Consider the following 71,608-nt stretch of genomic DNA (forward strand, 5'->3'; position numbering starts at 1 on the left):
ACCAGAGAGCTGATGTTCAAAATCAGCAAAAAGTCCCAATCAGGGATGATGTTTTGAGGAAGGAAAAAGAAGGCAAGAGGCTCAGAAAAGGAAGCCAAGAGCATTAGGATCCATTCCTGGCGGAGTGACAAGCCTCTGTTTGTGAATCTGTAAGATCAGTAAATTTTATCCTAATTAGAATTAAGAAAAGCCGAGAAGAGCACATACCATCTTTAACTGGCACCCATTGTGCAATTAAATTTCCTGCGGCTGTCCCTGCCAATATTGACATTCATGCTACTGGATTTTTAACAATCTTATTATTTTGTAATTGAGAGGAGCAAGAAGAAAATTATGCTTTTCTATATAGATGATCTTCCCAGCTAAAGTACCCCTTCCTATGGCAGTTGGCCTGCCCAAGCTCTTTCCCTCCCTGGGGGTTGGTGGGGCTTGGGGAAGAGGAGGGGAGCGGGGACTGGCTGAGTGTGTGGTTTTCCAGTAAGATCATCTATGCGGCCCGTCTTGCTTTGGTCTCCAGTAAATAATGGTACTGCTCACTCCTGCAGACAGAGGCAGGGCTTGGCAGGCCGGTCTGAGTTGGAGGCGCTGACCTAAATAGAGCAGGACAGGGGAAGCAGGTGTGGCATTCAAGGCTTTTCAGGGGCCACCTACCTGCTACTGGTGGCTGCTCATTGATTCTGACTGCTGGGCCCTCCCCAGGAGCTGGGCAGGCTGAGGTGGCCCGACGGACACTTCATCTATCTCCCTCTCCAGCAGCTCTCTTTCTTAGCACCCAAGGCCAGGCCAGGCTGAAGGAACCAGGGAGGGATGGTTTCCACTCCCCAGTTTCTCACCCCAGTAAATGCTTGAGACGTCCTGATGAAAAAGAGCTGGGCCTGGAGCCCGGGCAGCCACCCTGCTGGAAGGAGCGGAGCCTGCTTTCCTGGCCGTGGAATGACGGGGTCAAAGCGAGTTCAGGCTTTGCTTTAATTGAGTAGAAGATAGTTCTTCCTTAAGGGAGCCCTGAAATAGTGCTTAGGCTGAGCAGAATGACTTCCCATATTGTCAGAAGGGATTAGCCTGGCTGGTTTGTAAATAAAGAGTGATCCTTCTTTCCCCTCTAGGACAAACAGATCATATTTTCTTCAGATCACCAGGGACGGGGCTCCCTCTAATCAAGTCCTTGACATTTTAGTAAGACTCAAGGAGTTACATGTTTTCCATGATTGAGCCTTTGTTCATTACCCATTTTCCTAAACTATTGCTATTTTCCAAATCCAAAACGTTTTGGGGAAGTGGGTAAATGAAATGTCTCTCCAATGATGTGAAGATGAAGGGGAGGGACAGAAGTGGAGGTGCAGAAAGGAGCAGGTCTCTTGAGGCTGGGACAACATCATCCTAAATTAAAGCACCAGGAAACAGCTCCCCGGACCACTGCAGTGCTTTCTAATCTCTTCATTTTTCCATTCATTTGGGCAACAATAGTTTCTGTAGTCCTTGCCAGGCGCCATACATCGTGCTGGCCACCCAGGACAGAGTGAGACCTGTCTCTGCCCACTCCAAGGAGCTCCAGTCTAATGGGAAAGACCAGCCTGTAGGCTAATTACAACCACAAAATGTCCTGAAAAATAAACGTCATGGAATCCCCAAGTAAACAGCAAAACAAAACAACAAGAGAAAAACGAAACCAAAAACCAAAGCTTTGTTTGAGGAGAACAAGGAAGACTTCACAGAGGAGGTGATGCAGTGTCTCCCAGGTTGAGTAGGAGTTGGCCACCCTAGCAAAATGGTAACAGATATGGCTAACCCAAAATGTCTGGTGCTATTCTAAGGGCCCTACACATATGCACTCATAGAATCCTTACAATCTTTTACTGCAGATGCTTTTTTTTTTTTTTGAGACAAAATCTGGCTCTGTCATCCAGGCTGGAGTGCAGTGGTGGTCATAGCCCACTGCAGTCTCAATCTCCTGGGCTCAAGCTGTCCTCTTGCTTTGGCCTCTCAAAATGCTGAGACTACAGGCATGAGCCACTGCACCCAGCCCAGATGCTATTTTTACCCCCATTTTCAGATGAGGAAGCTGCAGTGCAGAGAGAAAAGAAACTTTCTGGGCCAGGAAATGGCCTGTGGGAAAGGACACACTCTTGGGAAAGTAGGGAGTGTTGATGGACAGTGGGGAGGGGCTCCTTTGAAAGCTGTGGGGAAGTAACCTGCTCAGATTGTTTTTAGGAGGAGGACAGCACAGCGGTGGAGGAGCCAAACTGAGAAGGAACAAAAGGCCACCAACAAAAATAAGGGCCCCTTCCAACTTCCAACCACCACGTGCTCCTGTCATCTCCCCACCCTACCCTGCACCAGCTCCCAGGGAAGCTGAAACTCAGGCCTGCTTCTGTGGGCACCAAAACCTGACTTACTACATGATCCTCCCCTCCATTCTCATCCCCATAGATGGGCATGGATAATTAGTCCACGGATCAAAGCCAAAGGGTGTTGTCTCACAGCAGTGAGGTGGGGGTAACACTTATGACTCCCATAGGAAGCTCTATGAAAGGGGACAAAAGCCCCCAAGGCTGAACCTACACCAGAAGAGCCAGGGCTCTGCTGTGACATACTGTGGCCACACAGAGGAAGCGTCCTTGCCTTTCTGGGTTGGCTTCTGCTTTCTTGAATGATCTGCATTTGCATCCTTTTCTCTTGAATAATCCTCCCTTCACCAAATCTATCTATCTACCTCCTGCAGCTTGTGTCCACTCCAAACACAGATGACAAGAAGTCTTGGCAACGCAGCCTAAAGAAACACTAAGCAAATTGTTCCTTGTCGTCCTGACCTATGTAAGCCAAGAGCTCCACTTTATAACTTGGGAATGCACAAATATTTACAGTTGTAGGGAAGGGAGCCAATGTCTGCTGGAGGGTCCTAGAATAGGAAAGGAGCTAAGAGTTTGTCTAGCCCAGCCTCATATTCACTATAGGAATGGCCTCCACAGAGCCCTTGGCAGTGGTCACTCAGCCTCCCCTTGCTGGTCCCTGTGATGGGAAGAAAGGTCATCCTCCTCTGAGAAAGTGCTTTCTGTTGATCTTATCATTGGAAAGTTCTTCTGACATTGAGCCAGAACTGCCTCCCAGTAACTTTGCCCTTGGTTTTGGATGGGTCTCTAGGGCCTCACAGCCTGGGTATCTTCTTTCCCACGACAGCACGTTAAAGGCTAGAACTCAGCCTCCCTGTCTGCCTTCTTTTGTCTCTTCTTCCTCAGTTCCTTTGTTCTTTTCTTGGGGGGCCTTCATTCATTGGCCTCTCGTCACTCGGGTCACCTTTCCTTGCCATGTCCAACACATCCTAGTTGGTCAATATCTGTCTTAACATATGATACCCCCAAATTCATCACAGAGCTATAGTTGAATTGCTTTCTAAGATCTGAGCCCTGTGCCATTAATTCCTCATCTCTAAAACTCACTTTAGCTATCCAGGCCATGTAAGCAAGAGAAGAGGGAAGGAATGAAGTCTTCTTGAACCCCTGTAATGCTAGTCAATGTTCTCGCTCCTTCTAAACACTCAGGGCTCAGAACTGCCGCAGGAAGTAGATACTCTCCTCTTTGTTTCACACATGCAGGAACTTGGTTTTCTGACATAGAACTGAAAATAAGGAAGTAAGCAAAACAAGTCTTTAAGGAGGCTGAGCAGAGGCCAGAAAGTCACCAGAGTCTATTATTTACTCTTCCTTTACATTCATTTCTGCCAAGATTTATTTGGTATCAGTAGAACTGATTTTAAATCCTGGCTCAGCCATTTTCTAGCCGTGTGACCTCAGGAAAGTTATTGTCTAAGGTGACTAACCCATCACAAATTGCCCTGGTCTGTCCTGGTTTCAAAACTGCAAATCCCATGTCCTGGGAGATCACTCCTTTCTGGGCAAATTAGCACAGTTGGTCACCCTATTCAGTCAATGTTCTCTTTGTGATATCAGGATAACAGTAACCCACCTCACGAGGTTGCTATAATTTTAACTGAGATAATATATTTGGAAGACCTGGCAATGTGCCTGGCACATAGCAGATACACAATTAATGTTCTGTTTAATTTGAAAGTCTAGTTAATTATGGCAAATTAGAAAGAAGTCAAAGACTGAGAGGTGGCCATGAGCAGTTTAACCAGAAAACCATTTTTTAAAACACCTAGAAACATAAACCGAGACACTCGGTAGAGGGTCATCTGTACTGTGAGGATCTCAAGGTCCTCTGTACTGCGAATATCTCACTGGAGTTCAATGAGCCACGGTAATTGTCGTCCTTGAGTGGGACTCTGCAGACAGAGGAATGGCTAAATCTTCTGCATTATACTATGTGTTATAAGGCAGGATAAGGTGGGATACATTGTGGAGTAAGTGCCACATGAAATTTAATGAAGGCTTTAGATCTTTAAGCATAAGCATTCATAAGTTGAATACTTATGCTGGTTGGCATGGCAGAGGGAAGGAGGACTGACGAGGGTCCCAGGAGAGTCCAAGTCTGCAGTCAGCTCACTGCCTAACTATAGACAGATTGTCCTCACAGTTCCGGTCCTGTCTCCTCATCTGTGAAATGGGGAAGAGAAAGTAGACAAGGTGTTGTCTAACAGAAAGGCAGCAGAGTGGGGTGGTCAAGAGCACGGATCCACCATCCACTAGCTGTGTGAGCTAGGACAAGCAAGCAGATCCACCCTCTGCACCCTGCTCTCCTGGCCTGTAACCTCGTAGGGATGTTGTGAAGATTTTATGAACTGATGTACTCCTGGTGCATGTTGAGTTCTCAGTAAGGATCAGCTCTTATAGTTACTATCCCTTCTGGGTCTCGCACTCCCTGACAAAGAGTGTCATCTCTCTCTCTCTCTCCCCTCATCACCAAGGGTTAATGCAACATAAGCTTTCACTTGAGTGTTTTGTAAGTTTCTTTTCCCTCCCCAGCCCGCCGCATCACTCAGCTGGCTCATGTTGAACTTGAGGCAGACTAAAACCTCCTGATCTTTTTTTATGTGAATTGCAGTCCAGCCAGGTCTCTCTCATCCTGTTCTTGTGCAACTGATTTTTGGAAACTGCATTCAAGACATTAGATTTATTGATGCTACATTTCATCTGGTTGCTTTTGACCCAGCATTCTTGACTGTCGAGATCATCTTGAACCTTAATTCTCTCATCCCCTCCAGCTTTGAGTCATCTGCAAATTTAATGCATATGCTTTCCATGTCTTCATCCAGATCACGGGCTTAAAAAAGCTATTTTACAGATAAAAATAGAGATAGAGATATAGGCCACTAGGTAGATCAAGAGGGACTTTGTATGCCAGGCTAAGCAGTGGGGATTTTATCTTGTGGGAAGCAGAGGCTCTTGGTCCTCAATCAGCTTTTAAGCCTTTTCTGAACATACCCACTTACAGACACTCATATGTTGCCCCTGGATCTCAGAGTGTTTTCACTGATGACAACGAGAGTTCACCCCTCAGCCACCCTAACTGTGGCCTCTTCTAAACTACTGAACTCACCGCGATGGTCTGAATCCCTTCCTGTCTGCACCACATGCAGCCCCAAGGCCCAGGCCTATTCTTCTCTCTCTTGTTGCTTCTCAAACTGAGGCCACCCCTACATTGGGGCCAGCCAAATACCTGTTATCAATCCAAGAAATAAATTCTCTCTCGTTGGTTCAGGAAGGCATGGACCACAATGACTTCATGTGCTTCCTACTCAGATGTTTCCATTTTAACAGGGGCCTTCGATGTCTGAACTGGAAGGCCAGAGCTGTGGTGGTTCTGCTGGTAGCCACCTGTAACTGTCTGGATCTCCACGCTGCCCAGGGCACCATGGGCATCCTGTATCACAGCACAGTGCAACCAGCTGGTTTGTGGGCATGACTACAAGTCGTTATGAAAAGGCTGAGGGCAAGACGATAGGGAAATGTGAACAGGAAAATTCTAGAAGTAATTTTCATATAAATTAATTTAAATAACAAAAAACCCAACCATTTAAGTTTCTCTGGGTAATCTGGCAACTCTCTGGTACTGTGCTAACCAGGCAACCATTGGTTACAGAGTTTCCAAAACTCTGTGTCCACTCCAGGCCCTGCTCCAGGCACCTGGCCAAGCACACTCAGCCCCAGGACACAGTAAGCATAGCCAGTCCTTCTTTGATGTCCTTGGTATCAGAACCTTCCCATTTTACCCTACAGGACTCCCAGGATTCCTTTGTAGGGAAGAGTTTGATGATGATGATGGTGAAGATGGTAAAGAAGAGCAGTTACCCCTGATTGAGCGCCTTCTGTGTGCCAGGCATTGTGCCAGAGCCTCTAAACAAACCATCTCTAATCTTTTCAACCTTAGGAAGCGTATTTTTAAGATTCCCATTTTATAGAGGAGTAAACTGAGGCTCACAGAGATTACAGTAACTTGCCTGCATCCACAAGAAATAGTAGAGCTGGAATTTGAACTCTGGGTTTTTCTGATTCCAAAGTCCACTGTATCCACCACCCTGTTTCTGTAGCTTTCCAAGAACTCCCACTGTTATTCTCTCTTTTGACCAGACCAGTCTTACGGGGGTGATAGGAAGCTGAGATGAGTAGAACGCTCCCCGTCGCCGAGGCAAAGTGCAGTCCATAGGCTTGCAGGCTCACTGAGGTGGAGCTGGATCTGGCACCAGCCTTCTTACTTGTAATGCAATGCTATTTATCCCTGTGGTGAGATCCTGATAGTCGGGAGGGAGCCTAAGGATGGCTTAGTGGGGAAGCTTTTGCTTTTGGGAAGGTAGCAGTAGCAGGTGGTCTTGAAGGGAAACTGTAGTAATTGTATGATAGCTAAGCATGGAGGTTCTGGAATTAGAAAGTGCCAGGTTCCAAGGGGCTCCAGCCTTTACTATCTATGTGAAGTTGGATAGATTATATTACCATCCTGAGCCACCATTTACAAATGGGGTAATAAGAGCACTTCAGTGAAATACTATGAGTTGAGTGAGATAATTTACACAAAGCCATCAGCATGGTTTGGGCACATTTCCAGTGCCTAACACCTAACACACATTGGCTCTGATGACGATTTTTTTTTTTTTTTTTTTGAGACAGAGTCCTACTCTGTCACCCAGACTGGAGTACAGTGGCACGATCTCAGCTCACTGTAACCTCCACCTCCCAGGTTCAAGCGATTCTCCTGCCTCAGCCTCCTGAGTAGATGGGATTACAGGTGCCCACCATCACGTCAAGCTAATTTTTGTATTTTTAGTAAAGACAGGGTTTCACCAGGTTGTCCAGGCAGGTCTCAAACTCCTGATCTCAAGTGATTCACCCTTCTTGGCCTCCCAAATTGCTGGGATTGCGGGCATAAGCCACCATGCACAGCCTACCATTATTTTTCTTACTTCCGTCGTTACAGCGATCTACATTGGTAAATGTTTTCATAAGTGCCCTTGACTTGCTCATCCTACACGGAGGCGTTATGTCCCCCATTCTACAGACTGGACAACTGGGCACTGATCCAGAAGGTGATCTGCCCAAGGTGATCCAGGAAGGACTGAGCAGAACTAAGCCTTGAGCCCCTGACCCCACAGTGAGCTCCCGTCCCCAGCATGCTGCAGCTGTTCATCATTCCTGAGTCCAGTTTCACATTTCCAGCACTTCTCAAATGTTAATATGTGTCTCCATTACTGGAGACCTTGTTCACATGCAGGTTCTCATTGAGGAGGGCCAGGCGGGCCTGAGGCTCTGCATTTCTGGCAGTCCTCCAAGGGAGGTCAAAGGTGCTGGTCCTGGGGCCTCACTTTGGTTGAGGGTCTCCTTCAGCTGGTAGGGGTCCCTCGAGCAGGCTCAGAGAAACAAAAGGCCAGCCCTGGGGCCCCTGGGACTGGGATCTGCAGGAGTCCTTAAAGTTACCTTCTAAGTGTGGCCCCCATAGGGGGATTCTAAGTAGGGATGGGATTTGGGAGCCACCTCCTAGCAGGGTTGCCACAGCCAGCCTTGCCCTCTTGCTCACCATTTCTTTCTGCTTCCTTCTGACTGCTTCCATGGGAGCCTGACAGCTACAGCAAAGTATTCTTGCTCTCCCACGCCGAGCAGGAGCTACATGACCGGGTGAGTGTGGGCAGCCTGCAGAGAAGGAGCTGACATTTGTCTTAATTAGAGTTACCGTGTAAACCCCGACCATCTCCTCCTCGTGTCCATGGCCTTTGATGGGCGGGGAAGGGGGCTGTGAACAGAGAGAGGTTCATAATGTCCCTGGGGATACATGACGTTATTAATGTAGGCTCTGGAAGGAGATGTTCCCACTCGTCAGCAGGGAAAGTGAGCTGGAGGTGAGTTTAAAAAAAAAGAAAAGAAAAGACAAAAAGAGAGCGAGAAAGAAAGAAAAAGAACACAGGTATCTAGGCAAGAAGAGTGGCAGAACTCCCCCCAGGGCAGATACCCTCCTGCCCCTCCCATGGGTCACCCCTGTTTCTTAAAACCAGCCTCTAACCCAGAGGTTTTCAAACTCAGCTACCAATTGTAACCTGGGAGCTCTAACAATTGCTGATGTCTCTGCCCCAGCCATCTTTATTTCATTGGCCTGGGGTGTGGCCTACAGACATTGGGGTTTTAAAGCCCCCAAGTGATTCTATGTGTGGTGGGGCTGCAAAACTGCAGGTTGAATCTTAGCTTCTCCAGGAAGCCACCTCTGATTAGCTGGTGCTCATCTGTGAGCCCAGTGGAGCTGACACCTTTTCCAATTCAGCAGTCCTGATGTATCCATACAAATGGAGGGGGATGGGGTGAAATATCCCCCACTAGTGTGAATTGGTTGAAGAGGACACAGAAAGATGTAGGATACACCTTCTCATTTCTCTGAACTTAACTTCCAAATGAACAAGAATTTGCAGCTGTTGGACAGCCACAAAATCAATTCACTCAGTCATTTAACCAACATTCATTGAGCACCTATTATGGAAAAAGAGCAATGAGAGATTCACAGCATATTTGATATAGTCTCTGTAAACCAAAAATAAAATTCTAAGTCCCCTAACTGAATGGAGCCCCAGTCTTCACCAAGGAGACCCCAAAGAAACTTGAAAAACTAATTCTGGGAATGACAGGAAGCAGGGATTGGACATACCTCATTGTAGCCTCCTCCCGTTGGAGTTTAGACTCAACTGACCAGCATTAACATGAAAACAGAAATCTGAAGCCTGACAAAACAGACTCTTCGTAGCAATGAGATACTAAACTCCAACTTTGGTCCCATGACAAATAGCAGGCCTTGAAGGAAATAAAAGCATTTTACCCCAAAATATATTTCTTTGGCATATTTTGAAATGGCCCTGCAAAGCTGTCTCTTGGGGAAATTTGCATTCTGTAGAAAATCTGCTTCCCTTACTAGCTCTTTCAGGAGAGACTGACACCTGATAACAGACATTTACCATCTTTTCCCTCTGAATCCTGGAGACTTTCTCTACATGACAAGAACCTTGGCTTCACAATCCTGCCTTATCTAAACTCAAGGTTTCTTTATGCTGAATTCAACTCTTCAGGCAAGGCCTAACTCTCTCAACCAATTGCCAATCAAGAAATCTTTGAAACCGCCTATGACCTGGAAGCCTACACTCAGTCTGCTTCGAGATATCCCACCTTTCTGGGCCAATCAATGTATACCTTACATGTATTGGTTTATGTCTTTGCCTGTAACTTCTTCCATCTCCCTAAAATGTATAGAACCAAGACATGTTCTCAGGACCTCCTGAAAATGTATCATGAGCCATGGTCCTTAACCTTAGCAAAAGAAACCTCTCAATTGATTGAGACCTGTCTCAGATACTTTTTGGTTTACAATTCTGCACTTATCTAACTAAAGCCTAATAAGGATAGATTAGACAAGACCATAAATAACAACAATTACAAAACCTGTAGGTGATAGGCTGTGAGTTAGGGAAATAAAGAGATAATGAAAATGTATCTCACACTTAGGATGTGCAAGGCAATTTCCGAGTCAACCTATATATGCTACATCATTTCATGTTAGTGACAGAGTCGCATTTTACAGATAAAGAAGTTAAGACTCAGAGGAGCCAGTGGCTTGCTCCTGGTCACACAGCTGGTGTATGTTGAAGCCTGACTCCAAAGGAGGTGTGAGAGCATGCTGCCATGGCAAGGTGAGGAAGGGATGAGTTCAGTTATAGGAATCTGGAGAAACTTCAGGAGGACTCGGGGCTCACTACACAAACACGCCCTCACCAAGGGGCCTCCGTAGGAGGGCCCTGTGAGAGGACATAGGCTCAGGGGAGAAGCATGTTCCCAGTAAGGCTTATGGTGGAAGGAGAGTTCAGAAGAGTAGGGAAGGGAGTTGCTGATTCTGAAGCAAGAAGTCTGGAAGACCAGGGAAGGGTTGGCAGGGAAGTAGTAGGAGGTGGGCTTTTAGAGGGCATAGAAGTTCAGAGCAGGCAGGGGAGGGATAGCAGAAGGGGGCATGTGCCCCTTCAGTACTGACCAATTCACACAGGGATGAGAAGCATGACAGCCTGGCCACTATGAGAAGGGCGGGCTCTGGCTCAGCATATTTGACTAAAGTGAAGATGGCAGACTGCAGTCTGCAGACACAGGCCCTGGGTGAGAGTCAGTGCACAAACCACTCAAGAGAAACTGGGCAGGTTGGATGAGCTGGGCAGCAGGGCAGGGACTCTGTTTTTGACACAGATATATATCACCAGTTGGATGTAATATTCATAGTTTCTGAATACCTAGCATGGGGCAGGCATGGGCCCAGGTGGTTTCTCTCTGACCTGGAAGAGAGACAAATTTCTGTGAAGTTAAGGGAATGTAAATAATCTCTATTAGGATGGTGGTGGTGGTGGCAGCAGTGGTGCTGGAGGTGGTTGGAATAGTAGTGGTGGTGTGGGGATGATGGTGGTGATGGTAGTAATGGCAGATGGTGGTGGAGGTAATGGTGATGGTGGTGGTAGTGGTCATGATGAGAGTGGTGGGGTGGTGATGACGATGGTGATGATGATGGTGATGGTAGTGATCGTGATAGTAGAGGTGATAGTGGTAGTTATGCTTGAATGACTGACACCAAAATGGCTGCTACCTCTAGACTCTCCCGTGATTCACACTTTCACCTCCCCTGTTGTCATCTCCTCTTGTATCATGCAGGCCTGTCACTCTTCTACATGCCGACACTCAAGCCCTTGACCTCCTCTCTTTTCACTTTGCCTTCCTTTACCTTCATCTGTATTCCCTGGCTTGGGAGACAGCCCCTCTAGTCAGTGAGCCAGCCAGCCAGCCAGCCAACCATCAGAGCTGATGCCCAAGAGTCAAGCTACATCATCCAACTGTTCTTATCCCCAACAGCCAGTTAATTACCAAGTCCTGATGCTTTGACCTCTTAATCACGTCTTGAAACCCACAGTCTTCTGTCTCTCCTGTTCTTGCTTTACTTGGGACCACATTACTTTCCCCCTGACTATGGGAATACCATCTTGACGAACTGTGAGCTTCGACTGGCCTTTCTCCAGGCCACCCTTCATCTCACTATCAGAGGCAACCTACCCACAGGCAGATCTGGTCATGCCATACTGACGTCAAACCCCATCTCTGACTTGCAGGTACAAGGTGGTCCTTAGGCTGCCAAGCTCCAGTCCCATGAAGCTGCGGCTCTGCTCCTGCATGACAGATGCACATCTCTTTTCTTTTGCTCATACTAGTCTCTCTGTCTTGAAAACTTTTCTCCTCCTCTGATTGATGCACTCCTACCCAATTCTTATGAAACTTTTCTGCTCCCCTACCCCAGCTTGCAGCAGTGATGTCTCTCTCTTCTGTGCACTCTATGCAATATATGGTCTTGCTTATTTCACTGTAATGTAGCCCTCTGTTTATTCATCTGCCTCCTTTGCTATGCCATGAACTTCCTCAGGTAAAGGGAAAAGGAAGGTCTTGCCCATCTCTGAATCTTGAAGACTTAGCACAGGTGCATACTTGGCACTTCCTGGATTCAAGACCAGTAATGTTAATCCAGATAACTATGTGGTACCTGAAATTATGCAGAGAGCTGTATCTCCACATCACCTCATTTGATTCTCATTAGCTTCATGGAAAGTTGCAGGGGGCATTTGCTTTGTTTTACTGATGGGAACACTGACATCCAGCAACAAAGGTGAAATGACTTGCTCAAGGTTGCCCAGGGAGGCTGTGGCTGAGTCAGTCTTCGTCTCAGATGTCTTGACTCTGTTGTTGGAAACGTGTTGATTTCATACCAGAAGCTCATTTTCTTTCTTTCTGAGATGCTCTGTGGCTGAAAAGTGACCCATGCACGTAGGGCTTGCCCACTCTCAGCGTCAAATACCTGTGATTGGGGAGGGAGCAGGGGCTTTGAATTCCTAGGTAAGGACAGATAATGAAGACAAGCATCTAGAAGGCACAAAGCCATAAGGATGGAGAGAACTAGAGAAGAGATAAGAGTCTTATCACAAAATTTTGGAACCTGGAAAGCAGGTAGACAAGTGGTAACCAACTTAACAGGAGAAATAAGGATTCTTAAGCTGGCATTGGGAAAAGCTGAGAACCAACTTGATTTATACAGCAGAACCCTCAGAAGCCTCAGGAACTGGCAGTGTCAGGTACTTCTGGAACCTGTCTCCACTGCATACTGCTAGGAAACCACCCGGTCCTTACCGTGGCCAAACCCTGGAGATAAAGTGAAGTCTCTGCTCGGAATGAGGGGCATGAGTCTCAGCTGAAAACAGGAGGAGTAACAGAATGTTTCCATAGTTAATGCTGAGGTCCCCTAGCCATCTTCTCCCATGATCTCCCAATAAGCTGCATCTGGCTTTATACCCTCTAGGAAGCACACTAGAAACCTCTTCTCTGGGGAGAATGAGCCCAGGAAGGAAGAGCTACAAGGGTTCAAAATTACACTCCTGCACATTTTTGCCAGGAAAACTCCTGAAGGATGTAGACACCAAGCAAAATGAGGGGAATGAACAAAGAAAATAAATGATATAAAACAGAAAGATCCCAAGGGAGTTCCCAAAATGAAGACTGTGGAAAAGCCCAGGATGAGAGCCATGACCCAGGCAGAGATAGTGGCTAGTCCCGGTTAGAGAAGAGCAGAAAGCTCCGCGACACATTTGTTCATGGAAATGAAACTGATAGAATACTGTGTATTAATGTGTCTGACTCTGGTTAGACAGCTGGTGGCTGTTTTGAATGATGAATTAACAAGTTAATAGAAAACTATGCAAACACCAGGAAAAACAAAAATAGTTATCAACTCTGAAGAAAACAAAAGGTATGCGGGAAAGGGAAAGGAATCCTAATTTACTATGTCAATCAGCTCTGAGGAATAGTAATTACTCAGTCATAATAATGTCACCATTGACTGATTTTTTTCTTTTTTTCTTTTTGATAACTTTTTTACTTAAAAACAAATAGAGACAGGGTCTCGTTATGTTGTCCAGGCTGGTCTCGAACTCCTTGACTCAAGTGATCCACTCACTTTGGGTGTAATCCCAAAGTGTTGGGATTACAGGCATGAGCTACTATGCCTGGCCACCAGTGACTACAGATTAAGAAAATTATTAGATGACTGTATTGGAAGGATGGAGATTAGGATATGTGCATGTGTGTATTGAGTGAGTGAGAGAGAAAGAGAGAGAAAGCGCTAAAACTCATTCTTCCATAATAGAAAGTCAATAAACAATGCTTCAAATAGAAATATCCATAAATAGCAATATAGACATATAAGGACATGGAGGTAAGCATTAAATGAATTCATTAAAAAACTTACAAGTGATCCTCTATGAAGGAGTCTGATAAATGTTGTTTTCCTTTACATAAACTTTGTAGAACTGGTTGACTTGTTAAACTACATATTTGTGTCACTTTAGCTTTTATTTTTTAAAGGTAAAATAAAGACTTAACAAACCAATGACAACAAGAGCATAGGCATCGGAATCAGACACCACCACCTCTTACTGTGTGGGCACAAACAAGTTGAGTAATGTCTCTGAGTCTCAGTTTCCTCATCTGTAAAATGAGGATAAAAGCATTTACTGCACATGATGTTTGTGAAGATAAAATGTGATAAGTATCTAAAATGCTAAGAACTAGTGTGCTCTCAATAAATGTTTGCTGACTGTCAGTCAAATTGTTTGCTTTCTCTTTTTTGCCCAACAAATGTCCTTTCTCCACTTACACCTGTGAGAGGTAGTTTTTGTTTATTTATTTTTTGTTTATCTTGCTGTTGTCATTAGTGATTCTCGCACCCCATTCCACCCAGATTAAGGCAGGAAGTGCAAATTCACATGTTCTCAATGAGGACTGGGGAGAAGGGTAACTTTATCTTTCCTCTCCAAATCTCATCAACACAACAAGGTCACTTTTTGTTTTAGCCTCTAATCCTGTGCATACCCCTCCCCACTCCCCCATGGCCACTTTCACTTCGGGCCTTTCAGTTCTCCCTTGGCTAACTCCTTTTTCTTCACTGAACAAAGCAGAGTCGTTCCTCCCTCCTTCCTTCCCTTTTTCCTTCCTTCCTTCCTTTCTTTCTTCCTTCCTTCCTTCCTTCCCTCCCTCCCTCCCTCCCTCCCTCCTTCCTTTTTTCCTTCCTTCCTTCCTTCCTTCCTTCCTTGAAAATAAAATAAATCTTGGGGCCCCAAAATCACTATGCTGGGAAAAGTCCAGCTGGGAACTGCTTAGGCCAAACCTGCCTCCCATTCTATTCAAAGTCATCCCTATGCGTGCATATCTGATTGCCTTCTTTGGAAAGGCTAATTAGAAACTCCGTGCAACAATTTGTCTCTTATCTACCTATGACCTGGAGCCCCCTCCCCACTTGAGTTGTCCTACCTTCCCAGACCAAACCAATGTTTCATCTTACATATATTGATTGATGTCTTATGTCTCCCTAAAATGTATAAAACCAAGCTGTGCTTGGACCACCTTGGGCGCCTGTCGTGAGGACCTCCTGAGGCTGTGTTATGGGGGTGTGTCCTTAACTTTGGCAAAATAAACTTCCTAAATTGACTGAGACCTGTCTCAGATATTAAGGGTTCACACTTCCTTCCTGCCTTCCTTCTTTCCTTCTTCTCTCCTTTGTTTCCTGCCCTTATAGATCATTGCATTGGCAGCCCACAAGCCTAGATGAGGAGGCCTGAGCCTTCAAGTACAATGTGGCTGAGGGGCTCGTGGGAGAGGGACTGTGTTTTCCAGCCAGGACTTTAGGTGTGCTCTGAAGCAGCTGGAACATCAGCAAAATCACATCTCCTGCCCTTATCCCTCTCCCAAACTCCAGCCACATGTGGACAGCTGCTCCCTAACATCCCTGCCTCAGTTTCTCCTGGGGCCTAAGTGGACTTTGACCTTGTCACTTACTTCTCCAACTACTCCTTTCCCTGTGTCTTCCCATTGTGCTCTCAGCAGCTGGAAGAGTGAGGAGCTGCTCTGTGAAAGACGAGATATGAGAGAGAAGTGTCTGGTCTCCGGAGGGGGTGAGCTCGATTTTACTCATGTTGAGTTTGAGATGTAGGTCCATATTCAGTAGACATTTGGATCCATGGTCTGCAGTTCAGGAATGAAGCCTGTGGTGGCTTGGATAGAGACCTGAGAGTGTTCCAACCTAAGAAACTAGCAGAAGGCACGGATGGGAGTCAGGTAATACCCCAAGAAGAGGACATGAGCATGCTGAGTGAGAAGAACAGAAAACAGAGGAATAAATCCTGGAGAGCCTGTCATGTTGAGGTGGGTGCAGGAAGAGGAGCCTGCCAAAGCACTCACAAGAGGCGCCCCATAGGGACAGCAGGAAAAGACCTTCTAAGGCACCCCCTTGAGAGCCAAGCCAGGAGAATGTCTCAAGAAGGAGGAAGTGTCACCTTCTCAAATGCTGCAGAGAGATCAGTGAGATAATGACTCGTGTCAGTGTCACAGAGGCCACGGGTGACCTTGACCAGAGAAGTTCTGGAGTTGTGGTTGGGGCCGGGAGGAGACCATACTGAGTTAAAGAGTGAGTTGGGGAGGAAGTGAAGACAGTGAAAATAAACAACTCTTCCAAGAAATGTGGCTGAGAAAGAAGGCGAGTGGTAGGCTGGTGGCCAAAGGACATTTAGACCTTGCTGGGAAGGAAGCAAAAGAAATGTGTTTTAATTGATGAAGAACATCCCTGGTCCCAGCGAGGTGGAAGGGTATGGTGGAGAGTACAGGGAAATAGGTTTGACTAGATAGGAGGAGGTTCATTCCCTCCCAAGAGTAGGAGGAACCATTGAAGGGATGGGCCTGAGAGAGATCCTTGAAAAGAAGCATAGCTTTGATGGGTGTTCCCTCCTACAAACCAATCTTCTTTTTTTTTTTTTTTTGAGATGGAGTCTCACTCTGTTGTCCAGACTGGAGTGCAGTGGCGTGATCTCCTCTCACTGCAAACTCTACCTCCTGGGTTCAAGCGATTTTCCTGCTTCATCCTCCTGAGTGACTGGGACTACAGACATGCACCACTATGCTTGGCCAGTTTTTGTATTATTTTTAGTAGAGGTGGAATTTCACCATGTTGGCCAGGCTGGTCTCAAACTCTTGGCCTTGGTCTCCCAAAGGGCTGGGATTACAGGTGTGAGCCACTGTGCCCCATCCAAGCCAATCTTTAAATGTGCTGTTTTTCCATCCTGATTTTCCAAGGTGTTTGTCAAGCACCTAATGTCATCCCCAGCACTGTTCTAGATGCTGTATGTACATTATTTCTAATCTTCCTGTAGTCTCTGGGAAGTAGGTATTACTGAGTTCATTTTGCCCACGAGAAACAGCCTGAGAAAGGTTAAATATTTAGTCCATGTAACCATTTATACATTTGTACAACCAGTGAGGGCCTTCCAAGATTTCAACCCAACTTGGAGGAATCCCCCCAAAGCATCTGCCCCACAGGGTCCTCTGGCCTCCAAATCTTTGCTGCCATGAACTTTGAATGGCACATTTGCATGGGCTCTTGCTTCTGTTTGGAATGCCCTTATTCCCTTGTGTGTCTCACACGTGCAGACTCGTCCTTCAGACTTTGGCCAATTTTCTTCACTCCTGTGTTCTCACACAGCCCATCTCTGCCTCTTTTTTGCTATTGACTGCATGGTGTTGAAACCATCTGTTTCTTTTTCTGTTCCACACCCTGACCCCAGAGTGGGAGCCTCCATGGGCCAGGGCCCTGCCCTATCTGTCTTATCTATTTCCAGCTCCTAGACAAGTTCTCAGCATCCAGTGGGGTCTAGGAAACTATTTGTCAGATGAATAAATGAAAACTTTCTTTTAAGGGCCAACAGCAAAAATGTGAGCATTAGAATAAATGAGGGAAAAGTATTTGCAAACCACCTATCTGACCCTCAAAACTCAACAGTAAGAAGGCAATCAATCCAATTAGAAAGCGGGCAAAAGGCATGAAGAGACATTTTACCAAAAGAGACATTTTACTTATTTACAAAATAGTTGGCAAATAAGCACATGAAGAGATGTTCTGCATCATTAGCCGTTAAGGAAATGCAAGCTGAGCATCGTGGCTCACGCCTGTAATCCCAGTGGTTTGGGAGCCCAAGGCAGGAGAATTGCTTCAGGCAGGAAGTTCAAGATCTGCCTGTGCAACATAGTGAGACCCCATCTCTATGGGCATGGTGGTGTGTACCTGTAGTCCTAGCTACTTGGGAGGCTGAGATGGGAGGATTGACTGAGCCCAGGAGTTCAAGGCTGCAGTGAACTATAATCATGCCACTACACTCCAGCCTGGACAACAGAGCAAAACCTTGTCTCTAAAAAGAAAAAAATAAATTTAAAAAAGGAAATGCGAATTAAAACCACCATGAAATATCACTACACACCTATCAGAATGGCTAAGATAAAAAATAGTGAAAATATAAATATTGGCTAGGATACAGAGAAACTGGATTACTCTATGCTGCTGATGGGAATGTAAAATGGTGCAGCTACTTTGGAAAGCAGTTTGGTGGTTTCTTAAAAGTCTAAACATACACTTACCATATGACCCAGCAATCATACTCCTGGGCACTTAGCCCAGAAAAATGCAAATATGTCCACACAAAAACCTGTACATGACCGTTCAAATAGCAGCTTTATTTGTAATAGTCCCAAACTGGAAACATTCAAAATGTCTTACAACAGGTGAATGGTTAAGCAAACTTTGTATATCTATACCACGGAATACCACTCAGTTTTATTGCAGAGTATTGTTATTAATGAATGAAATACTAAGACACACAAGAATTCAGATGACTCTCACGGACTGAACAAAAAAAAAATCCAATCTCAAAAGGTCACATACTTTATAATTCCATTTATAAAACATTATCGGAATGACAAAAATATAGAGATGCTGAACAAATTAGTGGTTGCTAGGGATTCGGGATGGTGGGAATAGCATGAGGGAGATCTTTGCGGTAACAGAATAGTTCTGTATCTTTATGGCAGTGGTTACTTGAATTTACACAGGTGATAAATATGACAGAACTATGCATGTACGTTGTCCCAGTGTTATTTTCCTGGTTTTGATATTGCACTATAGTTATGTAAGATACAACCATTGGATGAAACTGGGTGAAGGGTACACAGGACTTCTCTGCACTAATGTTGCAACTCCTTGACAATCTATAATTATTTCAAAAGAAAACATTAAAATTAATTAATAACAACAGTATCGGATTATTACCCACAGTCGAAAGAAGAATCCTTGAGTCTATACTGATATAAATAAATGCATACATAAATAAATAGAAGGAAGGATAGGCTCTTAACTATGGAATGATTCCAACTAATAAATATAGAAGGAATGTTGTAATTGGAAGAATCACCACCTGACAACCACCGTAGCAATAACTGTTTCAGGCAAGTATCAATGGATACTAAAATTGGTGGCCAAATGTATGATGAGAAACAGAATATTTATATAACCTCGAAGTATATTCTCACAAGGCACTCATTATTGACAAAAGGAAAGAGAGCAATTGCAGTGAAGAAACCTGGCAATACCCTTAACTGAGTGACCCAAGTTAACATCCCTAGCAAGGGGACAGAGCAACATGGTGCCCTTCCTGATACGATGCACTGAGAAGGACACAGCATCATTTCTGTGGTAGCCTGCCAAATTTGCATAACCTGCAATTCTGAATATAATTTAGAGGAAACATCATCACATGGATCCATATTGAGAGACTTTTTACAAAATGTGCTCTTCAAACATGTTAATGCCATGAAAAACAAAGAAAGGCGGAGAAACTGTTGACAATTAATGAGGACTAAAGAGACACAGAAACCAAAAGCAAGTGTGATCCTAGGTTGGATCCTGGATTAGAAAAAGGTTATTAGTGGGACGTTTGGTAAAATCTGAATAAAGTCGGTAGTTACTATTGCAGCAATGTTAATTTCTTGACTTTGACAATTGTGCTGTGATTATGTAAGAGAATGTCCTTTTTCAAATAAAAACACGTTGAAGTATTTAGGGGAAAAAGACTTCTACAACTTACTTTTAAATGTTTCAGGAAAATAATACACACATATATATACATGCATATAAGTATATATACATATTTGCATAGGTAGACATATACACACATATACATATATATGAAGAAAGAATTATAAAGGCAATTATTAACAAAGTGTGGTAAAATGCTAACATTTGAGGATTTCTTTGTATATTTTTGCAATATAGTTAAATCTAAAAGTATTTCTTATAAAGTTTAAAATATTAAAAATTAGTAGGAAAAAAGTTAATAGTCTGTACTTGTCTAATGGATAATTTAAAATAGCTTTGTATTGGCTTTTTCACTAGAGCTGCCCTCCTGCAGGATCACAGTGAGGCCTGGACATGGCCATCAAGGTTAAGGGTTAAAGGAAAAAGGTGCAGTGGTGCCCCCGCCTGCCTCCTCAGTGCAGCTGTGGACTTACAGGGCCAGCTTTGGTACAGTGAGGATGGGAGGAGGGGCCTAATATCTCCTAATTTTTCTCTCAATACACTTCCTTCCTGGAGGAACCAAAGAGGCCATTCAGACAGGGCCTGTGTGGAAAGGCAGGGCTGACCTCTCTCTCACAAGTCATGATGCACAAGCAGTCAACTGGGTGCCAAAGGGGGGCCTGGGCCACAGTGGGAACAGGTGTGTGGGGTCAACTTGACCAGATCCATTCCTCAGAGAGAGGCAATGGAGGCCTGCAATGGAGTGGAGGTGAGAAGCCAGCAGTCTGATTTCCACTCTGCTTTGCACTAGCTGGGTGTCCATGAACAGAAAGAAGCCTTAACAGCTCTAGATCTCAGCTTCCTCAGTCATCAAGTGGGACCAATACTTCGTGCTTTGCCTTCTCTTAGAGGTGGTTCAGTAGGGCCTGAGGAATGGGGGGTTCTCTGGAAACATCATATAGTAAAGTTATACTCTGAGCCTTTAAATGAGCAGGGAAAACAGAAGCTCAACAGGGGTAAAAGGTCACTTGGGTTGTCCTCTTACTCATTCACCAATCCACCCATCCACTTACCTACCTATCCATCTCATATTCACCCCTCCACTCATCTACCCATTCATTTCATATTCACCCTCCACTCATCTGCCCATTCATCTCATATTCACTCCTCCACTCATCTATTCATTCATCTCATATTCACCCTCCACTCATCTACCCGTTCATCTTATATCCATCCATCCATTCATCCACTCATCTACCCATCCACTTCATGTCTACCCATTCACTCATTTATCCATCCATCTCATATCCACCCATTCATTCATCTGCCCACCCATCTCATATTCAGCCCTCCACTCATACACCCATTCATCTTATATCCATCCATCTATTCATCTACTTATCTACCCATCCACTTCATATCCACCCATCCACTCATCTATCCATCCATCTCATATTCACCCATCCACTCATCTGCCTATCCATCTCATGTTTACCCACCACTCATCTACCCATTCATCTTATATCCATCGATTCATTCATTCACTCATCTACCCATCCACTTCATATCCATCCATCCATTCATCTACCCATCCATCTCATAGTCACTCATCCACTCATCTATCCATCCATCTCATATTCATTCATTCACTCATCTACCCAACCATCTCATATCTATCCATCCACTCATCTACCCATTCATCTCATATCCACCCATCTACTCATCTACACATTCATCTTTATTTCCATCCATCCATCCATCCATCCATCCTTTCATCCAACATCTATCCACCCATCTATCTATTCAGCATCATTCTGTTATCCTTGCATGCAGCCATCCAACAATCATCCATCAATTCATTTATTCAACATCCATCTATCCCTCTGCCCATCCTTTTTCTTATTCACAAAACAGTATGTTGAGCACTAGTTGGTACCAGAAACACCTGGCTAGATTCTGGCATTCAGTGATAAATAGAACCAAATGAGACTAGTAGCTCACAGTCTAAAAGAACAGAAAGTGTAAACTAAAACAATACACCAGAAACTGCTATGAAGAATAAACAAGGTGCTATTGGAATTAGAGGTGGGAGTTGGCATGGGGGCAGCATGACTAAATGTAGTGACCTGAAAAGGAAAGCTGGAGGGTTAGTGAAAGAATAGCCTGCAGACCAAGGGAGCCATGGCTGCATGTTTAAAGCCACAGCATGGCCTGGGGAATAGGGTAGGTCCCACTGGAGAGGACACAGTGAGGGGGTGATGGGGCTGGTGAGGCAGCCAGGTGAAAAGTAGGTTACCACAGGCAAGGCTTGTCTGACTGGCCTCAGCAATGCCCTCCCAGGTTGGCCCTCTGTCCTTGGAGGAGCACAGCTTGGCTGCAACTCCCCCATGCCCTGGCAAGCCAGAGTAAAACTGCTCAGTCCTCACGTGTCTGGAGTGATTGGAGGCCCAGCCTGCTCAGCTCTGAATTGGAAAGCAGGGTTGGCCAGGAGGCTGCCAAGGCCACCAGGTCAGAGCCAGGGTGGGGCTGCCCAGGGAAGGCAGGACTCAGGGATTTGTGTGGCCTGCTTGGAATTCTTGGTGGTTCCCTGTCTTAGGAAGCTGCCCCTGCTCATTTGCTGACTGCGGCAGGGCGGGGTCCACGCCCCGGGAAATTGGGTGTGTGCTCAGTTACCCAGTGGTTTCCTAGCTGTGTGAGGGAGAGCAGGTCATTTCGCTTCCCTGAACTTTGCTTTCCTCATCTGTGAAAATGACAAGAGTGAGGCGAAACGGCTCTGGGCTCTTCCCAGCTCTGGTAGTTCCTAGGAGACTGACACTTGTGTGCAAGTGTGTTTTGTGCTCAAGTCTTTCCTTGCACAGAGGCTCAGGTGTCAGGCATCCCCCCACAGGGTGAAAATGACGCCCTGCTTCTGGCAGGCTTCTCTCCTGTGCCCCCAGATCTTCTTGGGAATGGTGAAGCCATGAACCAAGAGCAGTCAATTCTGTCTATTGCCCCCTTAGCTCTGCACAGCTCTGCCGTGAGAGGCTGAGCAGATGAAAGGAAGGCTAGCAGCTGGGAGCAGGCCCCAGAGGGACTGGGGTTTACTGGGACAGAGACTTGAGGGGGGAATCTAAGGAAGAGCCTGAGGTCTCAGAGCTGGAGGAGAGGGCTCCCAGGGAGGGGAGGGGGGCATTTAAGGTGACATCCATTGGAACTGCCTGAGATAAACTCTGCAGATTGTATGGTTGTGCCAGAGGCCTGCCTGGGGCCTAGGGATGCTGGTTTGGGGATTTGAGTTTGATCTCCTGAAATTTATTTTAAACCTAGCTACTGGCTGAGGCAGCAAATGAAAGCAACATAAATCCTCAGTCAGCAGCTAATGAAACATCCACCACAGCCACCCGCCGCCAGCGAGGCCTCCTGTCTGACACCTGTAACCACTTCATCTTCCGGCCATGAGTCTCTCACCACTGAGCCAGACAGTCCTGCCCTGCAAGGAGCCCTGAGGGGTGTCACCCAGTCATGGCTGGTTTCCATCTGAATGTTCTCTGCTGGGTCCCAGAGCCATGGGCTCCTTTCCATCTCTTCTCTCTCAGCTTCCTCTGGGCAAGGCCTCAGGCAGCCATCTCCACAGCCAGTCAGTGACGTGCTGGGGCTCCAACCAGACCTTCCTATTCAGGGTCCCTGGCCCTTCCTTGTGCCGTGGCTGCCTGGGAAGCAAACTTTAGTTCTAGCGAGAACAGAGGTTTGTAGCTTAATGAGCACTTGCTTGGGCCAGGCGCTATCTGAGTGGTTTCTAAGTACTGCTCTGTTCTATCTTTGCAAGAAGCCCATAAAGGGTCTGCTTTCACTATTCCTACCTGTGAGGCTAGTGTTATGTGTTGATGTGGCCAGTCTAGAGTCTCAAGCTACTCAATCACACACTAATCTGGGTGTTTCTGTGAAGGATTTTGTAGATGTGGTTAACACCTACAATTACTTGACTTTAAGTAAAAGAATGTATCGTCTATAATCTAGGTGGGCCTGATCCAATCAGTTGAAAGGCCTTAAGAGCAAAATTGAGATTTTCCTGAGGAGGAAGAAACTCCACCTGTGACCCATAGCATTAGCTTCTGCTCAAGAGTTTCCAGCCTGATGGCCTGCCCTATAGACCAGATTTGCTAGAACCCATGATTATGTAAGCCAATTCCTTGATATATATCACCTACTACTGGTTCTCTTTCTCAGATAGAACATTGACTAATATATCATCTAACAGCAACTGGGCCAGGGTCACACAATTAGTAAGCAGGGAGCCAGGGTTTAAATGGAGGCAGCCCAATCTCTGAGCATGGATTCTTAACCTCTCCACCATATTATTTTTTAATCAATATTAGCACATCGCATCCACGGTTTCATTTTATTGATGAGACTTAGAAAGTTACAATAACTGGTCCAAGGTCACACAGCTAATAAATGAATGCACTGGAACTCCACAGGACCTAGGCACTCTCCACTATTCTCCGTGGTGTGCTGGTAAGTGTTATCAACTGGCTTTCCAGAAACAGATACGTGTATACATATATACACACATGAGTTAATACAAAGTTTATTGCCATCAAGGAATTTAGCACAATTTACAACTAATAATAAAATATACAGTATTTTTTATTATCAATTTTATCTAGTAAATTGATTCTCATAGAACGCTTTTGTTGATACTTCCTAAACTTTTGTATCTATAGTTAAATTATTATTACAGTTACCAAATAAGTATCGTTCCTGTGTGAATGTTGTTTGCTATTTTCTTTTACATTAATAAGTTTGATGGAAATGGAACAACAGAGGCATGAATTTCATTCATTTGGCAGTGACACGAGTGACTTCTTTGCTGAATTAAACAATAGTTTTTGAATACTGGAAGAATATGTCCTCAATTCTTTTTCATGCTATTTACAATGTAAAGGCTACCAGCACAACATACTTTTAAGTATAGTCTACATTAACATTTTCTCCATTATTTTCTTAACTCTAGACTATCAACAAAACAATAGCCAGGCCCTGATTTGTAGCATTTGTCAATTTCTGTGATGTAAATATTCCCACTATCACTGATTTCAAGCCACCAACATGAGTTATGGCAGGAGGAGTTGAACAGAGATGCTCAGTAGCACACCTTGATATGGTATTTCTGCCATACATGTACAATAGGTGTAAACAACCTCAACAGCATAGATAATCGTAAGATGTGATAAATAGGAAGTGATGAATTTTTGGCATTTATTAGCTTTGTTTTTGTTATAATGTATTTAATTGTAAATTTGCCTAAGTTAATTTTTAAATAACTGTTTGACAACAAGCTCACAAAATTCCTGAAATTTTACCAGTCCGCTCATGAACCTGTATGAGCTTCTCCTGCACACTACCTTAAGAAGAGTTCAAGGGCTTTCTCCTTCTTGAGCTCCAACAGGCTGTTGGTTATTTTGCCTCTGGAAGGACCTCTTGTGCACCTGTCATATTGTCATTATTTCTTTCCGTGTTTGTCTCTGCATCAGAGTAGTTTGTTGAGGGCTGAGATTATAGACTATAACTCATTCATCTTGGTAATGGCCCAATAAACTCATAAAGTTTTTTGATCAAATGCATAGGTCAGAGATTTTCAAATCTTATTTCCAAAAGCCCAAGAATTCTGCAGAAACGTCTCTGGGGTCCCCACAAGCTGATAGGAAGGCTGGAGTGGCAATGCTCCAGGAGTCCAAAGAAAGTGTCATAGAAAAGAAGCAATCAGCAAATGAGAAGGACTCCTGGAAATGACTGTTGCTAAAAATTATTTTAAAGAATCAATTGAAAGCTTGAAATGCAAAGTCAGGAAAATCTCCCAGAACATGGAACCAATGGCATAAAGTATGGGAGGAAAAAAATATTCAAACAGGATCAATTCAGGGGGTCCAATATCCACCTAACAGTTCGAGTTCCAGAACAAGAAAAGAAAGAAGATGGAGGAGAGGGAATTATTGCAGAAATAATTACATTTGAAAAGTCCCCAGAGCCAAAAAGGGACACCGAGTCTTTAAATTGAAAGAGCTAAGAGAATACCAAGCAGACATAGAACTGAGCAATTTAAGAATATTAAAGATTAAAGCAGATCCTGGATATTTCTATGGAAACTAGAACAGCAGCTCACAAATACCAGAACACTGACTCTGACAAATAAACTGAAATAAGAATGACATCATAGTTCTCTATAGCAACAATGGAGGCCCAGAGAATAATAGCCAACACTTAACATGACGCCCACACCCACGCCGTGCAGACACTGTTCTAAGTATTTTACATATGTAAACTGGTTAATCCTCATCACAGCTCCATGAGGTAGGCACTATTTTTATCTTGGCTTATTTGTGAGAAAACTGAGGCACAGAGAGATTAAGTGACTTGCTGGGTTCTAGAAAATGTAAAGTTAAGATGTAAACCCTGGCAGCCTCATGCCAGAGATCGAATTTTAATCTCATCACTATATTCCATCTCTAAGAGCTAAGTCTAAATGGCTTTGAACCTGGAATTCTACAGACAGCCAAACTATCAGTCAAGGGAGAAGGCAAAAGAACAACAACAACAACAAAGTTATATTCAGATATTCCAGGACTCAGAAATTTACTCCTCATGCTTCCTTTCTGAGAAGTTATTGAATGTGTATTTCAGCTTAGAATCCATGAAGAAGAATGTTATGGGATAAAAACTGGTAGAATTAACTCAAGGATCTAATGTAAAGAAATTCCAGAATGATCTGTGTGCAGCAGGTCCAGGAAACCCTTTGAACAAACAAGAATAGAAAATCAGGGACCTAGTAGAATGACATGAAAGAAGAGAGGAATAGATTCCAAGAAATATACAAAAGGAGGCTGGAAGATATTAGCAATATGGTGAAGAGGCCTGTGTTTCTTTCCAAAGCAAATTAAACAATCAGAAACACCAAGAGAAGGAGGAAGAAAAAAAAAACCTTTGATAAGAAGTTAATGCAGACTGGGCAACATGGTGAAACCCCATTTCAAAAAAAAAATACAAAAATTAGCTGGTAGTGGTGACACACGCCTGTAGTCTCAGCTACAGAGACTGGGGTGGGAGGATTGCTTGAGCTGGGGAGGTCAAGGCTGCAGTGAGCTATGATTGTGCCACTGCACTCCAACCTGGGCAACAGAATGAGAACGTCTCTCTCTCTCTCAGAAAAAAGAAGTTAATGGTTCAAATATAAAGCAAATTAAAATTTGACGTGATTTAGAAGACTTGGTAGAGAGTAAGAAAGGAAAATTGTCTTACTGTTGATGCTGGAAGCATTTGCTTGTTAGAGGCACAGGAGTAATGATACTGTAACCATAGAGAAGGAACCATGATCACTCATAATGCACTCCTTGGGGAACAAAGTCACATCATCAACATAACATAAACACTGAGCCTCGTTTTCACAGACAAAATAAGAAAGGCTAAATAATAAAGACAAAATAGAAGACAAAGATGAAAGAAATAAGAAATTAGGAGATAGAAGTGGACAAAGATGGGGGGGAAATAGGAATACTAACGTTCTTATCTTACCAAATGGCTCCAGAAACAGAGGCCTAGAAATATTATTTACATTTGCAAAGTTAAGCAACAGAGACATTAAAATGGGGTCAAAAGTAGCACAAATTGGGCAGAGGAAGGGGGCTAGAGATGGGGCATATGAATTAAATCCTTCTCCACCATGGCTGGCCATAAATGGATAATGTGAGGTTGACCACACACTCTGAGTTGCCCAGGACAGGCTTATTTTATACTGCTGTCCTGTGATTATTAGTTCTGTCCCTTTTCACTTTCAATAGTTTCCTGGTTGAAGGATTAATTATCTGCTACTCGATCTAAAGCTGATAAATGAAAAACATCCGTATTAACACATGACATGGAAAAAACACAGAGGAGAAAAAACCACCAAGGAAGAAAAACAAAAACTGTGAAAAGTGATGTCTCACTGAGGGTAGGAGCACAGCAGTAGACATTTGTCAAAACTCACCCAACTCTATAGTTTAAATGTGTGCATTTCATGGTATGTAAATTATTCCTCAATGAAGTTGATTAATCCAAATATGGTGGCCTTTGGAGATGGCAGGGGTGAGTGAGAAGCCACTTTTTATTGTTTGATTTTGTTTAAATGCGGATTTTTACTTTAACAATGCTTTTTAAATTTATGTTTAAAACTATTTTAAAAAAACAGAGTTTAGGCCAGGCATGGTGGCTCACGCTTGCAATCCCAACATTTTATGAGGCTGAGGCAGGAAGATCACTCAAGGCCAGGAGTCAGAGACCAGCCTGGGTAACATAGAGAGACCCTATCTCTACAAAATAATTAAATAAATAAATAAATAAATAAATAAATAAATAAACTATCTGGGCATAGTGGCATGAACCTAGCTACTAGGGAGGCTGAGGTGGGAGGATTGCCTGAGCCCAGGAGTTCAAGGCTGCAGTGAGCTATGATTGTGCCATTGCATTCCAGCCTGGGTGACAGAGTGAGACCCCGTGTGTGAAGAAACAGTGTTGTGTGGGGGTGTGGTGCTGGATGGAGCCTAAGGCTCTACTGGCTTGGGTGCTTCCTGAGATTTCAGGTCAGAATTGAGGAGCAGGATGTTTCCTCTGAGGCCTCTTTTTACTCTTATGGACAAAAGGGATATTTGGGGAATTAAAGTGCTGGTTCTTATTAGATTTGCCTGGGTAGCTAAAAAAGTTACCAACACTGGGATCCACCCCCAAGAGATCCTGATTTAATTGGCATTTGAAGAAGCCCTCTTGGTGGCTCTAATGGGCAGCCAGGCTGAGGACTACTGAATTTGGTGAGGGAGCCCTGGGCGGCAAGGCGTGAGAATTCAAGATGGCAGGTAGTGGATGGGTAAGGGGTAGGAGTCACCTAATCACACTCTCCTTTTACAGTGGGGAAACTGGCCCAGTGAGGGAAAGGGTCTTGCCCAAGGTGGGGTGGCAAGTCAGTGGCCCCTGGCTGAGGCTAGAACATGGGCTGCCTGATTCCTGGCCTTGTGCTCATTTCTTCACACCTCAAGGGTTCCATAGGCTTGACTTGGGAAGGTCAGTAATACACATGCAGGGGTTTGCTGAGCACCTCCTTCCTGCTGAACCCTATGCTAGGTGCTGTGTGTGGCCTCTCTGCTTTAATCTTCCTGCTATCCTGTAACTCCTATCTCCTATGTTACACTGTAGCTAAGAGCTGCTTAGAGAAGTTAGATGACTCACCTTATTTTGTGCCATTCTCATTAGGCTTTAACCCAATATTTCTCAACATGTGGCTCTAAGCAATATTTTTCTCTAAATTTCCTGGGATGCTTATTAAAAATGAAGATCCTTGGGCTGCACCCTAGACCTGTGGAATCAGAATTTCTGGAGGTAGGATTCAAGAAAGTACATTTTAACCAATATTCTTAAACCCACAAACAATTGAGAGCCACCACTCCCAGGAGCCTTCTTTGCATTTCTTGAGCAGGCCAACCCTTCCCACCCCAGGACTTTGCCTCTACCGTTTCCTCTGCCTGCTGAACAACCTCATCTGCAGCTCACTCTTAAGTCTAAGCTTTCCCTGGGACGTCTTTCGACTCTTTAGACAAGGAAAGGTCTTCTCACTACATGCTCCTTTGCACAGTAGACTTTTCCTCTGTGGCACTTACTACGATGGTAACTTACAAAACAGCATGTGTGGTGTTTTGTTTCATGTCTTTTCCCTGCTACACTGTGAGTCTCATGTCCGTTGTGTCCACTGGGTTGCTCACAGCTCCTGGTCCCATGCTTGGCACCCAACAGGGGTTAAACAAGCAGTCCAGTTACACAGCCAGAGAGGAGCAGAGCCAGGATTCAACCCCAGACCTGTCTGATACCGGGTCTGCTTTAAACCTCAATGTTGAACTGCCCCAGAAAAGCAGTGACCCAGATCAGACATGAGGACCCAGATCAGACATGAGGGTCCTAACCAGTTGCTCATTCTCCAGCCCTCTAAGCCACTCTGCTTACACACAACTAGTAGTTCTTTTTGATAAATACTGATAACCAATAATTAAGGAGCTGTTGAGAGCTTGGATCTTCCCCTACAGGCACACCACCGGCACTGTGATATCAAAGCAAAGACAAAATCAAGTTTCATGTCCTGGCAATTACTGCAAGCAGTCCCAAACAGCCAGACAAACTGCATAAGCTCAATGAAGACCTGAGTCTCTGTCCTTTCAGATGTTCTGATAGCATCTTGAATGAGAGTTCCACCTGGGCCCAGCTTGCAATAGTAATAGTAGCAATAGAGATAGGCAAATAAGAATTTACCAGGTCAGTAGGCCTGTCCTGCCCCTGCCCCACACCCACCCCCAGGCTCATTCTCAAGCACAGCATGACAGACACTGAGATTTACTCCAAAGTTTGCTCTAGTCCTGGTCTGGAGAAGTTCTCTGTGTTCAGGCATGCCAGAGACCAGAAGTGACCTAAGAGGTGCTTAACAAGTTGTAATGAGTATCAAGAAAAATTGTAAAAGACTGAAATAGTGGGATAAAAGAGAGAGAGAGATAGACCACTGGATGTCCCAGTGTACCCTTCTGAGTTTTGTTTTTTCTCAGTTTTCTGAGAGAGCTATTTTACAATTCTGCAAATTGTAAAAAACTGATGTTAATGCAAATGATTCTTGTCCATATAAATATAAATTATGTCCAATGAAATGCAATTGATTATTGCCCTATAGATCTTTTTTTTGCCAGTTTTGCATCTGTTTGTAAATTCACTTCAGATTCCTGGTGACCTATATCATGTGTCTACTTTTGCATTCTCCTTTGAATTGATTGTAACATCTTAGTGGTTTCCTCATTAATGAATGAGTGAAATAAAACTTTTGACCCAGGCTCATTCTATATCTGTATGAGAGTCATGATTATACCTCTTTTTGACTTTTTTCCATGTACATATAAATTACCTGAAGATCTTGCTAAAGCACAAATTCTGATTCAAGGTTCAGAGTAGGACTTGAGAATCTTTCTGCAAGTTCCCAGGTGATGTCCATGCTGCTGGTCCACAGATGCCACTTAGGTGTTAAACTGTTCTTGTGATAATTCAACTTAAAATAATGATACAATGTTTCTGAATAAATAAATTATTATGTGTACATTAGGTTTGCTTCGTTAGCATAAGGAATGTTATAGGTTTTTTTTTTTTTTTTTTTTTTTGGTGGAATTACGTTTTAACAGGACATGCTGTCCTTGGATAAATAAGTTACCAGAAACTGGTCAGGGGATCCCTGGCCATGGATCCCAGAACTTCCCCAGGGTCCCATCACCTAATCGTCAGTGTGAATCCCACAGGTCTGCAGAGTCCTCTGCACATTTTCATGCCCCGTGGGCTCACATGCTTCAAACTCTGGACTAACCCCGGAAAGTGGGCTGGAGGGCTGAGGGTGGCTATTAACTATGCAGGGTTCCCCTTCAGCTTGGGCTTGGTCACCTCCAGGGTGGGGAAACTCACCACTCCCAAATATTCCTGTACCTCTCAGACTACAGAGACTGGGTGCTGGGGGATCCCCTGGGATCCTGGCCAGTCCGTCCTCAGGCCAGGAGTGCTCCAGTAGATGGGGCTGTGCATGGTGGAAGGTTTCCCGGTTTATGCTGCTCAGGCAGACAGACACCTGCCCTTATCCTGACTTGCTTCCTGCCACACAGGTTCGCAGGGAAGTCCTGGAGAAGCACCTTCTAGGGCAACATTTGAACTGCTGCACATCAGTGGCCTCTGCTCCAGGGGTGGCAATTTTGGGCACTGCTCATGCAGTTTGCCAGGGTCTGGGTCTTGTGGGCCATTCCTGCGGAGGATCTGGAAAAAGTCACACCAACTTTTCCCCTTCACTGGGCCTGGGAAGAAGTGATGTGTGAATTACCTGATCTTTTGGTCTGGATCCAAGGCACAAAGATCAGAACGCAGAAAGGACTGTAGTCCTTAGAGTGCTGGCTCCAATCCTCCCACTGCCCTGGGCCTTGGGCAAGGCACTTTCCCTCTCCAAGCCTCAGTCTCCTTGCCTGTACAATGGGGAAAACAATATTCGGAGCCTAGGCTTCGGGTGAGGCCAAGAGACCAGGGCGCAGGTGAGCATTCTGGCAGAGTTCCTGCCGCCCAAAATGCTCTTCCCACTTTGAATGGCAGGCTAGATCTCCTCTCTCAGGTCCCCCCGCCAGCCCCTAGGGCATGCCCCTCCCTCACAGCTTACCTGGCTCCACTTTCTCATAGCAGTCATCGCTGAGATTCTTCCTTATTGTTTGCTTTCACTTCATCTTATCTTTCCTCCTCCCTGGGAGTGGGGATCTTGTCTGCTCCAACTTTGGACTAACCCAGATTTGGAGCAGACAGTCTGGCTGTGTCCCTGCCCCCAGATCAGTACTGGGCGTGCAGAAGATGCTTGGGGAGCCCCTGCTGCATCGATGAAGGTGTCTTGCACCATGCCTTAGTAGGGCCACAAAAAACATGAGTTCTTTTCCCAGAACACTTGGCACACACTGCAGTCTCCTCCCTGTCTTCTCTCCACCTTAAATCCAGCCTCCAGGCGGGTTTTCTTCTCTCTGCCAAAGCAAACAAAGAAAAACAATTTTCCTGCCGTTCATAATTGTTCCATATTTTTCTAATAGGCCTGAGCCTGGCCTCGAGGTTTCCAATCACAGGTCATTCTCTCTCTTGTTGCTCACAGAGCCACAGAGGAGAAGGCTGTGTGCAATTAGAGTGAAAGCTGCCTGCTGCCTGCAGCCCTGCCAGCCCAGTGGGAAAAGGATATGTCTGATCCCACCAGCATCTGCCAGGCGGCGTCTGGGCCTGGACCCCACGTGCTCCAGTTCAGGTCATTCTCACAATCGTGTGAGGACAATGCTATTCCCCCATATTTCTGATGAGGAAACTGAGGTTCCTGTGGTTAAGGGTCTTGCCCAGTCACCTACTGATGTGACAGACCCAATGTCTGAGACCAGGTCTATCTCGTGTCACAGTTAGGTCCTAGAAATAGAAAGGGCAGAAGGGAAGGGGTTGGGGGGTCACTGTTGACCCTAATGGAGGGGACTCTCTCTGACTGATTTGACAGATAAAACTGCAATCAGGCGTCTCCCCGAGCCTGGAACAAATCACGCCCTTGGGCAATGATAGCCTCTATTAGAAGCAAGGACCGCTCAACAGCTTTCCGCTGCTTATGGGATCAAGTCCAAGGTCCTTAGCTGGGCAGTGAAGATACTCGGTAATCAAGCCATAGCCTGCCTTTCTAGAATTCTCTTCTCTGACCACAGGCTGTGCCCTAGACATGCCTTGTATTCCCCAGCCCCTGCCCTCAACCTTTACTCCCTGCCTGAAACACCCATCAAAATCTGGTCCATCCTATCCAGTTCAACTCAAATCCTTACCTTAGAGCCCCTTCCCTGAATCCTCAGCAGCCCTATGAAGCAGGTACTATAGCTGTGCACATTTTGCAGATGAAGGAACTGAGGATGGAGGTTAAGTGTCTTGCCTGGATCCATACAGCGAAGTCAAGGAATCTGGAGGCAGCTGAGTCTCTCCACCTCACTCCTCTTCTACTCCCGAAGACTCTTTCTCCCTGAGGACAAAAGGGAATGTGTCAGGGTCTGCTGTCAGAATGGACCCTAAGGAAGGTAGCTCCTCCTGGACTGGAGGTTGCCGATGAGACCCGCAGGTCCTCAGCCCTGGGGTGATCTCCTGGGGCCTGTAAGCCTGTCCCTGCCTGCGATGAGACAGCAGATGATACGTTCTGATCCAGGGGTCCGACATATCCTTTTTCTATCCCAGTGGGAGTAGAATCCTCCTAGCAAGGAGACATTTGACATTCCTTTGTTTGTATGGGGGTTGGATGGAAGAGAGCAGGAGAAGGGATTGGGAAGAGCAATTTGGGGTGGTTTCAGCCACCTCTGTTCCTGCAGGAGGTCATTTGCTCAGCTAGCAAACAACAGAGCGGACTCTGCCGGCTCCCACCATGGGACTGTTTGTCAATACTGGCCCGGGTGCCCACCCTGCTTCTTGGCTCTTCTCCTCCTTTACTTCCCTTCCTGTCTCACCCCTGCCCTTGAGGAGGTTGGGAACTTCCTCTTCAAACACCTCACTGTCTCTCTCTCCCTCTCCCCCTCCTCCACCCACTCTGTCTTCAGCTTACAGAATCTGCCTCCCCCATTCCGAAGCTTATCCTTAAAGATCTGCTCCAGCCTAGTTTGGACTCACTCTCCTGCCCCTCCCACTAGATCTTTCAACTTTATAGTGCAATGCTTAACATGGAGGAATGTGTTGATAATGGTGGAATTTCGGGCATCTGGGAGCCAGACTAGTAAGCACCATTTAGCTTCCCAGACTCTAGCAGACCAGGAATTTGGCAGTTTAGGAGACTGCAGATTTATTCTCCGTACCTAGAGGCTAAAGGAAGGTATGTCTTCTTGGCAGTATGCAGGTTTGGTGACTTCTTAGCTCATGGAAAACTACTGGGGCTGAGACTAATGGGGCTTTGGCCAGGACCTCAGTGCAGTGCGAAGACTTGGGTGGAGCAGAGTGGCTCCTGGCATTCAAAGAGTCACACCTCCTCTCTCCCCTGCTGGCTGCCTCTTCAAGGCAGGGAGTTGACAGAAGAGCAGGCACCTTGGTAACTAATATTGTATAGCAAGGGTGGCAAACTCACATGCCTTCAGGAGTGAAAGTGTGGAGCAGGCTGGAGTAAGCAATAGGAAGTGGTGGGGACTGGGGCAACTGGAGAGTCCTGATGTGTCTGATGTAATTCAAATGAAAATCAATGTTCTGGCCCTCCGGCTGACCGTTTGCCAACTTCTGTCAATGCATTACCGGTTCCAAAGCTCTTTTCCTCGCGGTTTCATTGAATTGTCATTTCCTTTCCTCCTTACTGTCACTATCCTCACTTGGCAGATGAGGACACTGGGTCTTAGCAAGGTGAAGACATTCCCCTGACTCATTCCAGGCAGGGATCTATGGGGCGTAGCTTGAAGACATTCAAAGAAAGGTCTGTGCCCCCAATTCTTTCCCTATGGTCAGATTTGGAGGTTGACATATAACTGTCCAACTCACCCATTGGGACTGTGCTGTGTTCTGACTCGGGCTTCTCATTTAAATGATCCTCTCCACCCCTCCACCCCACCCAGTGTAGTCACTGATGGGAGAGAGAAGTCTGAAAAGGGGTTCTGAAGTCTAGAGGATCAGGGGACTTTGACAACCTTGCCAGCCCTCAACTACAATGCCTACCTTAGTCTGGTGAAAACTCACAGGAAAGAAAAGTTAGTCATGGAGAGACCACCTTGGGGGTCTGGATTCAGACTCATTGGAATATATTTTCTTTCTTTATCACAGTACAGTGATTTGTAAATAATAATAACTGCTACATGCTTTACCTATAGTAACTCATTTAATCCTCACTACATAATTCTGTGAGGTGGGTGCTGTTATTATTCCCATTTTACAGGTGAGAAAACTGAGGCACAGCTCGTGCTTATACAGAATTTGGAAACTCAACAGGATGTATAAAAGGCAAAAACTGTTCCTCAGCTCCCATCCTGGTAAAAACCACCCATTTGTTCATTCATTAATTCCATAATCCCTACTTTCAGGCACTATGCTGGGTGCTGACATTACAGTAAGGCACATAGGCCTAGAAACCAATTATTGTGAAGTGTATGACAAATGACATATGAGAAATGGTATATGAAAAATATGGGCTTCATGTTCAACTAATCTCTAGTTTCTTGTAAGTCCTTCCATAGCTTTTTCATTTTACTCTTTCATATTCTAAGCTCTTTCTCTCTCTCTCTTTACATTTTTTAACCCCAAGGATAGCCCATTCTTTATGCATCTCTGCACATTGCTTTTTTTTTTTTTTTTCACTTTAAGAACATATGCTGGTGATTGTTTCTATTTTTGAACAGCGGTGTCATGCTGCATGGTTAAGAGTGGTACTTTATCTAACCTGCCCCTATTGATGGACATTTTGCTTTCTTGCTATTTTTTTGCTCTTACAATAAGTGTTACAATAAATAATCTTGTACCTATGTAGTATCCTCATTGTGCAAATATACCCACAGAAAAAGAAATTCTAGACATGGAGCCATGAGGGTCAAGGATATATGCAATTTTATTTGCATTTTTAAAAATTTGATTTGAAATTTAACTTGCAAAAAGAAGAGTGTACAGCTGAATAAATTTGATAAATGTGATACACAGGCTGTGTATACACCTGTGCAATCACCACCCACATGGAGGTGTAGGTTACTATAGAATGTTTCCAGCCCCATCTCATGGCTTGTCCTGGTGGATATCCAGGACAATTTATTCGTACCAAGGCAATTTATTAATCTGACCTCTACCACCAGGATTGGTTTTGCCTGTTTCTGAATTTTGTATAAATGGAATCATAAAGAATTGATGTACTCTTTGTATCTGATTTCTCTTGTTCAAGATGACATCTGTGGGCTGGGCACGGTGGCTCATGTCTGTAATCTCAGCACTTTGGGAGGCCAAGGCAGGCAGATCACTTGAGGTCAGGAGTTCGAGACCAGCCTGGGCAACATGGTGAAACCCTGTCTCTACCAAAAAATACAAATATTAATGGGGCATGGTGGTGGACACCTGTAATCCCAGCTACTCGGGAAGCTGAGGCAGTAGAATCTCCTGAACCTGGGAGGTGGAGGTTGCAGTGAGCTGAGTTTGCGCCATTGCACTCCACCAGCCTGGGCGACAGACAGAGTGTGACCTTGTCTCCAAAACAAACAAACAAAAAGATGCAATTAGTGAAACTCACCCCATGTCCCCATGTTGTGTTTAGCAGTAGCTCTTCCCCCCCCCAACCCCGCCACCATTGCTGGCTGGTGTTCCATTGTATAACCATATTACAACTTACTTATTCATTCAACCCTTGATGGACATTTGGGTTGCCCCCAGTTTTAGGCTATTGTAAATGATGCTGCCATATACATTCTTTGGGGGAACATTAATTAAAACTCATTTCCATTAGTTATATCTGGGAGTAGCATTGGTGTGTACATATTATGTTTTTGATGAATGTTACGAAGTGCCCTCTGTAGAGGCTGGTGCAATGTGAAGAAGTGCCCGTTCCCTTGTTCTGCATGTGAAGTGCTCAGCTTAGCACAGTGCCTGGGACAGTGTTGACACTTCAGAAAACCATGCGACCCTCAGCTCCAGAAGTGATAAGAATGCCTTATGAGCCCTAAAGCCCCACTCGGAGCAGGAGATTGTGATTCTGCCAACGTGTCCCACTAGAAGGATCAGGTGAGAGTGAGGAGGAGTCAATGAACTCATTTCCACCCCCAGAGAAGTATCCTTAATGAATAATAATAACCCCTTCGTTTATGTAGCTCTCTGGCCTTTCTAAAGCACTTTGACATGCACCAGTGGTGCTCAGCCAGGGCTCACATTAGGATCCTCTGGGGAGCTTTCCAGAAAAACCAATACCAGGGCCCCACCCCCATAATTCTTATTTAATTAGGCTGGGGTGGGGCCCAAGCACCAGTATTTTCTAAGCCTCCCAGATAATTCCGGTGTGAAGCCAGAGCCAGGAGCCACTGACTGCCTCATCTTCTGTCATCCTCATGGCAACTGCTTGCAATGGGAGAAGTGATGTGAGGCTGGTGTACAGGACAGAGAGAAAGGATTCTAAAATAGTGTTTATAGTCTAACAATAATGTTCTGCTCTGTGCCAGGAATAGTGCTGAAGCTTTCTAGTCCTCATTTCCACTGATACCATATGAAAAAGGCATTGTGATGATCATTCCCACATTACAAATAAGGAACCAGGCTGAGGGGGTGGGGTCCCCAGCCAAGGCCACCCAGCTGGTCAGTAGCAGCCCTGGGTCCAGAACACTGGCTGCCTCCGAAGAATCAGCACCCATGCTTGAGACTGCCTCCAGGTCCTAATCCCCCATTTTGCCTAGAAAAAAGACTAGAAGGAAATACAACAAAATGGTATCAGTGGATCTCTTTGGTTGATGTAATTATGGGTGTTGTTTACTTCTATATGCTTTTCTACATTTTTCAGATTTTTACCAGTGATCATGTATTTGCTTATAATCACAAGCAAATGAAAGTCCTTTCAAGTTGTTGAAATAAATAACGGAATCATTTTCTGAGGGAGCCAGTTAAGTCCCAGAGTGTCCAAAGCAGGTGATGACAGAATTTGGGCCACACCTATCTCCTGAGTCCCAGTGCAACACTTGAGACCTCTCAGGAGGTGAGACAGGTGTGACCTTTACTCATAGGAAGGGGCTTCAGAAAGGCATGAGAAAATGTCCGAAGCAAAAAATTGCTGTAGTGCTGTAGTGTCTTCATTTGACTGTATATGTTCTTGTAGAATAGCCAGGATATAAAGAAAATAAAAATAAAACAAAATAACCTAACATCTCACCACCCAGATGTAAACAGTGGGAAAATCGGGAGGACTACTCTTTCAGATAAGTCCTCGTCCATCAATATTCATATAGAACTGGATAAGCATAGTTTCCCATCCACGGATCATGCTGCAAGCATGCAGTTTGCAACCTTCTTTTTAAACTCACTAATGTGTAATGTGCATGTCCATGAATAGAGATACATGTCAGTCCTGGAATGACCGCATGCTATTGTACAGATATGCCATAAAATATTTAGCCACTCTCCCTCTGATGGACATGTAGGTTACTTCTAACCACATCTTGTTGTGAATGTGTTGGAAAAGGAAGATTCCAATATAGTCCTAGGAAAAACTCCAGAGTTAAGGTTTTTTTTTCTTTTTTGTTTTTCCTTTTAGAGTTAAGGGTTTTTTTGTTTGCTTTAGGGTTTTTTTTTTTTTTTGGTAGAGTGAACAATGGCTGAATATGGGTGTGTGCGTGTGTGAGTGTGTGTATAAATATGGGTTTTCATGGGTTGAATTTGATTTAAATAATTTAATTTAAAGATGGTTAACCCCACAGCCCACAGAGATCTTATCAAGCTTCTCTCTCTCTCTCTCTCACACACACACACACACACACACACACACACATACACACACACTCTATTTGCAAGTGAGATGTGGTTGCAAAACCCTCTTGAGCAGAACCAGGCAGAGCTACCTGATGAGGTCATGCAGCCAACAGCCAAGGTCAGGTGTTGCCTGCCAGCTTGGGCTCTAGGCCCACAGTTTGCTCTTAACAAATGCCTGTGGGCAATGACAACACACACAGACACACACACGCACACACATGCACCAGACAATCTCATTCTCCCTGCACGCAAGGTGCTTGGGGGGTAATGGAATCTGCATGTCCAGAGGCAGGCATAATTGAATGGCTGAGGGCATTAAGTCCTTGATTAAACTGGTTGTTCATTTGAAGGGACAATTAACCCAGCTAATATTCCAGGCCAGCCCAGCAGGTCCGTCCGCATCAGAGGACATATTGAGCTAATAATGAAGTGACTGCATTACCTTTATGGAGGAGAGTAGGGCTCCGAGGTCCTTACCTAAGGCCCACGGCCCAGGTCAAACTGGGGCCACGGACGCTTCAAAGCAGGGAGACTCCTGGAGTCCAGCCATCCTGGCGTGGGGTTCTGAGACCTTGAGTTTGTGAATAAAAGAGGGGGTTTCCTCTGGGGAAGGTTTTTCTCACGGATGAGTGGCCTACCCCTGGGCTTGCCTTTTTCACATCTACATGTGATGCACAGAGCCTGGATGATGTTTCAGCAGCCATCTCGCGACCCAAGTGTGGATCTCGCTGGCTCTGTCCTACCTCTGGGCCTTTTGTTCTCTCACAGCTTTCTTATTACTGTATTTTTATTTTATTATTATTTTTTGAGACAGAGTCTAACTTTGTCATCCAGGCTGGAGTGCAGTGGTGCGATCTCAGCCCGCTGCAGCCTCCGCCTCCCAGGTTCAAGTGATTCTCCTGCCTCAGCTTCCCAAGTAGCTGGGAATACAGGTGCCCACCACCATGCCTGTCTAATTTTTTTTTTTTTTTGTATTTTTAGTAGAGATAGGGTTTCACCATGTTGGTCAGGCTAGTCTCGAACTCCTGACCTCGAGTGATCTGCCTGCCTTGGCCTCCCAAAGTGCTGGGATTACAGGCATGAGCCACTATGCCCGGCCAAGCTTTCTTATTACTTAAACCAGTTGGGCAGGGTTTCCCTGTTTCAAGCAGGAGAAAGCATCTTGATTAATAAGATGGGTCCTTTTCATTGCCCAGCACCTTTCCTGGAGAGTTGGAGGTGAGAAAGAGAGGAGATGGGGAAGGATCTTCCTCTCTCTCCTAATACCTGATGTCAGCCCCAGGGATGGTCTCTCCTAGAGCATACATATCCCCGTTGCCTGAATTCTAGAAGGTTGAATCCAGTAGCTGTACTTGCTCTGGCCCTGGGTATCTGACAACAGAGGGGACTGTGCTGGGTGCAGAGCAGAGAAACACAGCCAGGGCTTGGCACCCATGAGCTACCTAGGTCAGACAGGGCCACAGTAATGACTGACCATCTGCCAGGCATGGCCAGGGATCCCAACAGGCTGGAGAGACAACGAGTGGGCAGGAACGGGCAGGAGTGGAAGTAGATGGTGCCATGGTGGACAAACCCAGGCCCTGCAGGAGCAGATAGAAATAAGTCGAATGATGGAAGCATAGCTTCATCTAGGTACTGTGCTCTGGGCTTTGCATGGGTTGCTAACATCATCTTTACCACATGTATGAGGAAGATGCCACTACCCATTTACAGATGAGAGAACTGAGACTCACAGGGGTTAAGTGGTTCAAAGACACAAATTTAGGAACATGGAGGCAAAATTAAAGTTTAAGATTGTACAGCTCTAAAGTCTGTAACCATTCTTTGTCAATTTATGCATGCATGCATGCATCCATCCATCCATCCATCCATCCATCCACCCACCCATTCATCCATTTATCCATCTATCTATCCATCCATCCATCCATTCATCCATCCATCCATCCATCCATCCATCCCTCCCTCCCTCCCTCCCTCCCTCCCTCCCTCCCTCCCTCCATCCATTCATCCATCCATCCATCTCTTTATCAATCATTCCCTCCCTCCCTCCCTCCCTCCCTCCATTCATCCAATCAGCCATGGTCTATTCTCCCATTTATTCTACAGATGTGATCTATCATCTGTTCTGTGGCAGGCACCAGATGCCAGGTGCCAGGAATAGAGCAATGACAGCCATGGTCACTGCCTTCTCAGTGTGCCGAGTGGACATTGCGGGGCCCCTTGGATAAAGGCAGGTAATTGCATTCTGGCTGAGGGTCAGGCTTCTTGCACCACCCCAAAAGGGTTTGTGAGGACATCCCCTGAATTCTGAAGCCCTTTGGAAGGTTCTGAGCCTGTGCTGGGTTGGAGTCTCGGTTCATTTATTGTATGTATGACCTTGAGAAAAACACACACTCTCTCTCTGGGGCCTCAATTTTCTCATCTGCAGAATTGGAATAAAAATGTTTTGTCTAATCTTCATGGGGGTGTTGGGAGCATAAAGAAAAATACTTTTCTTAAAGAACTTTGTAAACTCCAATGTTCTGGGCATATATCAAGCAGTGAGTCCATTTGTCACATCTTTGAGGAAGTGATCTTCTCCTTTTGATGTGATCAGTGAGCCTCAGATAAGAATAACTTCTACAAGCTTCATTGTCTGGAACCCTGGAGATTCATGTGTGCCTGTGTAATAAGCCTCACCATCATAACAGAAGTGAGGCTGAGACTCAGAAAGGTTAAGCAGCAGCTGAGGTTGCAAGTGGCTTAGAAGCCAATGTTTAGGCCTCTGGTCCAGGGCCAGTCCCTGACACTGTTGACTGCCAGCTGTGCCAGGAGAGAGGCTGAAGTTGGGTCAGACATTCTGACCTTCTCTGGGGTTATGCTGCTGCTGTGTTCACCAGATGTGTGTCAGAGATGAATACGGTTTCTTCTAGATGTGAAGGAGAGCCAGAGTGACTCTTGGACAGAGCAGCTTGTCAGGGCCAGAGCAAAGATGTTTCTGCTGCTCAACTCAGAGCAAAAGGGGCACCCTATCCTGGGGGTCTGAAGGAGCAAAGCCTGTGCCCTTCACCTCCTGTGAGATTCCTTTTCTGTTAACTTTTCCTCCCATGAGACGTCACGTGAGTGGTTACTTTCCAGGAGGCTGTCTTGGGAGGCCTCTGCACCTTCCTGCTACAGAATTCCTCTTGGCCTTGGAGGAGATATTAACAGTGGGGCTGTGCAGAAAGCAGCAACACCTTTTAACCCTCCACCTGCTTTGACTTCTACCTGTCTGTGGGTTCAGGCAGCCCCTTTGGCTTGAAGATCCTTGGTTGCTCCTCTCTGAACAGCAAGTGATGGAGGAAGCCACTGATCCTGCCCTGTGTCACCTGCTGATGTCACCCCAGGTCCTCAGCATCTCACCTGTTGATTTTCTAGAAAATGAAGCATGGCGGTCAGGGTGGGAGGGGGGAAGATAGTGAGACTTACGAATAGATTGTTTTCTGAGAATGATGGTTTCCACATGTACCCTAGAACTTAAAGTATAATAAAAAAAAATTTAAAAAGAAGAATAGATTGTTTTAAATCTTAGGCCTTAGAGTTTAAAATATAGAGCCCCAAATTATTGTTCACCATCTTCCTATAAAATAAAGTCTCTCTTATTCTCTCTCTCTCTCTCACACACACACACACATGCACACACACACACACACACATGCACACCCTTCTATATTTGTAGGCAATAAGGAGCCTTGGAGTATGTGTATAGGATGCCCACATGTGTGTGATGGAAGCATACGTGTGTGTCTCGGCACACATGTATCTGCATGGGTGCATGTGTATACATTTCTCTGTGTAAGCTGGTGTGGATAAATGTGTCTTCATGCAGATGAATGTCTGTCAGTATATGTGAGAGTATCCCTGTGGGGGAAGGGGCTATCTTTAGCCCATGTTGCCATGTTGCCATGTCGGGGGTGCATGTCAGCAGATCCCCTAATGGGCAGGAGGCGGGCCTCCTTGGGCTCGAGAACCTTAGCCAGGCGCACAGAGGAGCCTGGCCATCTCAGTCGATGAGAAGGTTGAAGCAATTTCAAATTCCTGGAAGAGAAGCTTCCTGTTTTTACAGAACCTATAGACTCCTGGGCTAACAAACTCTATATTTAATGGTTGAAAATAATATAATAGGGTAAAGGCAGGTTTTCATTTATCTCTATTAAAGGCATTTACAAATGATTTATTGATTAAGAGAAATAGAAAAGGCGATCACCCTCCAAAACCTCACATCACGATGATTCATTTGATATTAAGATTTAGGGTATCCTCAGCAAGAACTGTGGTTTAAAAATGCAGAAATAAATTTTTCAATACCAAAGAATCAATAAACTACACTCGGGCTGAGACACAAAGCTGTGGGGGGAAAGAACTCTGGAGATCATAGTTGTCTAAGCTGTGTGAGTGTGTGTATGGTGTATGTGTGCATTTGTGTGTGTTCACATATATGCATGTCTGTGTGTATATGTGTGCGTTTGTGCCTGTGGCTGTGTGTATGTCTGTCTGTATGGATCTGTATGTGAATGTGTGCATGTTGTATGTGTCTGTGTGCTTGTGTGTCCGATGTGTGTATATGTGTGCATTTGTGTGTGTTCATTTAGTTGTATGTGTGTATGTGAGTGTGCCTGTGTGTATGTGTGACTGTGTGTATCTGTATGTGAGTGTGTGCATGTATATGTGTCTGTGTGCTTGTGTGTATGTGTGTATGTGAGTGACTGTGTGTATCTGTATGTGTGCGCATGTATATGTGTCTGTGTGCCTGTGTGTATGTGCATGCATGTTGTGTGTGCATCTGTGCATGTCTGAGTGTGGATGTGACCCTGGACATGTCCCACTGCTCTTGGACCTCAGTTCCCACATTTGTACAATGAGAGTGATATGGTTTGGATGTGTGTCCCCTCCAAATCTCATGTTGAAATGTGGCCTCCAGTGTTGGAGGTGGGGCCCAGTGGGAGGTGTTTGGGTTATAGGGGTGGATCCCTCATGAATGGCTTGGTGCATCCTCGTGGTAATGAGCGAGGTCTCACTCTATGAGTTCATGTGAGAGCTGGTTGTTTAAAGGAGCTTGGCATCCCTCTTGCTCCCTCTTTTACCATGTGACACACCTGACCCTCCTCCACCTTGTGCCCTGAGTGAAAGCTCCCTGAGGCCTCCCCAGAAGTTGAGCAGATGCTGGTGCCATGCTTCTTGTCCAGCCTGCAGAATCGTGAGCCAATCAAACCTCTTTTCATTGTAAATTACCCACGCTCCAGTGTTCCTTTACAGCAATGTGAAATGGGTTAACACAGGGGGTGAGCACTAAGTGGAACCCCATTTCTGGAGGGCACTGGATGCTCAGTATGCTGTTGGGGCTATGATGGGTTCCATCCTCCCTCTTCTCTGCTGCAAGTTCACCCCCTGACTCCTCACCCTCTCTGCCCCTAAACCCTTGGGCAGCGTTCAGTCCTTCCTGCTGCCCAGGCACCTGGGAAAGGCTGGGAACCTTCACCTGCATCATGGGCTCAGCTGTCTCTCACCCTTACACCCATGTGACCATGGGTGAGTCCCTCCTCATCCCTGGGCTTCAGGCAGGAAAATGAGGTGGTGAGAGACTCCTCTGACTTGGTCATTCTCAACATGTGCATTTCCTGACCCTGGTGAGCTGGAAAGTGGTCTAGGAACCGTCACATACACACGCCAAGCTTCCCTCGGGACTGGACACTCCAGCAATAAGTATATCAGTGTCCCAGTGCCCAGCACAGGGCCTGGCATGGAGCAGGTGCTGTGGAAGCATGTACAGAAGGAGAGGTGTGTGGAAAAGGTGAGGCTGAAGTGGCTGAAGCAGTGCTCTTGCTGCCTCCTGCCTTCCCCCTCCACCATCCCTGCCCCATGGTGCCCTGATTTAAGACCCAGAGCTCCCCACATCTCTCTGTCTTCCTCCCTCACTCTCCTGCCTTACTGGCATCACAGAATCACCTGGGGAGAAATAATGGTGACCAGACCGCCGCAAGACCAAGTAAATCAGAATCTCTGAGCATGAAGCTCTGCCATCTGAAGTTCTAATGAACAGTGTAGGTTGAGAACCTCCTCCCTAGAGGCCAGAGAATCTCAGGTTCTCTCGACAGACTAAATCTCATAGAGACCAAATGAAAGGTCTTCAACTTTCAATCTACTTCCAAGTTTTCTGCTGAGCTCCTAAAATACAGATCTGGGGATGTCCCCAGAGCTTCTGATTCTGAAGACGTGTCCTGGACCTGGAAGTGTACGTTTAAAATCAGCTCCCAGATTCCTGGTTCCTAGGCAGGTGGTCCTCGGCCCTTCTTTAACCAGCTCCGGGAGGCTTTGTAGCCAGGCTACGTAGAAATGAGGGGATCCCTCAGTCTCACACATGTCAAAGGCTGCTTTAGGATAAACATCATCCATGGTAGGGAACCCTGGCACCCTCCTCCTCAACCCTCAGCCATACTTTAAAAACCAATCTAATTTTGTTCCTTTCTTCATTCAATCACTTCTCATTGTCTTGATGACAAAGACGTTAATCCCTAATGTGGCATAGGAGGACCTGTAGGTCTGGTCTGGCCTGGGGCCTCCCCTTGAGCCCTCTCCCTGGCTGTAGGGCCTCTGCAGGTGTAGCTCTCTCTGCTCGGCTCCCCACTTGACGGAGCTAAACTCCTGCTCACTGCTTAGAGCTCTCCTGACCCTTCAAAGGCCCCGTTCACCTGTCGCCACCTCTCACAGATCCCAGAGCTCCAGGCGCAAATCTGGATCCCCTACCAAACCACACTCTCCAGGAGGGCAACAGCTGGGTCAGTTTCGCTCCCCATTCAACCCCGTAACCCACATGTCTGCCTGGGGCCTGCCGTGTAAAAGGTGCTCAATAAATATTTGCAGAATGAATAAATGACACAAAACACATACTTTTTCAGTTTCGGTGATGCTTACCCTGAATAGATTTTATGGCCTCACTGAGCAGGCAAGGGGATGTGTAACTGAAGGTGCTCAGATAGTGCAGCATGACAGGCAGACCTGGCATGTGTGTGTGCACGTGTGCCCGCATGCATGTGTGTGTGCATGTGTGCCCGCATGCATGTGTGTGCGCACGTGTGCCTGTATGCATGTGTGTGGTGTATGGGAGTTAGAGGTCACATTTAGGTTGAACTCAGCGGCATCTTGGCCCATAGCCTTTTTCTAACAATCACAAAGTAGCTCTGTGAATCGGGTTTTCTCTTTGCATTAGGGCCCCTGCTCCAGGTGCCTGCAGGGGATGGCAGTGCTCACAGCCTGAGTGTCCAGGGGAAGTGGGGGAGCCTTAGTTGTATGGGGTTCTACTAGGAGAGGGTTCAGGGGTTACAGAAAGAGCATGGCTCCTGAATCTGACCAGGGTGGGTTCAAATCCAGGCTCCATCCTTCCATCACCAGTGTTGTGACCTCGGCTCAATTCCTCATTGTCCTCAGTCCAATGGGAATAATCCTGATGAACCTACTGGGGAGAGGGTTTTCCAAATTGGTGATGCAGTGTGCTTTGCTCTCGCCTTCTCAGAGGGAACCTTCCTTGAAGCACCCATCCCCTCTTCCTTAATCCCCAGCACACTGTCTAGCACAGGAGGTGCTCAATAAAATCTTGTTAACTTGCTTGATGTATCACCTAGTCAAGAGACTGCATCATAGTAGGTTTGGTAGCTCCCTTTCCCTCCTCGAGACTGCTAGCCTGAGACCAGGGTGAGCGGGCTCACGCTCCAGCTCTGTGTGTGTGTATCCTGGTCCCTGTGATCTTGAGCAAGCACATATGCTTTTTCTGGACCTCAGCTTCTTCCTGGGTCAAAGGAGGGGCCTGGAGTCTATGTGTTTTACCCATTCCCATGTGCAGTTTTGCCTCATCTGAGAGGACTGTGCCCAAGGGTGGTGAGGTCCTGGCTGGGGCACCCCAGGGGCTGGTGCAGATTGAGGGGCAGCAGAGCTGAGAACCCCAACCTGACTGGGTTCCTGGCCTGTGAAAGGGGAGCTGCATGTTCCTTCCTTACCTGCTTGTAATAGAAAACTGCTCCTTCAATTGAGCTGTTTCCTTCTTTTGCCCTAAGCTATGAGGAGTAGATTGGATGAAAAAATTATCAAGCCTCCTCGTCTAGAATAAATATTCTTGAAATGGAGCAAGTTATAAATAAGCAAGCAGCAATATCCTGCGTTATGAATATATAATTTCCATCTTTAATAGCTGACTAGGCCCCAGGGACTGTCTGAAAATGGCCTGTCTAGCCCTGATATTTTATATATTTCTTAAAATGTGCGCAAACTTTTGTTCCTTAGCCCTTGGACAGTTAAGTCTTAGGGGGAAATAATGAGAGTTGAAAGTCTCAGGGAGCCAATGCACCAAGCGCAGGTGCTTGATTTACAAAAAAAAAATCCAGAAGATGCAAAGACGCGTGTTGAATAGGAGAGTTAGGCCTGGAGGGGCTGCTGAGCTTGTCTCATCCCACCTTCTCATTTTACAGAATAGGAAGTGGTGGCCCAGAAAGGAGAAGTGACTGACCCAAAGTCACACAGCAATGGACTATGTTCTAGGAGTCTAGAACAGAGGCCTTCCAGATTCACCAGGCTGGCTGTCTTCTCCGAGTGGCTGCCTGCAAAAGTCTAAGGAGAGCCTGGAGACTCCAGGTTCCACAGCCAACAGAAACTTGCCAGGGGGACTGATGAGGAGGTTTGCCTCCAGTGGAGGACCAAACCTCAGATAAAGGGAGTCGCTATGTCTCAGAGGCAAGACTGTGAGGTCTGGTGAGCCATGGAGGCCAACTTTTCCCTCTCAGACCTCCTGGGCCAAGTCTGCATCGCAGCCTGTCATCTGGAGCCTCTGAAACCTGCCCTTTCTGTCTCTGCAACCCTGACAGCCAAGGGACAGCACAGATACTTATTGCTCCTCCTGCCTGGCAGAAAGCCTGATACCATGAAAAGACAATGGGCTGATGGCCTCACAGACCCCAACTGACCAAAGGCTCCTTCACTTACCAGCTCTGTGGTACTGAACAAGCTGATTGGCTTCTCTTAGCCTCGTTGCTTTTTGTCTGTTAAATGGGATGCTTGTGAGGATTAAATGTGATAGTGTGTAAAGCACCCGGGATGAAGCCAGGCTTGTACCAGGTGCTATGAATGTCACCCATCCCTCCAGGACTGCAAACCTTTCTTCCCCAGTCCACAGCATTGTAACTGTGACTACCTCTCACTGCAGGCCAGCCTCTGAGCCCATGGCTGAGATAAGCCTAGTGATTCTACGTTCATTCATCTCATCTTCCAGAAAGAATGAATCTTCTCGAAGGCCCCACATTCCCCTGCCTGGTCCCCAGCAGTGTCCCGCAATAGGACTGCCCACTGTAGGTGCTCAGTTAAGGACACATTGGATAAATATCTACTGTATGCCAAGTACCAGGTCTAATAATGGCTAGTCATTATCAAGAATTGACTATGAGTTGCATTTACAAATGCACTGACCCATTCAATCCTTGGCACAGCACCACAAGATGGGCATTCTTATCCCCATTTCAAAGATGAGCAAAATGAGGTTTGCCAAGGTGATTAGGTCACTTGTTCAAAGTTATACAGCTAGGCATGGCAGGGCTAAAGCCGACTTCGTGCAAAGCCTCTTTTCATCCCTCCCCGTTGACTTCTTGCAGGATGACCTGCTTTTTCTAGGATCAGAGTAAAGCTGGAAAATAAATGGATTCATCAGCAGGTCCTATAATGATGGGAGGAGGGGTGGGTGGGGGAAATATTAATGCCTGTGCAATGTGCATGTTAAAATGTAAATGTCCTCTCCTGCGAGTCGTGAGGCACACTCATCATTATGAGCCAGCATCTGAGGTTCTGATTTTGATGGCATTAGCTTTAATGGCTTTATTTTTTTAAAAACCATTTAATTACTAATCAGTGCTGCCTTGCAAACTAATGTGAGATGCACACTTTGCATCTGGGGAAAGGACCTTCCTCAGTGGGCAGCTGAGAAGTCTGCCAGAGGCCAGAGGCTGGGCCAGCTGGTCTCCCCCTCCTTGTGGGGCTCCCCCACCCCTGGTCCCTAGACCTCTCTACTATTCAACACTTGTCTTTGAAATCGCAGGACCTCATTACATCTGGGATGAACCTTACTTAGCAATTGGCTGGCCTATTCCCTCCCACCTCACCTCACAAAAGGGTAAACTGAGGCTCCAAAAGGCCCCCACAGGTTCCAAAGGCTAGAATTTGTGGAGCTTCTTTCTTACTTGCTAACAGATTTCTAGCACATAGACTCATTTGCATTCCCAATTTCAATAGTCAAAAACTTTCCAATGCTAAAACCTCATTTTCTGAAGCTAATTTAGGTCTCATTTTCATTAATAGCTTGGCAACAATCATGCAGTGGAAATTTCTCCCAGGTCGAAGAAAGAGCCCCAGTTGGGGAATCAGGATGTGTGTAAGCTCCTGCTGTGTGTCTCTGGATAAGTTGAGTCACCTCTCTGGTCTGTGGTTTTTCTCCACAGTCAAATGAGGGGACCATGATAGCTTCGTGTTTTTCCAAACACACTTCTATAACCCCTCTGTAGAATATAGTACGCAAAAAGATTAAAATACTTGTTATTCAGAAAATAATGCTTTTGGCTGGGTGGGGTGGCTCCTACCTGTAATCTCAGCACTTTAGGAGGCAGATGAGGGCAGATTCCTTGAGGTCAGGAGTTCGAGATCAGCCTGGCCAACATGGCAAAACCCCCTCTCTACTAAAAATACAAAAATTAGCTGTGCATGGAGGCACATGGCTGTAATCTCAGCTAGTCAGGAGGCTGAGGCAGGACAACCACTTGAACCCAGGAGGCAGATTGGAGTTGCAATTTTTTGAAAGTGTACAGAGTCTAATAAGTTTGCTGGATTCAAGTTAACCAGGGTTTTGTTACTGTTATTTATTTATTGTCTGACATGTGTGCTTCGGGCCTTTCCTATAATGCAGTACCTTGGGACCCTCTAAGAGGAGGCTTTTTTTTCGTGGCAATTTGTGAAGTCCTTTGGAGCACAAGAGTTCCCGGGAGCACAGAATGGGAAATTCTGGCAGGCATGGGCCTAGGTCTCCTCTGTGTCACACTCTGGGACTTCTGTGACTCCAAGAGATAAGAAATAAAGGAGGCTGCTCTAGAGACATCCTCTCAGCCTTAAGCTTGTATCACTCACTTCCTCTAAATGTCACCATGCTCTTGTTCAGAGGCACTCAAAGTCCACCTTGGGGACTTGACCTTACCACTACTCGTCCAGGAAACCTGTGCTGGCCACAACGATGTTCACCAGGCCCTGTGTCATTGCCCCAACCAATCTTTGCCCCCTTCCCCTCTTCCTGGGTAAGCCCCTAAGCCCCTCCTCTCATCCTTTGCAGCGCCCCTCACATGCCTCCGAGCCTCACATGCCACCCTGAGCCTCACATGTCGCCTTGTTCGGAGGTAGCAGTCTCCCACTCCGGAACAAGCCCCAGGCTTGGAATCAGAGCCGAACACAAGCTCTGTCTTTGTGCCTTGGTTATCTGGTTCTGGATCAAGGACTGAACTTTTTTCCGCTTTACTTTCCTAAGACAAAAATCAGAGAGGATCACGGTACTGACGGTCTTGCTTTGGGGCAAAGATTAAAGGGGCTTGAACATCTTGTCTTAGCCAAAGTTTTCTACAAAGCAAGGCCTGAGGTAAAAGCCTGTGTGCTACTGCTCTTTTAAGCAGTGTGATGCGAGGGCCGCAGGAGTGAGGGAAATGATAGGCAAGACTAGAGACAGGAAAAGCCAACGCAAGGATGCAGCAGAATTCAGCCACCCAATGGCATCAAGAGCAACTGAGCGCTTGATCTCACGAAAAGGTCTCTCAAAAGGCTATGTAGGCCTGGTGCAGTGGCACATGCCTGTAATCCCAGCACTTTGGGAGGCCGAGACAAGCAGATCACTTGAGGTCAGGAGTTCAAGACCAACCTGGCCAACATGGCAAAGCTCCGTCTCTACTAAAAATACAAAAATTAGCCAGGCATAGTGGCCGGAGCCTGTAATCCCACCTACTCGGGAGGCTGAGGTGTGAGAAACACTTGAACCCAGGAGGCAGAGGTTGCAGTGAACCAAGATCGCGCCATTGCACTCCAGCCCAGGTGACAAAGCGAGACTCCGTCTGGGGAGAAAAAAAAAAAAAAAAAAAAAGCTATGTAGCAACTGCAACTGCTTTTTAAGACAGTTCATCCAGAAAGAGGCAAGAAGAGGAATTTACCCATGGGCTCCAGTATCTAATGACTCAAAGGATTGCCCCTGGTGTGTTCACTCCCCCAGGTCTCCTGATTGCACATGTGTGCCTGCTGAGTGGGTCTTGCTGCATTTCAGGTGTCACCAGCAAGAGGAAAGCTCCACAGCAGAAGTGATGTGTGCACATACAGGAGATGCACTGCTTTGGGGTTGTACCTACATTCAGTTGTTCAGAGTCACAAGAAGTTGGTCATTGCAGGGGAATGTGAGGGGCAAAGGTCAAAGATCCCAGAGACATGGGTGGTCAAGAGGCTCTGAGGATGGTGTAAGAAGTGTCTCTGTGTCTTCCTGTACCACCCGCAGAGGCGTCTACCCTTCTGTCACATCCAGCTCCCATACAATCTGGGGCCTCTGTATTTGGTGTAAACTGAATGTCCCTGCTTTCTCTAAGAAGTGGGTACAAGTCCAATGACTACAGAGTTTCCTTGGGATCTCTGAGATGACCTAAGGCAAAAGGTGAATAAAACAAGACACAGTCCCTGCACCTGTCCTGAGGCCCTCATGGGTACCCATCAGATCTCCCCTGCATTCCCCCGTCTCCACGTCCCTCATCCTCAACCGGCAATTTGTCTGCTCTGTGCTACTTACTGAGCAGGATGGCCCGGACCACCATTCTGAAGGAGTCTGAGCCCTTGGCTTGTCCTGTTCTTATTGAGCTCTTGTTGCTGCAGTTGCTGACTCACAAGTCCCTTTCATCAGGCAAAAGAGCACCAAGAGAAGTGCAGAGAATCCCTGCTGCAGAGAGCAGCAGGACTTGGCCCTCACAATAGTCTGGGTGAATTGCCCTGCCAGCATGGTAACTCCTTTCATCACTGCTAGTCCACAAGGAACCTAAAGTGACAGGTAGCTGTCACAGCTTCAAATCCAGTGGGACCTTTACAGTGTCACCTGCAGGAAATATTAGCCCCACGACAGAAACATTGGCTGTCTGGGGACCACGACCCCTAACCTCACAGAGCCTAAAGTTTGTGGCAAGTGTAAATCCTGCTAGAGGGTCACTAGGAGTGATGGCAACAGGGAATGGACATTCAGCCCTGGCTTCCCAGACCCATGGGTTCCAGCAGTAGGCAGACCAGCACCATTTACTGTCCATTGGTCAGGTGCATAGACCACATGCTAAAGACAGTCCTCCAGTCCCACAGGGGGACGTCCCCAAGCTGGCACCTGAGCTCAGCCTTTCACAGGCCATTTCACCATTGTCATGGGCCACTGCTTCTCTGTAATGGGTACACAAGAAGATTAGGGGAGTCCATGGCCAAGTGTCCCTTGTCATACCTCTTTTGCAGTAGGGCCCGCCCTTGATATGAGTCACTGATGTGAGCACTGCCATGTAGGTGGAGAATGCATTCTGTGAGCCATCATATGTGTTGGTGGAGGCACTGAGGGTAGGAGGACCCAGGAGGACAAATCCGTGTTCTCTTCAGGGTGGAATTTTAATTCTAATTTCCCTAACTTGAGTTCATAAGCAAAGCCAGAGCTGCGACTGAGACTGCTATAAAAAGAAACCCCCTTGACTTTATGCCCAAGGGAGCTGTGTTCCTTAACATTTGCGAAAAGGAAGGCTTCCTGATACATGAAGAAATTACATCTGTTTTTTGGGTTAAACACACACACACACACACACACACACACACACACAATGTAGACTGGCTTCCTGTGCAGACAATGTGGGCTCAGTTTTCCGGAAAATAGTTACCCAGTTAGGAAATTCTCCAGTCAAGAAAGCCCAACCAGGCCATTTAGCTCTGGGGAGGGCACTCTGGGACAGTGTTTGCTGGACAGCTCTGGGGAGGGCACTCTGGACAGTGTGCATTCAGTCTGTGGATTACCAGTGGGTGTCAACATCTCCAGCAAGCGTCTACCTGAAGAGCTGGAAGCCACCAAGAAGCTCCAACACCATGGCGTATCCTCCTAAGTCCAACACACGCTCCTGCCTTGCACAGTGCTTTGCAAACTGTAAAGAGCTGTCCAAATGCACAGCCGTTAGCCTGCAGACTAGCCTCCAAAGCAATGGGCTTGGGAAGGGAAGGGACCATGACATCCTGAGGAAACCAGAGGTCCTTGGCATCCTGCCATGGCTGAGGAAGTGAGCCATGCACAACCCCCTAGCTGTGTGCCACACCTTATAGTCTGCACAGACATCTGTCTCTGTGGCATTCATTTGAGCTTTTCTCCATCAAAAAAAGGCCTCATTACTTCTGTTTGCTAATATGAACCTAAAGCGCAGAAGAGCTGACTCACTTCAGGTCCTGCACGCAGTTAGTGGCAGAACCTCGGTTTGGGCCCATGTCTGTCTCCCCTAACCACTCTGCTCTCCAGCCTGTCATTCATTCATTCTCATCCCCCACTCATCCAAGACAAATCAAGACAGTTACTGAGCAGACAGTGCACGCACTGGAGATGGGGGCACAGGGAAGACATGAGCCTGTTTTCAAAGGGCTGTGTGGTCCTTCACCCTAAGGACTATCTAGCCATTAGACAGGAGAATCAGGGGCTGAGACCTGGCCCCATTTGTTTCTTGTCCAGTGACCTTTGTACTGGGCTCATGGTCATTTCTCCTGACATTTGCAAAGCACTTTACTGCAGGCAAATGCTTCCACATGTAACACGTCAGTGGAGCTGGCGGGACCCGCATCGTGTCTCTGCTGTACAGACAAAGAAGCTGCCGTTACCGTGAATTGCCCACCGTCCTTCGGCAGAGCCAGTAGCAAAGCCAGGCTCTGAGCTGGGCCTCCTGGCTCCAAAGCCAGTGCTCCTTCCACTCCACCGCCTCTGAACACAGAGCAACACGGGTGAAACCTTTCACTCATCTCTCTCCTTTCCCCCTTAGCTCCTGAAACACAAGTGAGCCTGGGAAGGAGGGGTGACTGCCAGCAGCCTTTTAGGAGTGATGTTCCTGTACTCAACAGTTACTAAGTGTCCATAGCATGTGAAGCGCTGCCTAGCCCATCGTGACAGCTTCAGACTGACATGATATTAGAAGGCAGCCATGACTTGGGTACCAAAGGACTGGGAACACCAGCGTCAAGTCTCCTGCTGTGGCCACTGTGCTTTCCCAGCCTCTGGGAACACCCCCAGGAACACCCCCACATGGGAGGGCTATGAGCCTCTCTCCCAGGTGCGGCCCACAAGGGCGACGTGGCGGGGACGGCCTCAGGAGAGCAGAAGCCCTCGGGGCTACAGTGTGATTAAATTCTCTGTTGTGAGAAAGTGACACTGTGATCTGATTCATACCAGTAAATATGTGATTTACATTTAATTCTGAGTAACCTTTCTGGGCTCGGCGAGGTGTGAAGGAATCTTAAGACTTCCACATTAGCCAGCTGAAGGGTGGCAGAGCCCCAGCTCGCCCTCCTCCTCACGCCTGCCGGGGTCACGGCTGCAGGGAGGCCGACAGTCACACTGGCTGCCACCTGGGGATGGGGGTGCAGGTTACGGTGAGATCTGGAGGCACCAAGAGAAAGTGGGAGGAAAATAAACAGCAGGCCCATGAGTGACACTGTCCAGGCGATATCGGCCCTCCAGGTTTTGCTGAATGAGTCTTATGGAGCCCTTGAGGGTGGAAGAAGAGGTATTGATCGAGGAGGCGGTAGCTCTGAGAGGCCCCTGCTGCTCCCTTCGTAGGACTTACAAGGCACCATAAAGCCATCTCTGCTTCATACAGGCTTGGGGCAGAGAGAGAAATGCCAAGGAAGGAGAGTTGCGGTCTCAGGGCAAGGAAAGTGGTGCTGTTGGCCCCAGAGGGCACTTGTTCAGGTTTTGATGAACTGAGCTGGGGTCACCCCAGGTGCACATGCCCCAGTGAGCTTGGGAAGTGAAAGAAGTGAGCTGAGATAAAGAAACATGTATCTCCCATGGATGAGCTCCCCAGATGTCCTTGGACCCTCCACTTGCCTGTCCTCTTAATGGGAATATCTACAATGATCAATGACAACCCCAAGAGCCTGTGTTTGCGGAATGCTTGCCAGGTGCCCACTCTATGCAAAGCTGTCTTACGTGCATGCTTCTACAGAGTTCTTGCAGCAGCTTGATGGAGGAGCGACTGCTTGTACTTCCAGAGCATTGACAAGGATACTGAAGCCCATCGTGGGCAAATGACTCACCCTGGGTCATGTACATGGTTCGTGGCAAAGCTTCTGTTTGGACCCCTGTCTGTCAGACTCTAGAGCCTGCTCTTCAAACCACTCTGCTCTCTGGCCCTTCATTCATTCTCGTCATCCACTCACCCAAGACAAACCAAGACAGGTACTGAGCGACAGCCCATGCCCTGGAGATGGGGGCACAAAGAAGACCTGGGCCTGTTTTCAAAGAGCTCTCCATGCGGGACAGCAGGGAGACAGATCATTATGATTCAAGGTGGCAAACATTGCCAGCTCTTAGTTGGGCATGGACTTCTTAGGGTGTGCTGGGGAGAGAGACCACCGCATACTGGAGGAATCAAGGAAGGCTATCTGGAAGAGACATTTTAGAGAAAGCCTTGAGGGACAGTTAGAAGTTTGTCAGGAGATAAAAGAGGGAGCCAAAAAGTACTGGGTGTGTTTAAGAAACAGCACACATTCTGGGGCACAAAGAGGATACTCAAAGAGGAGCCGTGGGAGATGAGGCTGGAGAGTGGGCCAGGTTGTCAGGAGAGCCCAGGTAGAGGGGACAGGCAGTGGGGACCCATGGAGGGGTATATACAGGGAGTGGCATGTGGGTATGCTTCAGAATTATAGCTATGGCAGAAGCAGATCAGAGTGAGGTGCCTGGGGAACCATGGCTTGTCCAAGGGGACCCTTACCCTAGCCTCTGGTAAGTCTCTGACATTGCAGTTGGTTTTTATTTGGATTGCACCTGTTTTTTCAACAGAGCAGGGGCCTGAGACTTTGCCTAGCACTTATCTGGGCCCTTTGAGGATACAGAAGGAAAGAGAATATGACTTTTGACCTCAGGGACCTTTCACCCCAGTTGGGCTCCGGGCTGACCCAGAAGCCATTTGGGAAGAGTGAGCTGAAGGGCCCTGGCTGTGCCTGCCTTTGTCCCACCACAAAGGAATAGGTCCAGGCTGCTGCTGATGACGTGAGGGTCATCAACTTAGAGAAGGCACGTGAAGATGTGAAAACAAAAGGGAGGGTGTGGAGTGAGAGAGGAGGGAGCCCAGAACAGCCCTCTAAGCAACACCCACGTCTAGGAGGAAGCTGAGCTGCCCGCAGTCAGGGAGAAGAGCTGGGACGCCTGGGTGTCCAGCGGCTGAGGCCAGAAAGTATGTCAAGAAGGAGGAAGTGTCAGCAGTGCCAGGCCCGGTCCACAGCCCACGTGCGATCGGGGAGGAAGGGCATCTGCTAGATTTGGCAACAAGGAGGTCAGAGGCCAGCCTCAGCGGCTTGGAGGGGCCACAGCCAGACTGAGGGAGGCGGGAGGTGAGGAAGTGGGAAACACTTGTGTAGACACCCCCAGGTGAGAGGTTTGGCTGTGAAAGAAAAGCGGGGGTGGGACCACAGCGGGAAGGGGTCAGGAGGCCAAGAAAGGGATGCTTTCCAGAAGAGGCTGAACTTGTGGCAACACTGTTGGCCAGGAGCCAGGAGAGAGGGAGGGAACTCGGGGTTGCAGCAGATAAGGGCTGATGGAAGGAGCGGCCTTTGAGGGTCAGGGAAACCGCTGCCGTGGAGAGAGGGAGGAGGGCGGAAGGTGGGCGTGGGCGCAGCAGTCAGTTTGCAGGTTGGGTGGCAGGACCCGAGGGGCTCTGGAGTCCTGCTGTGGAAGGTGCTGAGTCTGGGCGGCTGGGCCTGTGTGGGAGGTCATGGTGGGCTTCCAGCTATACCACTGTTTCCTTCTCCCTGTCTCAGTACACCCCTCACTCTCCTCTGCCTCTCCTGCCCCCAACTCACATCCTGGAGAGGACAGGAAGATGTAAGGGCCTTCACCTGGTGCCCCTCGGCCTCACGGTGCTGGTGACACTGGCAGAGATGGAGAGGGGAAGCAAGGAAGCCCTGAGAAGGCGGCTGCCTGGGAGGAAGAGGCCAGAGCTGCGGTGTTAGCCTTGCCAGGGAGCAGGGGGCCCTGGGGGGGTGAGAGCCGGTGGGGTAGTCAGGAAGCTGACTGTGTGGGGAGCAAGGAGAGTGACTGGGTTCACTGCGCATAGGCTTGGGCAGGCTGGAGGAAGGAGCTTTTGCTGTGGAGAAAAGGCACAGAAAATAATTTCTCCATAAGTCTGTGGGCCCCATGGGTCCAAGGTGGAGCCAGTTTCCTCTGCAGGGAGTCTTCAGTGAGTGAGAAGTGAGGAGGATGATAGAACACAGACTGGCCTTTCATCTGGGCTTGATATCTGCCATGCAAATTGTCACAGAACGATGATGTGGTGGAACCGGTGGCCAGGTGGGCATCGTCCTCGGTGGCCGGTCACGGAGCACCCAGGGAATTGCCAGAGGGTGTCACTGCATCCCCCAGCAGTTGCAGCACCCCTCCTCCGGCCCATCTTCCTTCTCCATTCTCCAGAATGAGGCCTCTCTCTTCCAACAGGTGCCAGTTACCAAAGCATGAGCCCTAGTGAGACAAAACCATCTCCATGTGCAAGGGGCAGGGCTGGGCCTCAGGGTCAGCCAACTGGAGTCTGGCTTGGCGCTGCCCTCTGGCTTTAGTTGTTTCTGTATCCACCTTCCATGGTGAACTCCTTAGCCCCCTAGGTGCTGGGTGCCCAAGTCCCCTGCTCCTTCCAGGAAAGGGCTGCTGTGGTCTCCATGGGCAACCCAGTTCCTGTCTGTCTCCTTCCTTTCATAATATACACTGGGGAGAGGGGGCTGAGGTCGGGGATGAGGACAAAGGTGGGGAGACTCATTTAGTTTTCATGAAAGTTCTACTCTCTTGGAGCACTTTTGGGGGCTTGGCTGGCCTCCAGGAAGACAGAGGCAGGTAGGCCTGTTGGAGAAGATTGTGCAGTGTGTGCACTGCTCAAAGGCACCTGGTGGGGGCTGGGTCAAGTGGGACCTGAAACCCACCTTAGGCCCACTGGTCAAGCCCTGGTATGGGCTGTGTCTGCCCAGAGGAGGAGCCTTTTCTAATTCACACAAAGGCGTTGTATAGGCTGGCTGACTCCTCCAAAGGTAGGAGTGTGTGCCTGGGAAGCTCCACGCACCCATCCTCAGCCAGGTGGGTCCGGGGGACCTCCATGTCAGAGGCATGCAACAAGAACCTTCTGGCAACCTGTATATGTAGCTCAAGTGGCCAGAGGAGGGCTGGGAATAGGAGGATTTCCAATCTATAGGTCCCTTGGAGAGGCCAGGGTGGAGGGTGGGGTGGAGTGAGGGTGGAGCAGGAGCCTGCTTTAGGGAGGACCCAGGAGAGCAGGTTCGAGGCCAGGATAGGAGGAGTGAGCAGAGCAGAAATGGCAGCACTGGCTGGGGAGTGCTGGGCCTGGCTCCTGCACGCCTGGGACACTCCTGGGAGACTCTTGTCAAGTAACTTTTCCTCCCTGTGCCTCAGTTTCCTCATCTGACAAATCTAGAGGGAGGGAATAGACCAGGGCAATGACATGCATTTGGACACAGGAGACAGAGTTGGGTCTGCATCTTTGACATGTCCTGGGGTCTGGGCTTAGGTTTCAGTCGCCCTCCCTCCCGCCTACCCACCATCTCTCTCTTTCCTGAAAGGAAGGGAAATAAACCAGAAAGGGATCTGCCTCCTTTGTGAGGAGGGGGTTCCGTTTCCCTCAGCCCCTGGGGGAGCAAGAGGAACAGGAAAATTACAGTATCAGCATGGAAATTACAATTGGAGGCGCCTGATTCACCAGGGAGGGTGACTCGTTCCTCTTTTTATTTTTAGTCACTATTATGTCGGCAAGGAGGCCTGTGCTCATTAACCTGTATTGCCAGAGCAGAGACTGCGAAACCACTGGTGAATAAACCTGCCCCAGCTGCCCCCTCTGCTCCCATCAGTTATTTATAGCCTGCCTTCCCTCTGGTGAATTAATTAACTCGCACTTGAGGCCTCGGACAGTATTGTGTTTAGTTGGGTGTCTGTGTGGAGGCCAGTGCTGGAAGCGGGTAGCAGGAGTAGAGTAGGCTGGAAGGCGGGGCTGCTGGCTGCCGCCAGGCCTGCGGTCAGTCTCCCTCGCTCCAGCTCTGAGCTCCCCGGCAAGCCACTCACACACCTGGCGGAGGAGGATTGAGGAGTCCCTTGTACCCCAGCTTCACTGCTTAAAGCCTTGGAGCTTTGGGATTTTAAAAGCCAATTTGACAACGTGCTAGGACAAAAAAAAAAAAAGGTACATCCTTTCCTCTCCAGGAAAGCAAGGGTCCAAGATGTAAAGCTCCAAAATTCTCTGGGACAGAGCAACCCAGGCTGAAAGCTGCATCCCACAGGCAGGGGTTCCCTGGAGGACTGGGAGGAGAGACGAGGCTGGAAGACGTTCCCAGAAAAGGCGGGGAGAAGAGGGGTGGAGCAGCATGGACTTCGAGTCGGCGAGGGATGTCCAGGACCTCAAGTCCAGCCTCCTCACGTGAGAGGCAGCATCTTGTTCATCCATTAATTAATTAATTGGTTCATTTCTTCATTCAATAGCAATTGTAAACTCCCCAGTGTGTAGATGAATGCTGACCTAGATTGTCCCTGCACTTGTCACAAATCTTCTTTGTTTGCTCGTACACACCCCTGTACACTCCCTGTCTAGTAGGGAGCCAGTGTCTAGCCAGTGAGGATAATGTCCACTGATTGGTCACCTCTGTATTGCCAGAAGCACCTAGCCCAATGCTGGGCACATGGTAGGATTCAGTTATCATTTGGGGACTTCCTTCTCTCAGGCTTCCTAAGGAGACAAGGACCATAAGCAATGCCAGCCACCACCTCCCCCAACTCCCCATCAGCATCCCCAGGGCTGCCCTAAACATGCACAGTCCGTACAGAAATGGTGTCCTGGCCTTGCCTATGCAACATTGATGCCAGTCCCCTAGGAGCCCCCATCTCCTACTCCCAGATGGCCTCTACTGTATCCCAGAGCCCCCTCACCTATCCAAGCTAGATCCCAGGTTCTGACCCCAGTGCAGGCTTCTGGACAAGGGCACACCCTTGTCCAGATGGATGACGAGGGAAGACGAGGGGTCATCCCTCGTCACTGCTCACAAGCCCCTGCCAAGCCCAAGGCTCCAAACACCCACTGTCCAGACTCACAACCACCTGCTCCCAAAACAGGCAGCTGGCCAGGCGCTGGTCACATGGAGGGGCTACTCTTGGAGTCACATGTCTCCTGACAGAAGTGGACTTCCTGCTTCCTTTCTCCCCCAGGAGTGCTGACTCCTAGAGGAAGGGGATTGAAAGGGGCTAAGCCTTGGACTTCACCCATGAAATTCAGTGCATTTACTCTTCAGGGCTCTTTGCACTGTTCACCAGGTGCTCACAGCCAGCAAGTGCCAGGCAGCCTGATTGTTGCTCTGGGGCTCGGTCCTGCACCCCAGAAGTGGCCTCCCAGGGTGGGCTTGTGACCCAGCCCTCCGCACCAGCCTGGAAAGTTTGGAGGTCGGGCTCCCACCCTCTCTCAGCACCTTGAATGACCTTGCTGAGTATCGATAATGAGTTCTCATCAGCACTAGTGATAATATGAAAATCACTGTAATTAGAGCTGGCAGGTTGGTCTTGCTCTGCATTAGAGATGATGTGAGTTGCTTACAGGGGAATTCCCCACCCCCAAGTCCTACCCCACCTGGGAGAAGAGCTTCACACCCCAGACCTGACTCTCTCCAGCTCTCTAGTCTCCCCTGGGCCCCCGGGGCCAAGGCCAAAGTTCTCTGGGCACAGTTTGTGCCCCAAAATTACCCCTTATGCCTGCAATTTTCCATTTGCACCTTCAAAATAGAGTGCAACTGGCTAATTGCCATGGCAATTAGGTAATTGCAGGTGCAATTAACATCTCTCCAGCAAAGCAAGGGGAGAGGGAGAGGAGACAGAGGGGAAGAGAGAAACAGTGAGAGGAAATGCAGGAGCCTTCAAGACAGACCAAGAGGTTGCAAGAGAAAAACCGAGGGGATGGGGAGAGAAAACAAAAGTGCATGGGAAAGGAGAGAGACAGGATGGCTAGAAAGATGAAAGGGGTGTGTGCAAAGAAAAATATATCAATAAGACCCAGCCCCTGTCTTGGAGGAGCTGATGGCCTAGAGGTGAGAAGGAGGCCCAGAGCAGAGCAGGAAGGCAGATGCGGAGCATTGCAGCCTGGTGGCACCTGGTGGCTTTCCCAGGGAAGTTGGTGCCTGAGCTGAGCCTGGAGAAGGGCTTCTATAGGTGGGCAAAGGGAAGTGGGAGTCCTGGTGGTTATACCAGCATGAGCCAAGGTCCAGAGGTGTGCAAGCCCAAGTATGCCCCATAGGACTTCCTGCCATGATGGGAATGTTCCAGACCCGCACTGCCCAGGCCGGTAGCCACCAGCCATGTGTGGCTATCGAGGACTCAAAATGTGGCTAGTGCTATTGAGGAACTGGATTTTTAATTTTATTGAATCCTAAGTTGAAATTTAAACAGTCACATATGCTCCTGTATTGATCCACACAGACCACAGAGGAATGGGAATGGGGCCTGAATGCCAGGGAAAGGCCCCATAGCAGCTCCCCCCTCCTAATCCAGGGGACTGGGGAGGTGGCATCAGGTACCGGCATAGGGAGGACATAAGAGGGGTTGAGAAGAATGGGTTGAGGCGCCCCATGTTTGGATGAAGACTTGTTCACCATGAGGAGACGGTTAGGGGATCATGGCAAGTTTGGGATTGAAGCCTCTGTCCTTGCCCTCCCTTCCCTCAGCACCCTTGTCTCTGTAGAGGTGTCTCCTTCCTGGTGTCTCATTTGGGGAAAGCTCCACACTCTTTCTCTCTACGGTTTGGGAGAAGAAGAGGACTGTGCCTCTCCCTGTCCCTCCAGCCACACTGTCCCTAGGCCCAGCCCCAACCCAGCAGCCCAACTGCCTTTACAGCAAAACAAGCTTCAGTGAGTTCACGTGGACTCAGGGCAGCCACACACACTCATACGTATCCACACTCAAACATACAAATACACATGGTCACACCATCACCCTTGGACACACACTCATACAAGCACACACACTCACCTTCAAATTTGAGTGCACACAGCCTCACAGACAACACACACACACACACACGCACACACACACGCACACAAGTGCTTGGGGCAGTGTTTACAAAGCTCCAGAGGGACTGGGAGGCTCCCGCCCTGTGCAGGCTGTTGGAGGTGTAGATCACCATCAGCACCAGAGACATTCAAGGACAGAGCCCAGAGACCCACTGCACGGGTGCCTTCATTGGATCCCCTTTCCCTTTCTCACCTTTCAGCTGGAAAGGGTCTGGCCAGGCCCAGGCTTTGAACACCAAGCTACATTTGGGGAGGGGTGTGGCCCCAGGGCTACGCTATGGTGCACCCCGCCTCATCTTTGCCATCTCATCACCCTCTTTCCCTGCCTCCTGCCCCACTGCTCCTTTGCACACTCCGCCTGCCTGACGTCTCTGTCTGTCTCTTCTCTCTCTCTTCCTCATTCCCATTCTCTCCTCCCTCCCCTTGCTTGGGTCCTTCCTAGTCTCCTTCCCTCACAGTGTCTGCTTTCCTCTCCTATGCTAGAACCAAACCTTCCAACCCATGAAACTCCAACTCTAGGACTGCCACTCGGGACTTCTGGAATGTTCTCCTTTGCTGATGTTGTGGCCTGGCTGTGAAAGCCCCTAGGACCTGAGAACAGGAGTCTCTGGACTGCAGTAGCAGAATGAGTGTGGTCAGTGCCTAGGCCAGCAAAGGGGACAGCAGGCCTTGTGGAAGACAGAGAGTGAAGACACAGTCCATTGTCTGAGTGTGCACATATGTGCCTGTGTGTGTCTGCATGCTTACACACCTATGCACATACACTCTCCACCCTGGAGACTAGAGGGAGCTGTGTGGGTAACTCACTGGGAGACCCTGAGCAAGTCACCACCCACCTCCAGGTTGCAGTTTCCTTTCTGTGAAATAAAGATCATTGTCTGGTCCTGGTGTGCAGAGTCCCTGGGAAGGGCCTGGGAGATGCCCCCCAGAGCAGCTTGGCTTTGGTTGGGCTGAATAGATTTTACTGGAAAGCAAAGCACTGTGGCGAAAACACAATTCATGGTCACAGAGGTACCCTCCCTCCCTGGAATCCTATAATGCAATAAGTCCCTACTGGTCTTTTTTCCCGGCCTTCCCTCAACCCTACCCAGTGCTTGATACAGGCCCGGGCATAAAGGAGTGGGTCATCCAGAGGAGGCCTGGAGGTAGCCTGTGGATGGTCTGTCTGTCTGCCCTCTCGCAGTTGGTGCTACTCAGGTCCCAATAGATGGTGGGAGTTACAAGCCCAAGGCCCTGCACCAGGATGCAGAAATGGGGAGGCAGCAGTTGGGACAGGAAGAACGTGGCTTCACACACTCAGCCCCAAACCCACCTACCTTACAATCAGGCAGTGAGACTGTGCCCACCTCTCTCACACTCCATTCTCAAGCTGCACATCCTCATTTTGTGGCTACACCTGTGCACATGCGCGCGCACACACACCTCCAGACCAAGGCAGCCCTCCATGTTGATTTCAACTTGATTTCATCTGTATAAATACCAGGCACAAAAAGCACAGCATGGAGCTGTCCTTCAGAAGCCCGTTTGAATTCCCCTAAGGATAATCCATTAGATGGGGAGTAGGGGAGGCACACAGGACAGAAGAAACAACAGAAATCCAGTCTGTTTAAGGAAAAATGAATTTATTAAAGGGTTTTTCAGTTGAGCCCTTGGTCAGTCTCTGCGAGGACTAGAGACCCAAACATGAAGGCCACACCACCAGGACCCAATCCTAAAGCCACCCTGCAGGACTGGCCATAGGGTCACCACGGTCCTCTCAGCCAGCACACTTTCTACCATGGACACTGGGCACTGGGTGTCACCCCTGAACCCCGCCCATAGCTGCCCCTAGGAGAGGGGGCCCTGCTGCTGGTACTCCTGCTGGACAGGGGTCTCACAGCATCTGCTTCTTCAGACGCCTAACTGCAGGCTGAGGTCCCACGTGAGCATATCTGCTAGGCAGAGCTGGGGTCACGTGACTGTGCTCTGGCTGCAGAGGAGCAGGAAAACCAGTACGTGACTGCTGCCTTAGAAGGAAGGAACTCACACGTGAGGAATTCCCAGACAGAGGGAAGAACAGGTAGTCAGTAAGATGGACAAATGGCCCAGCACCCCGGACGGCCTGGGCCCTCTGCACAGCCTGACCTGCTCTAACCACTCACCTCTCCAGCCCCTCACTGAGGACCCAATCCGGTTGTCACCCTCGTCCCTTCCCCCTGGTTTCTAGAGCCTCCAACCTCGTGAGCTGGCCCAGCCAGGCCCTCTACCTTTGGGGCCCCAAGGGCACAGCAGGCTTCCAGGACTGGTGAGGCGGGGGCGTCAGCAAACCACAGGCCGTGCCTTTCCGGTGACATTTGGCTCAGGCTGGGGTTGAGGTCGGCTTCAGACTCGGTGAGAGAAACACACACCACCCCGCAAGCTTCCTCTAAGAAGGGCTCCGAGAGGAGAGGACTGCATCTTGTGCAGGCAGAAGAGTCAGGGGCGGAGCAAGGGATGCCCAGCCTCTGACTACCATGCTGCCTACCTGTCAAGACAGTGGTGGCAGCTGGCAACCACTGAATACTCGCCACGTGCCTGGCACTGTGCCAGCAACGTCCTGGCAACACCTGAGTTAGGAGCCATTGTCTCCATGTTACAGATGAGGAAACTGAGGCAAAGAGAGGTTAAATAACTCACCTGGGGCCACTGGCTACTGAGTGGCAGAACCAGGATTTGAACCCAGTCTGGTCCAGAGCCCTTCACCACTGTGTTATATGGCCCCTCAGTTTGTTTATCCTCTCTGTGCCTCTGTTTTTCCCTCTAAAAGAAGAGCCCCAGGTGGCCAAGGGACATGGCATGGTGGAGGAGCACCCAGCTCACGGCTTTTCCCTCTAAAAGATGAGCCGAAGGTGGCCAAGAGCCGTGGAGTGGTGGAGGAGCACCCAGCTCGTAGCTGGTGACTTAGGGTTTCCACCCTGCTGTGCTTTCCCTTGGCTGTGGACCCTGGGCAGTTAGTTAACTTCTCTGAGACTTAGTTTTTCTCACCTGCAATGTAGAGCAATGAGGTCTACCTGCAGAAGTTTTTGGGAGCAATGAAGCTGTGGGTGCCTGGTGCCTGGCAGGTGCTCAGGAAATGCAGCACTCAAGCCTGAGCCCCTCAGGTGGCCCCTGGGTAAGAAAGCTTTGCAGCTCCCACCACCACCCAGCAATACCTGAGACTCAGATGCCCAGTGAGATGGGAGACCACAAGCCCAGCCTCCTCCTCACCACGGAGCCATCCTTGCTAGGCCATATGAACAGCTCCCTGCGCTGGGTCTCACTGAAGTCGCTTCGTGCCCCTGCCCCCATGTGTCCTGTATCACTACCCAGTTCTTCCTGTCATGAGGAATCAGCCACGTGCCCTCCTGACCCTGGGCCTTGGGGCCCTCTGGACCAGCTCTTCCTTTGAAAAGAGGAAGATGGAAGAAGACAATTCTTAGCCTCACCAGGAAAATGCAGCCTGCCTCTCTCCTGTTGGAATTATGGATGTCTAGATTGGGTGGGTGTGGGTGGGATCGTTGGGGGTGGGGAAACTTTGAATCAGGAGTCCCTCAGGTCAAAAAAAACAATTTTGGCTGGGCGTTTTGGTGGCTCATGCATATAATCCCAACACTTTGGGCAGTGAGGCAGGAGGATCGCTTGAGCCCAGGAGCTCGATGTCAGCCTGGGTAACATAGCAAGACCTCTTCTCTTTAAAAAAAAAAAAATCTCAGAGAATCTTACACCTAGGAGGGCAAGGGATCTTTTCTTTTGCACTCCTCCCTCCTGAGCTGTGGTGGCTGCTTCCCTAGAACACTGCTGAGTATGTCCTGACTTAGGGAGAAAGAGCACTGTGATTGATTAATGATGTCTGCCTTGGGCAGGGGATGAGACACACATAGTATGTGTTTGCCATCCTGGATATAAATATCTGCCTGTGAGGCCTGAAACTCATTCTCTTCCAGTCCTCCCTCATTTGCTTTCAAGTTCCCTAGAACAAGCCATCTCTCATCTAAGACATTGCCCAAACAGAACTCTTCCATAGCCTCCACCCATTGCATGGCTGTTTTGTTTCTCATGCATTTCTCCCAGATGATGAAAGCCTAAACCAGTGGTTCTCAACTGGAAGTAATTTTGCCCCTCAGGTGAGATTTGGCGATGTCTAAAGACATTTCTGGTTGTCAAAACTGGAAGGGTGGGGGTGGGGTGCCTCTATAGGTATCTAGTGGATGGAGGCTAAAGATGCTGTTAAGCGTCCCACAATGGACAGGGAAACCTCCTACAACAGTTGAATTTGGTTCAAACTGTCAGGAGTGCTGAGGTTGAGAAACCCAGGCCTAGAGAATATACTGCTTTCTTGTCCCCACTAGAATGATCTGTTGGGCTCCTAGCCCAGTACCCCTAACCCTTCAAGCTGGATCAACCTCCCTCTCCCATTCACAACTTCATCCGTCACTGAGACCCCTGGGTTCCTCAGCATGGTTCACAAATCCTTTCAGGATCTCCCTTCACCAGAGATCTCATCTCTCACCCAAGTGTTCTTCCACCTACTTGCTCTTCCCTGCACTGCCCCTTTCCATCCTTTTAGCAAACTTCTACTCATCCTTTAAAACTCAAATTAGAAATCACCTTCTCCAGGAAGCCCTCCACGAGGACCAACGTAACCAGTCACGCCCTCTGTGATACTTCTGTATCGTGCAAAACCCTCAGCTGTTGTACCGTCACCCTGCATCGTATTTTATGTTATTTATTTAAATGACCACTTTCTTCATATGATCATCAGCTTTGTGAAAGCAGGGACTGGGTTTTATTCAATTCCTATTCCAGCCTGGCACCTTGTGAGGCTCAGTCAGTGGCTCAGCCTGTCCTGCTCCTTGGCTGCCGGTCCAGCCTTGCCTCAGCCTCATCCAGGACTCACCCTGTTGGATTCCCACAGCAGAGTGGTTAAGGGGTAGCGGGGAAGGTGTTCAAATCCAGCTCCTGCAACTTACTAGCTGAGTGACCTAGGGTAAGACGCTTCACCTCTCTGTTTCATCTGTGAAGTGGGGGCAATAATGAAACCTGCCACATAGTCGTGATGATTAAATGGCCTAATAGATGGAAACAGCTTAGAACAGTGCCTGATACACAGTAGGGGTTCAAACAGAGTTACTGTCGATCATCAGATAGGATTCTCTACCCATGCCATAATCCTGCCTTGGGTGCCCACCATGGACCCATCATCTCAGAACCATGACTGCCTTCCACTATTCCCCGTCACCTGTTTTCCGTCCCTGATATCCTCCTGCACGTTCATCTCCTGGGGCCTGCGGCCAAATGCTCTGGGCTTCCTAGACTGTGCTGATCCCCTTCTCAGCCAGCTGCTGTCCTCCCTGGGCTCCTGCAGGCCCAGACTCCTTTGTCCTCCATCTGACCAGAGACCTTTTAGAAGCTGATATGGTTTGGATGTGTGTCCCCTCCAAATCTCACGTTGAAATGTGATCCCCAGTGTTAGAGGTGGGGGTCTGGTGGGAGGTGTTTGGGTCATAGGGGGCGGATTCCTTATAAATGGCTTGGTGCTCTCCTCATGGCAATGAGTGAGTTTTAGGTCTGAGTCCATGTGAGATCTGGTTGTGGCCCACGCCTGTAATCCCAGCACTTTGGGAGGTTGAGGTGGGTGGATCATGAGGTCAGGAGATCGAGACCATCCTGGCCAACATGGCATAACCCATCTCTACTAAAAATACAAAAATTAGCTAGGCACGGTGGTGGGCGCTTGTAATCCCAGCTACTTGGGAGGCTGAGGGAGGAGACTCTCTTGAACCTGGGAGGCGGAGGTTGCAGTGAGCCAAGATCATGCCACTGCATTACAGCCTGGTGACAGAGTAAGACTCCATCTCAAAAAAAAAAAAAAAGAAAAAAAAAGAAAGAAAGAAAAGAAAAGAGTGTAGGACCTCCCCCAAGCCCCTGACCCCTACCTCTCTTTCTCATCACATGATGCGCTGGCTCCACTTCACCTTCGGTCATGACTGGAAGCTTCCTGCAGCCTCACCAGGAACAGATGTTGGCACCACGCTTCCCATACAGCCTGCAGAACCTTGAGCCAATTAAAGCTCTCTTCTTTATAAATTACCTTTATAGCAACTCAAAAAATGGACTGAAGCAGAAGCCCTGCAGTGCCTAGAAAAGAGTCAAGCCTGTTAGACTGACTCGGGAAGTCCTAGCTGGGTGAACGACTGACTGATGGGATTTGTCAAGTGGGAGCCAAGGGCTGCAGGGGAGGGGAGAATAGGCTGTGGCCGGGGGAGGCGGGGAGGCAGGAGGCAGGAGGCAGGAGGCAGGAGGCAGGCCTCTTTAGAAAGCAGGCGCTGTTTCCAGGCTGGCTGATTGGTCTTGACAAGCAGGGTTGAGGCAGAGCAGCTCCATTGTCCTCTGCACTTTAAAAGGCCAGCGCCCCTCCCAGAATCTTTCCTTGGAGACCTGCTAAAATAATACATTTAGACCTGCCAAACCCAATCGCTTCCGTCTGTCAGGCTCCCTGTAAATAGCACTTCTTAGCAGAGCTCAGCGAAAATACGATTCCAAACAGCATGGGGGCAATCATACATCAATCGAAGAAAAACATTTTTCCCCTTCCCTTCTACCAACCCCCATAATTGCATTTTAAAACCGTTCCTGTGTTTCTGGGAGAGACACCACGGTACCTGTTGCTTTTTAACTCAGAGCCGAGCGGCGCAGCAAAATGAGGCTAAACACAGCAAAGTTATTTTGATTTATTTCCTAACGTCGGAATTTGGAGCTTGCTGCGGGGATTCAGCCACAAGAAGACAAACTGATGAAAATGTATTTTTCCCTGTCGTTACTCTTTTAAATAGATGGGTGTTTTATTCTTCCTTTTTGCCACTTTGCTGTGCTAGACTGAGCTTTATGGCACCCTGGCATGCCGTCGCTTTGCTTCTCCCCTCAGAAGAGGCCGCCCCGCCCTGGGATTCTCTCCTCCCTGATGCAGAGAGCTGCAAGACCCCTGGGAGAGTTTTGCCTTTGGGTCTGGCATTGCCCTCTTCAGGAGCCAGTTTTAAGGTCTAATAGCCCCTTTGAGAGTGGAGGGGATGCACCAAACCTCAGGGGGCATGAGACTGTAGCATCCTTTCCTCTCTGAATGACAGTCAGGGTGGAACGAGGGGAGGGAGTTATTAAGGAGCCAGAAGGACAGAAAAGAGAGAGAAGGTGGGTTTGAAGACAACCATTTGCCATCAGCCAAACCGAACTTACCAAATGCTGGATTTGACACCTGGAGTTCCTTCTGGTTACCAGCTGGGAGGTGGCCTCCGTAGATCCCTACCTGCAGAGTGGCATTCAGTGCAACCTGCATCCCTCCCCTGTCTTAGCCTGTCCTCCAAATTCTGGCTAACTCCTGAGTGCTTGGTGGGGCCCAGTCCTCCAGGCCCCTCTGCTTCTAGGCTCCCATGGCGAGGGCAACCCTTCTTTGGGCTGCACGGGAGGCATGATGCGGATGACTGGGTGTCTGGGAGTCACCCTGGGGTACCATGCCCTCCCTCCAGCTGCTTCTCCGCCCTCCCTCAACTGGTTGCTGGGACAGCTCCGCATTCTCTTCCCTCATCTCTGCAGAGCAGCCTCCCTCCTGTGAAAAGTTCCCTCCTACTCCAAACACACCCATGGAGTTTTCTTAACAGAAATTGTTCTCTCTCTTAGAGGAATCCCAGTGCCAGCTGCTAGGGTGTTTCCACTTTGTGTGGGTACAAAAGGAGTTCCTGCACAGACCTAGCCCAGAGTCCTGGCCTTGCGAGCCCACATGAGACCTGCAGAACCTCTGCTCTGCCCCCATGCGCTCGCTTTGGGGAGGCAGCCCCCAGGGGTGCTTGGAAGGAAAGAAGGCTGGGAAGGAACATAGGGACTTGGGGAGGGGCTTTCCCCAAGGAAATGCCTCAGCTCTTCACAGCCACCCATCCCCCTGAGTGGTCTCCTGCCACAACTGGTCCGGGGTCAGCACTGATGCCTTGTGTGGCTTTCTTTCTTCCTGTAGACCCAGCCTGTGCTGAAGCCAGCTGGTGGCACCTCTGGCCCCACGAGCGCTGGTGAGCTTGAGGCCTTCTTTAAGGCTGAACAGAGGACCAGTCCTTCTTCCGGGGACAGTGGGCGGGGAGGTGCTGTTCTGGGAGTTATCTAGCGATGCCACCTCCTATGTGCGTGACTTTGGAGTAGCCAAGAAGCACCCCTGTGCGGCAGCTTCCTCATCTGACCAATGTCTGCATTGACTGATCCTAGTGCCCAGCTCAGCTCAGACGTCCCTTGGCGTCTCACACAAGGGGGTGCTGGGCCCTGCTGCCATCCCCAAGTGCCCCAACCCTGCGTCATCAGTGGAGAGGGCGTTGTGATGTCCCTGTGCAGATGGGAACAGTTGAAGTCTGAGAGGCTAAGCGGCACGGCTCTCACAGAATCTGGGTGGAAGATCCCGGCCTTCCAAATCCCAGGCTGTCTCTGCACACCTGCGTGGAGAAGGACACGCCACACAGCCTGGCGGGGGCGGCTTGCCAGCTGGGCTCCAGGGAGGCCCAGCAGGGTTGCCACAGAGACGCTATTATCAACAGCTAAGGCAGGTCTGTGCAGGCAGCACCAACCACAGCGCCCCAGAGCTCCCCTGCCGTGGTCCAGGGGCCGCACGGTTCCAGTGCGGGAGGGCCCCAAGTCACAGGGCAGTGGGTTAGGCTGCTTGTGTTTGTGCTCCTCCCTCTGCCCTTTGAAAATCTGTGAGCCCCGGCGAGCTGCTCCACCGGCCCTGGACCTCAGCTCCCGGGGTGATACAGTGTGCCATGCCGCCTCACAGGGTGTGGTGAGGGTTAACTAAGCACTTAGAACCATGCCCACACATAAGAAGAACACAGGAAACAAGCTAGGATTTCTAGGCCTATTCCCTCTGCAGCCCAGAGAGGATGGACGCAAGGCAGAACCGTGCGTCCTGGCTGTCGCCAAAGCCCCCTTTCCTCTGTATCGTGTGTTTAAAATAAATCATTGCTTGTGCTGTTCCCAATCCTCTGAAACAACCTTCTCCCTTCAGTCCCTACAAAACTGTTCTGACCCCAAAAGCCAGACTGGCAGCATCCAGGAAGCCATTGCAAGCCACAGGCTCACGCTGGCGCTGCCTCTCTCTCCCCTTGGCTGGCATTCCATCCGAGCCCCGCAGTTTCTGTCTTCCTGGTTAGTTCCCCATTTCTTGATCTCAGCCTCTCCTCTCCTCTGAGGCTGTGAGCTCCCATTGAGAGCTGGGCAGAGTGTACCTGCAAGCTCCTGGCTCCACCCTCTTCCAGGTGAGCTCCTGTAAGACCTGCATGTGGAGGCCCTCTGTAAACAAGCTGAGGGAGGAAGCTTATCAGGTCATAGCTCCTGCCCCCAAGTGCCCCAGTTGTGAAATGAGGGTGAAATAATAGCTGCTAGTTAAGCGACCTCATCGTATGCAAAGCCCTGGGCTTTTCTGACCCACTCTATCCTTACAACCTTATTTTTTCAGGCAAGGAAACACAGGCTCAAGGCAGCTGCATAACTTGCCCAAGGTCACACAGAAAGTTGCCGAGCAGAGCCTTCTAGATCTCCGGCCTTGCCTGACCCACAGTCGGACTCTGAGCCACCATTGCTCACTCAGTCAGCTGGTACCAGAACCATCCAATGGTGCCACACTCCCTGAGGGCCGGTGCCAGGCCTAGCTCCCCCAACCCTCTTCTCCATCTATGCTCAATGAGTGAACGATTGAACCAGTGACAGAAATACATTGTCAACTTCACGAATGTGCTTCTAAAAGGATCAGACACTTTTCAAACACCAGGTACAGGGTATACTGAGAGAGGGAAGCTGAGAAGCTGAGGGAGTCGAGGCCAGGGGGGTGCAACTT

At 48.1% G+C, this 71,608-nt stretch overlaps 2 long non-coding RNA genes across 4 annotated transcripts; one reads left to right on the plus strand and one right to left on the minus strand.

Moving 5' to 3' along the window:
• Positions 1 to 4,466: 4,466 nt before the first annotated feature.
• On the minus strand, positions 4,467 to 26,704 carry LOC103885910. The gene is made up of 3 exons (XR_649251.4): positions 26,656 to 26,704; positions 7,963 to 8,089; positions 4,467 to 4,550 (listed from the first exon to the last, which is right to left on the minus strand). It is a non-coding gene; the product is annotated as an uncharacterized LOC103885910 (long non-coding RNA).
• On the plus strand, positions 24,082 to 53,906 carry LOC103885911. 3 transcript variants are annotated; one of them, XR_001904436.3, is made up of 3 exons: positions 24,082 to 25,710; positions 40,492 to 40,619; positions 41,648 to 42,856. It is a non-coding gene; the product is annotated as an uncharacterized LOC103885911 (long non-coding RNA). The 3 variants fall into 3 exon arrangements; XR_001904434.3 differs by lacking the exon at positions 41,648 to 42,856 and adding an exon at positions 53,478 to 53,906 and having other exon boundaries at positions 24,087 to 25,710; XR_001904435.3 differs by lacking the exons at positions 40,492 to 40,619; positions 41,648 to 42,856 and adding an exon at positions 53,478 to 53,906 and having other exon boundaries at positions 24,094 to 25,710.
• Positions 53,907 to 71,608: the final 17,702 nt, after the last annotated feature.

Source organism: Papio anubis, chromosome 7 (assembly GCF_008728515.1).
Source record: "Papio anubis isolate 15944 chromosome 7, Panubis1.0, whole genome shotgun sequence".
In the NCBI taxonomy this organism is placed as follows: Eukaryota; Metazoa; Chordata; class Mammalia; order Primates; family Cercopithecidae; genus Papio; species Papio anubis.